At 39.9% G+C, this 72089-nt stretch overlaps 3 protein-coding genes across 4 annotated transcripts in view; all 3 read right to left on the reverse strand.

Moving 5' to 3' along the window:
* Positions 1 to 22376: 22376 nt before the first annotated feature.
* Positions 22377 to 25263, reverse strand: pou4f1 (POU class 4 homeobox 1). Its single transcript, XM_041036331.1, has 2 exons — positions 24971 to 25263; positions 22377 to 24550 (listed from the first exon to the last, which is right to left on the reverse strand). The coding sequence occupies exons 1-2, from the start codon at positions 25091 to 25093 to the stop codon at positions 23564 to 23566; spliced, it is 1110 nt and encodes a 369-aa protein (XP_040892265.1). The 5' UTR covers positions 25094 to 25263; the 3' UTR covers positions 22377 to 23563.
* A 1082-nt stretch (positions 25264 to 26345) lies between these two features.
* Positions 26346 to 31775, reverse strand: obi1 (ORC ubiquitin ligase 1). The gene is made up of 6 exons (XM_041038156.1): positions 31651 to 31775; positions 31292 to 31427; positions 29910 to 30001; positions 29232 to 29453; positions 28802 to 28890; positions 26346 to 28309 (listed from the first exon to the last, which is right to left on the reverse strand). Exons 1-6 carry the CDS (start codon positions 31720 to 31722, stop codon positions 26938 to 26940), a joined length of 1983 nt encoding a protein of 660 aa, XP_040894090.1. The 5' UTR covers positions 31723 to 31775; the 3' UTR covers positions 26346 to 26937.
* A 38735-nt stretch (positions 31776 to 70510) lies between these two features.
* The window catches only part of rbm26 (RNA binding motif protein 26), an 11563-nt gene continuing 9984 nt past the window's right edge, over positions 70511 to 72089 (reverse strand). For both annotated transcript variants that reach the window (XM_041037357.1, XM_041037348.1), the window contains exons 20-22: positions 72050 to 72089; positions 71775 to 71888; positions 70511 to 71241 (exon numbers count right to left, since the gene is read on the reverse strand). The exon at positions 72050 to 72089 is cut by the window's right edge and continues 47 nt beyond it. In XM_041037357.1, the coding sequence (XP_040893291.1) occupies positions 71152 to 71241; positions 71775 to 71888; positions 72050 to 72089 (244 nt within the window). In that variant the 3' untranslated portion in view covers positions 70511 to 71151. The remainder of the gene's footprint in view (positions 71242 to 71774; positions 71889 to 72049) is intronic.

A 72089-nucleotide genomic window follows, 5' to 3' on the forward strand; every position in this document is an offset into this window, starting at 1 on the left:
GCACAATGTAATTTTAACCTATAGGATTGAAAGCCAAGCCTATAAAAACAGAAGACTCTTTTAACAAGCCTCCAGCAAGCAGTAATCCTGAGTCATGCCAATGCCAAGATACTCTTCTTTTGGTTTTTACACCCCCCACCCCCCATGGCTTCTTCCTGACTCCCCCTGCTGCTCTTTCCCCTCTCCCTCTCTCTCACTCACACACCCCTCTACCCTATACCCCCTACCTCCTACCCCAACCCCAGGCCTTGCCCCAGAGCACATTGATTCTGCTGTATACCTAATTACTGCTCATAATCTATTCATTTCACCACCACCAAAGAGGGCAGCAGCTGTCACACAACACAGCACCAGGGGACTGGAGGAGGGATAGTGGGGCTGGAAACTGTGATGAGGGTGAGGATTAAAATTTGGAGGAAAAACTGACGGCTTGATGGCAGCGGTGATAACAATCACTCCTCAGACGGCTTCATGCCGAACATGTTTTGCTCAAAAAAAATTTAAAAATAAAAAAAAAACAGAAAGGATTTGATGTGTGATGGAGATGTTTTTATTTTTGGTTTTTGCAGCTCAGGGTTGCTCTTCAAGTTTTCACTGCTCTCAAGCTGCTACTGAGCAGAATTATGATGGTGGAGGGGAAGTGTGTTGTTTTAGCAGTTAGAGGCAAAAGGGCACACTCAAAGTTTATCACTGTGAGATTGTTGAGAATTGATAACACAGTGGTTCGGAGTCAGAGCCTGCAATGTGCTCTCGCTGCCATTTAACCTTACCAATTTGTGTGTCAGCAGCAAGAAATTAATGAAGTTTCAAAGAGAATGGAAAGAACAAGAACTTGCATGTGGTTTGGTGTGTTTTTCATTCCTTGTTACCTCTATCTGTTCCGCAGAGGACTTGTTTTACTTGGGTACCCAATAATAGTTAATAAGAGAGCACATGACTACAGCTCTAGTGCATTCCCTTGCTCTCTCTGTCACGCTTTCTCTTCACCAAGTACTTTTGCCTTACGCATCAAATATTTATATGTAAAAAATGGTGCTACATCGTCACTTATATCTCCCTACAGGAGGAATCTTGGTGGACTCAGTTATTTTATATACATTTGAGCTGTTTGCAGTTGTGAACATAAGTTCCGTGACTGCGAGTGAAGCATTTCGACAGGTGTGCAGTACCTGACAGCTCAGACAGAAGGTTTGGTCTGAGCCTAATGCCTGTACCTAAAAAGTGCTGCTCTGTCATATATGTCACAGTGTAAGACCTGTAACAGTGAGCATGGCACTGCTCAAGTCACACTGCAACATGGCGAGCATACCTACAGAAATGCACCTCTCAGCCCGCCCAGGGGTAATCAGCATCTGTTTGTTTAATCTGCTTAATCTGCTGGTGAGCTCCACTGGGCGTGCCTAATTTGCAAAATTAATTTGTTAAGACATTAACGTCGTTAGAGACAGCCAAATGAAGCTGCACTGTTTTATGTAAATGAGGCTGTGGATTTGGCTGGCTGTGTTACCTCAATTAGACCCTTCTTTGATATCTGCCTCTGTTTCTCTCATTCAGTGTCCCCTCTCTTGCACCCCCTCCCCTTTCATCTTTCCTTTCTCCTCATTATCACTGTCAGGTTTCGCTAATCATAAAATGCTGCTATTGTGTGACAGCAAAGATGGGGAACGGTGGGATGGGGCAAAGCTGTGAAACTGCTAATCATAAAAAAAAAAAGCAGGGGATCTGGGTTTTCAATTAGGGCATACACTCTGGAGCATCCTGCATCACTATCACTGCTATCATCATCACTACCGGCACTATGTGTGGTGTGTGTTTGTGTGTCAGAGCAGGAGCATTTCTTCCAGTGTGTTGGGGTAATTAGTCACCCGTACGTCGCACCCCTCACAAGCCTGTTTAAGGGTTAATGAGGCCCCGGCAGCTTCTCAGCATGGGCTGGGGAGGGGTTATGTATGTGGGTCGGGGTTGGTACAGGCCTAGCTTCAATAAGAAACCACCCATAGGACTTCCCTTTGAAGTGTCAGAGGGTCCCCCCTTGTTCCGGGTGGCTCCTGTTTCATTTGTCTGAGTGGCAGCATAAAATATAGATGAGCTGCCAGACGACACAATCTATGCACCCCTCCACCAAAATACCCCTCCCTAACACATCACTCCACCCCCACCCTCGACATTATTCACAGATTAGCCAACGCCTCCCTGTCACCTGATAATGACCTTCCTTTCTGCTCCTAATCTAGTTTTGGAGAGTGGCATTAAAATTAGACGTACTAAGCTTTATTTATGATTTTTTTTTTTTTAGCCCTATAGTAACAATAAATGAACCTGTTACCACCAGAGGACATCTTAATGCAAACAATTATATAAGATTATGTGGCCACAGACAAACTTTACAATGAGTATTTGCTAGTTTTGCCCTGAGGTGGGCTTTTGTAATGAGTGGTAAGGCAATAGAAGGGCGAGTGATACTGCAGCCTTGGGGATTTGTAGTTGTGGACTCCATTGTGGCCCCACTGTATTTCATCTTTTCTGGTCCCAGTGGGATGTCCAGTGGTCCATTTGAACACCATCTCTAGTGAGGAGAGAGCCTCCGTCAGCTGTGCCCATGGACAATAAGGGCCATATTGCTCTCTGGTAGATTATAACTGTGACAAGTAAGAAAGAAAATGTTAAATTTACAAGCAGTTATGTCATTAACATTGTCTGGATTCAAGGAATAACGTCTGTTCTTTTTTGAGTAGGATAACTCACCCAAAGCTAAAAACTGAGACCTCATAAAAACAGAAGAAACTCTGGAAAATCTGCATTGACTTACAGTAATGTTTGTTTTTTGACTTTTTATATCCACATTTTTAACTTTTAATATTGTAAATTCAAGCTTATTGTTTATTCATATCCCCATTTGTTGTTATCTTGACAACAGCTACTCTTTTTGAGGTCCACATTACAGCAAAATATACAGCACATTTACACTGACACTACATACAATAAAACTATTACAATATCAGCATTACCACCAACACAATAAAATTATATCAAAACCAAATAATCTGGATGTCCATACTGCAAAGAAAGTTAAAGAATACTGATTTTGCTCATTTATTTCATAGGCCTGTCTTCAAGTAGTGTTTTTGTACAGTCTACCATGATGTATGGCAGACTGTTCCATTGAGATGGATGTTTTTATACATAACTGTTTTCTCCACTGCAAGACTTAATTCTCTTAGTCTTTTTCACATTTTGTGGAAAGCAGTGACATGAAGAAACTGTGTCAGTCTAACTATTAATGTTGAACCTCTGAATATTACTCTTCCCTTTTTGACAACCTGATGACGAGCAGAAATCATGAATCAGTCTTTTCATTTATTCAGTTGATTCAGCTAATGAGATCAAAAATGTAGACTATCGTTCATAAAGTTCAAAACAGTGCCTTTCAGTAGGTAATATTGAACTGAAAGTCCATTTTAGATGTACAGTATATATAAAAGCCTCAAGTTTATATGTCCATCTCACAAATTTAATTTTGGCTGTTCACATCATATTTCATCTCTTAAAAATCTTAAACTGAATTGTACAGCCAGAGTCCCTTGATGTTAATGTTTTTGCTTGTCTTTATTTCCGAGGCCTGCATCAATCAAGAGAAAGTTAGAGAAGAGCATTAATATGTCCTCATGATGACAAAATGCATTAGAGTCCGGAGGCACCACATTTCATTACAGACTACAGGGACCTCTAATTTCATTCCAGTCCACTTTGTGGAAACGACAAAATGTTATTACGTTCAGCGGGTGTATGAAACATTACATAGCCACTATTTATTTTCACTTTATTTGCTTAAGTAACACAGGGGCATCTGCAGGTAATTGTTTTAAGCTTGAGAGAATCTCTGTACATAATAAATCATCTTTTTCTCCTCTGATCTCCCGGGAACTTTGACACTGGCCAACTTTAAATGGTTTCCTTGGAACAACTCCACCTTTCTCCAGTTACTTTATAAAACTTTCTAATCCCAATTATTTTTTTTGCTGGAGCAGGCTATTAAAGAAGCAGGGAGATTGCTTTGACCTCTGTCTTACTTCACATGTTTGCTTCAAAAGTGGAAATAGATAACTGAGTGGCCCGCCTGTCGACAAGGTCCCTTCTAATTACTGGATGCATCCTTCTTGTGAAGCAGGAAAGTGGTCCCGTACAAGATTAAAGAAAATATATAGGTATTAGAAATTTAAATAGTCATCCTTGAGAAACAGTGTTTGCTTTGTTCTATATAATTTATGACAGCTTTTTAAAGGCATCAGGTAAATTTCATGTAGTCTGGGTATGAAAGAGTATGATGAAATTGAATAATTGGAAAATTCAGTCTTTTGAGTTGTGTCTTTTCAGCAGAATACAGAATGGAAATTAGTCTTGATAAGGTTGGGTTATTTCTCTTTGACAAATGCTCAGGAAATAGAGATAGACTGTTGCTGCACAGAAGCCAATTGAGCAGCAATTACAAACAAGATAACAATTTTGCTTCCTTGCTTGAACTTTGAGGAGGGTATAAGAGCTGACAGGAGGGCTGAGGATGAGAATGACAAGGAGGAGGAGGAGGGGGGGGACGGAGCATTTCTAATCTCAAAATTATTATATCTGGACTACTGACTCTTCAAGGTTTATCAGATTGCTTTTCCTAATCATTGCACCCCGCGTATGTTTGATCTCCATGATGAACAGATGATTAGTTTTTCATGAAACCATTCAAGCAAAACGCTCCAACATGAGCTGTGGCGAGACGCTGTTGATTTAGCTGTTTGAGAGGCAGCGGGCCCCTCCATCTACCACACGGTAGCCTGAGCAGGAGCCCACATGGGACTAGGGAGGGGTCAGGCAGGGTCAAGTCTATGGGTAATGATATATCACCTGCCATATATTTAAGGTTTTGCTAATTCTCCTCTCAATTATGACCATTCCTTTGCCCTGTTGGCCTTGGAAGCAATGAGGCGACACAATCAATTTGAGCAGGGGTATACATTTTTGGCAGGGAAATGACACCATCCGGATGCTTCAAATCACAGGCGGGCAGCCCAGATGATCCCCCAGTGTTGACTTGCATACTTGATAATGTCACTGTCTGACAGAGAAAGGGCATTATCTGAAAACTCATCAAATGTGAGTGAGACATGAGGAAAGATATATATATTTAAATTAAACATCTGGGTGTTTTTTAAATCCAAAAGAATTTGTTGACTGTTTCAAAATGGCACTGTTATAGTGGAAAAAAAGCAACACCTTTACAATGCCATTCAGTGCCATCCATCAGCAATAAATAATGACTTTTTCAAATATTCGGAGTTTGATGAGGCTACTACTGTATTTGTTTGTGTGTTGTGTTATGGGACAAGTATACAGCATAAATCAATGCCACACATTGTAGCACTATTAGCTAAAGCTAGTTTGCAATGCCCCTCCCTAGATAGGCATTTAAAATGCACAAGACTCAACAACAACATACATATAGAACACCACGAGAAATAAATAATCAGTAAATTAAGAAGTTAGTTGATCAACAGCTTTTTGATAGTTGATTCATCGTTTAGAAAGTCATACTAAAGCAAAACTTACAATCATTCCCTAGTTGTAGCTTCTCAGTTGTGAGGATTTGCCTTTTGTTTTTGCTTTTTTGTCTCTTGTGATCATGAATTCGATGAATTGGTAATTTGGGGCTTTGGGGCCAATGGCTGGACAAAACAAAACAAACTACTCAGCTTGGACTGTAGGAAACATTTTTTAGGCCTAACAATTAACCAAGAAAATACCGATTTACTGCAGTGTTGATTTAATACTATAATAATAGTAAAAATTGTGTATTGCAAAGGCTAAAATTTATTATAGTCAGAGGAATTCCAATATAATGCAGTCCAACACAACAGTGTAGGTATTTTTTTTCTGTGAGCCTGTTATATTTGATTGCTTTAAAACGTCCAGGGGTTTCTATTTTTCTGGCTGCTCAGTGTATAACCTTGCACAGTAAGGCACAGTTGAAAACTTCTCTCAAAATAGAGCTAAATTTGTAATGATAGTAACAAGATGTCATAATATTGAACTGGCATTATATCACTGCATATCAAATCATTCTCAATGTTAAGAAGAGATAGCTAACCAAAGATTTCCTGGCATATGGGAAATTTCCATTGGACAGCTCTGAACAAGCTCCATGTTTTTTAATATCTGTTGTGCAATATTTGAATGACATGAAGCCCAAGAACTCTCCTCTGATAAACCCCTGTAACCTCTGTACACGAAGCTCCAGCGCTCAACATCACCGCATAATAGGATGACAGCTCGTGTGAGCAGAGCGAGGGGGATGAAACGAAGGTGAAATGGCTTATTTAACCAACTGAGAGGAAAGAACTGCAGGGGGGTTCAGCTCTCTATCAGTAACTTTGTTCTGCTTGGTTAAAATGGAGAGGAGGCGGGAGGTCATGTGCTCACCGCCATTGCCCCAAAGAGAGCAGTGTGCCACAGGTGCTTACACTGGGCAGGCCACAGTTTTAGGCTATATAACCCCTTTAGTTTTCACAATGATTAAGTTCTGAGAAGCACAAACTGGAGATACAGCACTTTTTGCTTTTCTCTATGATTTGAAAAGTTTCATCTCTAAAAACAATGTTAAACACACTCACTCGCACGCACAAATGACTGTGACAGTTTCTTAGCAAAGGTCTTAAAATGATTCAGCAATACCAGAGTTGCTTTTATTGCAGCCAATTTACCAGCAGAAGAGACTTCAGAAGAGCTTTAGGGACTATGTGAAAATTATTAGGTGGAGAGAGGGTGTCAATTAAGGAGGAGGATTATTAATTTTTTTTTCCTCTCCTTGGTGAAGAGAAAAAAGTAAGAGACGAGAGGAGAAGCTGGGGAGATCCTCGCTTTTAAAAACTGAACCATAAAGTTCAGCCACCCTTCACACCCCAATAATTTTTGCACAGCCCTTTATTTGAATCTCCTCAAAAAAAAAACTATAGTCTGCTGCTGCTGCTGCACAAGACATACTGATTTCTGATTTCCCATTTCCAACTCCCATTAAACACTGCTCTTTATAAAACATCTGTTTATAGAAACTATTGTCTATTAATTCCACAATGTCATCGTTGCAGAGTGAGTTGTGTTAATTAATAAAATATAGCTTCCTTATGCTTCTTAGCCAAGAATTTTTACAACTGGATGTATTTCCTCATAAGTTCAGTGCTGCAACTAATGCTTATTTTAATTAGCAATTTATCTGCCCATTATGTTCTTGATTAATCATTTGGTTTTATTAAACATCAGAAAACTATAAAACATGCCAGATCACAAGTGACATCAATAAATGTCTTGTTTTGTCCACCCATTAGTCCAAAACCCTCAAGATATTCAATATTAAATTTACCATAATGTAAGACCATGAAAAGCAGCAAATTCTCACAACTGAGAACATTAACTTATCAAATGTTTGGTTTAACTGATTATCTACAATAGCTGCAAATTCATTTTCTTTCGATCAACGTGAATCAACTAATCATTGGTTCCTGTGGTCACAACTTGCTTCTAATCATGTAGCAACATTAATAGAGGTTGTTTAACTTTTGTACTCTAACAAAGCTGCAAGTGTTGATTTTGTTTGTTTTTCTTCTGTTTTTTTGTTTGGTTGGGGGGGGGGGTTGTTTTTGTTTGTTTCGTAGTTTTTGTTTTGTTTTGTTTGTTTTGTGTTGTTGTTTTTTTGCTGTGAATTTGTATTAAGATCCATACTGAGTTTGTTAGGTCATAAAGAGAACCTCCTGCCCATTTACAAGCTGTTTCAAGTTGTTTCAAGTTATAGTGTGCTGGGTTCTGTGAAAGTGAACAACAGTCTAGTCCAGTTGCAACTTCTTGTTTTGTAGTCTGATTTCTGTTTGTAAGACTTGTGAATTATTGTGGCATTACACATTATTGTAGCTCAGTCTGTCTTGGCTGTTTACTGAGAATTATGTGGGCTGTCATGAACATTTAGTGTAAATTTTAAGTACAAAGCTGAATAGCTGGAAGTGGCCTTAAGAGAATTTCAGCTGAGGTGTTCTGAAGGATATTTACAAAGAAGAACAATATGGGTTTTTTTTCTCTTTAGGTGAGCACCTGTAGAGTTGCCATTGATTACATCATTGCAAATACTCAAAGAGTTTTTGTTGGTAGTTTTCTTGTCATGACAGTGATTTTATGATTTGGGTTACACTTAGAGCAGCTTTTCATCTGAATGTATATTTCTACCACTGTAGCTAAAAAATTGAAACCACTATTCATTTTTCCAAGTGCAGCTTGTTTCATTGCATTAGAGACAAATGTTTCCTGGCTTTTATTTGTTGTTGTACATTTTCCAGACTTTTACTTTTTTTAAGCAGCAGTTCCAGTTCACATCAAATAAATGCAATGCTGTTTATGTTGTTTTTGTTTGGACGATGGGTTTTTATTCAACTGTTTTTTTGAATAACAGACATATGTATATATATATATATATAAATATATGTATACATGTGTCTGTGTGTGTGAGAGAGAGAGTATATTTTTTACTTGATATTCCATCTTTCTGTGAGTCTAGAGGCTATCCAGAGCGTTGTTTTCATAGGAACTCTACCAGGATGAGAAAAAAACTAACAAGCACTTGTCAGTTCTCAGCCGTCACTCTCCTGACAAGCCACTCTTGTGGACTTCTCCTCTTATCTTCCCTCTCTCTCACCTTGCAGTCATCTGAGAGAGCAGATTTCATTGCATCTGTAGGTGTGTAAATGCGTGAATGTGCTTGTCCATGTACTCCTGTGTGTGTGTGTGTGTGTGTGCACATGCTTGCCTGCACCTGCATGCATATGCCTGTGTGTATACGTGTGTGCTTACATGTGTCAGAAACTCGACATGATCTTGTCTCCGGTGAAGGCCTTGGATCACCCGGCCCTGCTCACTCCAGACCTGACAGTGCAGCTGAACTAATCAATATCTCTCTGCAGTCAAAGGTGGGTTCTGCCATGAGGCCGCAGGGGTGCACTAATTGATGGAAACTCACCGCCGGCTAGCTCCATGCCCTGCGGCGCTGGAAGACGGCAAGCTAGGGCCTTCCACTGAAATGGAAGGGGAAATAGAGGACAGAAAAGGCCAAGATCATAATCAGGATGGAGAAAGCTGTTTAGTTTTTGTCACTTTTGTCTGTTTACATGTGTGGCACAGTGTGATTTTTACATACATGGGACATGTTGCTTGTTGGGTGACAAATTTTGCACCATGGCAGTTTTTGACTGACTTCCTTGTCTTATTCAGATGAGCAGTAATTTTCAGCAAAACAATAGCTTGTTGTAATACAGGTACAAAACTTAGGTTTTGGGTTTTTTTGTTTTTTGTTTTTTTTTTTTATCTCTTTTTTTTGGTTCCAGTTTTATTTTCATTGAACCAATTTGGTAGCTCACCTTGCATTAAAGAATCGCTAAAGCATAAAAAAGAGTCCCATCAGTCTGGTTATAAATGTTTCATTTATTGTTACATGACCAAAATTGAAATTTAATAAATAAATAAATCTATTTAAAACGAATATGTATTTGATTTTATCAGATTTACTAAGCATTTTATAGCCTATTTGATGGAAAAAGACATTTTGAATTAAAGATAAGAGGCTAATAATGTGTATATTTTGACAATCATTGTTACCATATTAGTATTTATTACATATATCATTTATATTAAATCTATATTACTTTAATAGAAGAAAGTTAGTTCTTTATGTAAACTTTCAAAACCAGTTCTTTAACATAGTCTTCTGTGACCACTCCTATATAAAAAATAATAAAAAAAAAAAAACAACTGGAACAATGTGCCATTTGGCAGGTATGAAACTTATGTTCTGGTGTTATAAAAGTCTTGGCACATAAATTAGCACATTTAGAAGAATCACCAGTATCAGAGTATTCAGTCAAGAGGAAAAACCCAGGAGCATCCCAAAAGAAATAAAAGATAAATTTGAGAGAATGCCCACTGACTTGCTTGTTAAGAATATATTGTTATGGTGCAGACTAAGCACGCCATGATAATTACCATCAATAATTGAGTAAGGGGAAATGGTAGAAAGAGCTGCATTCAGTGCTTGCTAAATGTGCCTGGGAGATGCTGAGATGGACAGTCTGGCTAGCTAGCTAATTTGGCTCCTTTTTATGTGGCACTGAAGATTATCTTTTTGTTTCCACCCGCTTGGCTTTGGCTCTTATGAAACCTGGGAAGCAAACACGTAGTATTTCCTGTCATTGCCATCTATCAAATGTTTGCTGGTGCGTATTGATCCCAAAGAGCATCAAAACAACATAAAGTGAAATACCTGAAATGCATGTCTCATCCTGTAGGGCATACTAGATTCATTCATGAATAAGAGCCTTTAACTTGCTCATGTACAGGGCACTAACACAAAGACTGCATCCTGAGTGGTATCATATCATCATAGATGTGTGACTGATACAGAAATGAGAAGCAAGTTATGAACAGACCTTATCTTTTGATCTCATTATTACAATTATGAAGCACATTTACACTTGTCCATTTGTAGTAGACCATGTTTCTAAAAGCACAGCGTAGAATCAAGTGAATGTTGTTTCCTTTTACTTCTGTTTTGTGCCGTGTATTTTATGCTGACGATTACCTTTCTAGAAATCTTGAGACTGAGACAACCTTAATGCAGAGCTGGCTGGAGGGCAGTTGTTGGCAAGAGCTGTTGCTTGTGTCTTTGGAAGTGGGAGCTTGCCTCTGAAATAGGCCACAGATCTCAGTCCAATCGTGCCTGTGAATAATGTGATCAGCAAAAAAAAAAAACTGGAGTTAGCCCACTGAGGGAAAACCAACCTTGGAACTTGATGCATTATCAAACTGAAGCAGTCTTACAAGCATATTTTGCTGAAATTTGTAGAAACCTTTGAAAAATAACCGGGTTTTATAAATAAATTGGACTTATATTTTTATATTTCTCTCATACTGAATGAAACATCACCAACTATGCACTTCACACAACATATTTATGGATTCAGACATGGGTTTTCATTAACACACAAGCTGTAAAAAAAAAAAAAAATGTTAAGCAGCCATAATGCAGCCTGTGTGTAAAGGACTGGTGAGTCTTCCACAACAAAGAAAGTTCATAGTCAGTATTGACTGAAAACGATAGGCAAATCCCCCGGGAATAAGGTGCACTTTCCAAAATGTAAATCAGGCCTTCCCAGAGACACACAGGCCTCTCCCTCCCCTGCTGCTCAGAAAGCTTTGCCATTCACCTTTAAACAGTAGAACAATAATCAATGGAGCATTATTAATGCTGAAATCATTCATGTGCACTCCTGAGGTACCCTGCTGAGTGTAAAGCCACTGAAGTCATGTAGCCCATACAGTGGATTGCATCATATACATTACATGGTAGAAAAGCACACCTATCATAGCTGCATATACTGACCTGAGAACTGTATTTATCCAAAAATCATGACAGGAATTGTGTTACCATCAACCAAAATCTGGATATTTTTAATCACTCAGCATCCTCATTGTTTGCACTGATCATGAACTATTAACATGGATCAGATCCTCCTGAGGCCTTTGATACCTTCAACTTTCCCTCAGTATCTTCTTTCTCTACATCTCTCTCAATCCCTAAGGTTTTTGGGCTTCGGTTTCAAGAATTTCAGTCTTGAGACAGAAGAGAGTCATGTATGTATGCTTCAATCTTTAATAAGCAGTGTTTCCTCACTGTGTTACACACAAGCCCTTACTCCATCCCTCAAAGATCGTGGTGTGAATTTTTCATAAACCATGTCTCTGTTTCTTGTTCATGAGCTGTCTCAATACACAGAGGCCTATTCCTTCCATGGAGTACAGCCCAGCGTATTTATTGGACATTAGAAAAGCGCGAGTGGAGCAGCAGTGCTCGGCAAAAGGAAGAGGAAAGGAACGAGTGGTCTCCTTCATTACAGGGGCCAGATATAAATCAAACTAATTATGGAGCCACTACAGTATCGAACCCATGGAGGGGAAATGAAATGATCAGAGGCAGGTCGCAGCTCTACACAGAGCGAGTTAATGAAAATATTAATTACCTGATGATATACTGGGAATCTGGAGCTCGAGTCCTACCCCCCCACACCCCACCACAACCCCCCCTCCCTCTCAAGCCCCCTACCACAGAGAGCATTTGTTTTAATTGAGTAATAATAAGACTGTTACATTTGGCTGAGTCACTTGATTTGAGTGGATAATTGACCAATAAAGGCCCATGATAGCCAATTATAAATCCAATGTAAGGCTAATTACTTAGAAACTCTTAAGTGTCTGACTAATACCAAGAACATTACACCTCTATGCAGATGGTTATTTTAAATGTCATAAAATAAAAGCCAAGTGAGTTCACCAAGTGAGTTTGATCCACATGACAGATACTAAATTAGTTGCCTCAGTAACTGTCTTTCTCTCTGTCACACAGACACACACACAGACACACACACCTAACATTATGGTGTAATTTGCTGTTAATATCAGATTTTGGCCTCATGATCGATTTCCTCTGTGTTTTCATTTTGAATTATTCAGAGGTACACTTTATATCCTCACCTTCCCCTCTCCCCAGACTACCGCCCCTCTCCCCACCCCACACCCACCCCCACCATACCATTTGTCACATTGGTCAATACGCGGGTGATATTTGGATCCTGACTGTGTGGGACAGGGTGGCTTGTAGGGTGTCGATGTGAGGGTGGGGGGACCCAGACAGATAATATTGCACAACAGTCAATCATGGTAATTAGAGGAGGTATCAACAGTAGTCTGGTCTACTGAGGTTTGAGGTGAAGGATGTGTTGAAGTTCATGCTATTCTTAGGATCTGCTCATTTACCCCCTTGAATGAATGGATAAATGAGCTCCTCTGTGGATTTCTGCTGAAGATTTTTGATCATGTCAATTCATTTATGTCTAAAATTGCAAAAAAAAAAAGTTAAATTCAATGTCAAAAGGTATTTGTACCAACAGGTTTTTGACTAACAGTAAATAAACACAAGTGTATTGCAAATTTGTTGTCCATGGCCAGATGTTAAAAAGAATCATGCTAACAATGGGGTGGCAGACGTGGGTCAACAAGAGATGTTCAAGAATAGCGTCTCAAAGAAGATCACAGCTATTGCCAAAAAAAAAAAAAACTATTTAAACTTAAATGCACAAGTCAGTTCTTGCTACTTTCCAAGGTGGATGTTTGGAGGACAAACCAATAATTCCCATTGTTAATTCACTAGATAATTACATCCTATTAATTAATAAACTGGCATGTAATTACTAAAATGACACCAAAACCATTCTCTGAGACACTTGCACAGATTCATCAATGTGACCGGTGCTTGTAACTCAAGCACAATTAGTCATCTCAATTTATCTAGCTCAATGAGGTGACGCATTCAGCCCGCTACCTATCCGGCTCACTGGGAGTCAATGAATGAATTTTACATAGTTTGTGGCTTTGCTCCATTCAGAATGACAGGCTAATCAGTACTTTGTCAAAGTCAACCCCAGCTCCACCTGTCAAAGCTGTCAGTCTTCTGAGCAGCCGATGAGGTCCCCTGAGTAATAAACTGGAGAGCTGATTTCACACCGTGTGACCTGCGAGGTGTGAAGTCAGGACACTGAGGACATAACAATCAATGTCAGAACATGTGGTATTGATGAAAGGTGGCTAGAACTTACATGGGATCCTGCAGGCACTCGACGGGTGTCTCTTGGGCATGATCATGATTAAAACACAATGTATTGTGTGGTATAATAGTGATGTAAGGCAGTAGCAGCAGCAAGGGTCTGTTGGCTGTAGTAGAGACAGCCCTGGTAACTGAGAAGTCACAAAATCTTGGTGAAGTGCCCTTGAGGAAGACATCTGACTTTTACCTGCTTGCTTTTATCCTATTAAACTCTGCTGAAGATGATCTCACTTCATGATACATCACTGCTTCAGAAGGGGATAGGAGGGTTTTTCGCAGAGACACGAACACCAACCAGTGGTGCAGCACATGTCATCTTTATTGTGTGTTGGCTGGTCGATTGGTCACACTCGGGTTGAGGTGCTGATTTAACGGCTGTGTCATGAGTCGGATATTCCAGTAAGGGGATCTAGAGGATGATATTCCAGTCTGAGAAACAAGAGGCTAATATGATCACAGAGAGACGATCAATGGCCAGTAAGCTGAGCTCTCTTTTTGTCTCCCTCTCCCTCTCTCTCAGACACTTGTTTCCTCTTGCTGCTGAAGGCTGTCAGATAATTCAGCGTTCTCATAATCTTCCTCCACAATTCACTGAACGTACTGTAGACGACTATTTTGGGGTGACGTCAATGCCAGGGCTTTGGGGTCTGATAGGCATGATGAGGCCTGAGGTCTGAGGTTTTAGGATTTAGAGCTGAAACTAATCTGAAGCTAATCGACAGCGATTTTCATGACTGATGGATCGTTTGAGTCATTTTTCAAGCAAATTGCCAAATATTTGTGTTCACATTCCACCAAAGTGAGGATTTTCTCTTTTTCTCTCTCTCTCCTTAATATCATTGCAAACTGAATATTTTTGGTTTTTGAATTATTGATCAGACAAAACAAGACATTTGAAGCGGACTAATATTTTTTTTGCCATGTTCTGACACTTTATATACCAAACAACTAATTGGTTAATGATTGACACGCTAATCCAAAATGAAAATAATTGTTAATTATTTTTATATTAACTGAGTTTGGGTTTGCATTAGGAAGAAGGTGAAGGTTACGGTTTATTTGTCTCTAAGGATGATGTTACTTTATGAAACATAATCTCAGTTCTTTACAGCTTTGCCTCATGAAAGTTGTGATTTGTTTTCGGTTTGTATGGAATCACTATTAGTGTTATTTTGTCACATATCATCAGCTAAGGTTTCACTGGGACTTGATGATTTGCACATTCAGTTGGAAAGTTTATGTGCAACTGTGTACATGTGTTTTCAAAAGCAGGAGGGAGTACGAAAACTGATTTTTTTTTTTCCTGTCATGGGAGCAAAAAAATCAAATTGCCATCAATCATCCAATTAGACTTCTGTTGTCTTGCTAAATGAGCCATGGGACTTTGAAGTGGCACAACCCAGTGGAGTTTGCATCTGTAGAGGGAGAGGGGAGGGGGCGGGAGAGATGAGAGCCTGAGCGAAGATTTAAAAACCGAAAAAATGACAAATAAAAATGTTACAATTGCTATTGTACTATTTGGATTGTCACTGACATTCAAGTGGATAACTATTCAGTCAATAAGGTGTGTGTGTGTGTGTGTGTCTGCGCGCATGTGCGCAGGACTGCATCAACATTTGTTCCCCTGCATGCTCCTCAGCCCGAGTCCAGCAAATGAGTTGAACCAACCTTCCTGGGCAGTCTTTCCTCTCCATTCCAACAACTCATGAAATATTTAACGTGCCTCACAGTAACCTCTCTCTCTCTCTCTCTCTCTCTCTCTCTCTCTCTCTCTTTCTCTCTCTCTCTCTCTCTCTCTCTCATACAATTTTCTTTCTGTCATTCGGGCTGATGGTCACAGGATGAAAACGTCAATGTCCGCTTAAACCCCGCTAGATTTTAAGAGTGCAAGTGATACTCCGCACCCCCCCTACCCCACAGATACAATACACACGCGCCCGCGCGCACGGTGAACTTCTGCTATATTATTTTCGTGGATGATTTCAGTCCTGCTTCACTGTATTCAGACTGGGTGTGTACAGAGGTAGCTGGATACAAATTTGACACCCGGCCGATCGGCAGCTGCCGGCTGTTTAATCAACAGTGATGAATATTTGATGGCGTGGCGGCGGGCAAACGGTGGCCGACACTCTCCTCATTATCGAAGTCCATGTGTACAGAGGAAGATATTCAATATCTACCGATGGGGGACTGGCCTCTCTCAGCCACATGAAATGCCCCCACAGGTCCTGAATGAAAAACTAGATGTTACATAGGCTTGTGGCGCTATCAAAAGTGAGGAGACGTGGTAGAGAGAGAGAGAAAAAATCATTAAATAAGTAAGAAAAGAGAACACGGGCCTACTGTGATTCATAAGACATAAACGTTTACCATTCAAAATTTAAAAAATCAAAACATAACAGTTGGTAAAGGATGTAACCTGGGTGTGAACTTAACATCTGTGGAACAACATAAATATTATAACATTAATACTTAACTTCTTTTTTTTAAAGTGTAATACTTTCTTCTGAAGTTTATACAGCAGTAAAGGCATGAATAAAAAAAAAACACTAGAAATTTAAAAAGGTTGAATTAACCCTAGAAAAAGCATTAGTTTCTAAAAAAAAAAAAAATTGGGGAAGTAGTTTAACAGTTTAGCCATCTCACAACTATTTTAAGCTCTAAAAAATCTTTTGGAAGTTTAAGATTAATGTGAACTAAAAAACCAGTGGAAGAATGGAGGAAGATCTTAAATAGTTAACAAGACACAGTTAACCTGTTAAGGTTTGAATCAGTTGACCTTTAAATTGATCCTTGTGGCTCAAAGTGAATCTTTGAAGACAGATATTTTCTCTGTTGGTTAATGAATAAAATCACCTCATGTTTGTCCAAATGGAGACTTCAATTTCAAATTCAGAACCCGCTCAAAGTCAATTCAACCATCTGGAGAAATGCAGTAGGCTATTTCATTGGTACAACAGTTGATTCTTTTTTTCTGAATGATAAACGTAACATTCCAGCACAGCCGAACATAACCTGAACTACCTGTGCTTCATATAAAAGGAGTTCAGCCTGTCATCCCCAGTTTTGATGTTCACTGAAGTTGCAAACGATTTCTAAATGTTGTTATACATTTGTGGCATCAAACGCACACAATGACAGCTAACAAGAAGCCAACAAGAGCTCTATTTGTTCAAGCTGGAGCATGAAAAAAGAATTACAAAACCGCCCGATTCTGTTTAATAAAAGAAGCAGATGTGGGATTAGGCAGCTACTGTTTATAATAATGCACTTGTGGTTCAAGACAATGGGGCTTTAATCTCTAGCATTTGTTTTTATTATTAAATAGTAAAGATATATAAATACATACACAAATCACTATAATATATTTGTTGACGAGCCTCAGGAAAGGTTGAGCCCTCACTCAAGTTCTACTGGCCTTTAGTCTAATTTACACTGATGTCAGATTTCCTCATATGGAGTCTGTCTTCCCTCTTGTTTCCGGTCTCGTGCAACTCCCTTTACCACGCGCCTTCTGTCTGCAGCAAATGTGGGTAATGATGAAGGGAAATGAGTTCAATACAAGGGTTCAAAGAGCACTTCGCCCTGGGGCCATGAAAGGTCTTAAAGGCTGGTTTATACTTCTGTGTACAGTGTACTCTGCAATTACACAGCCAAAATGCTAGTTGGGGGTTCTATGCTACTGTCATGAGTTTCTTCACATACTTCAAAGAATGCCAGCTGAAACTGAGCAGATCCTGCTGGAGTTGGAGGTAATAAATTACAGTTACTTTTACTAAAATTACTGCAGCACAGAAAAGAGAGAAGACATTGGATGAGATGGCGTTTATTACCATTAGATTGACTGGGGCTGAAGGCGGTGAAGAAGGAATAGATGGAAATGCATAGGAGGAAAAGCAATTCTATCAAACGGACCAATCACAGTTGCTGAGGCCTGCTTCACTGTGACATGTGGCTGCATTTCTAGGGAGGTGAACATGAGACAACAGAGCTAGTTAGCTGACTACGCCGTACCTATGGCGTCAATTCTACGCAGAGGAATTTTGATGTTTTACTGCTACACTTTATGAGTATAGATGTCAAACGGTGCAACGGCCACGCAACTAGAGGGTTAAAACAAAATATAGTCAGCTTTTTTGTGAAGATGACTTCTGATTTCCATCCAGAATGAAAGGCCAGATTAGGAATATAAAGTACCCCTAATAGATTAGGTAATTGTAGACTGACTTAAGCGTCATGTGTGCAGGTTTTTACACCAGTCAAACTCTTTAATTAAACATCCTCACTGGTTGAAAACCAACAGCTTGTTGCTCTGACACGATTGGTCACTAAAAGACGTTTTTAAGTCATGCATGGTGATCAAAATAAAGCTGCAGCATGGCAATGTGATGGCTTTCAGGCTGTTTAAACTGCTCAGATGTGTTTTTAGAGTGGACTCTCTAGGAGACATGGAACAGTAAAAAATTGGTTTGTGTTTGGTGCTATATTCTGGATTGCTCAAAAAAAAAGTTAAAGAGAAATTTGAAAACTGCAACAGATGGTGAATTTGGACCATTGAAGCAGTGGACATAAAAAGCTTTATGGAGGCACACTGCAGTTACTTTGTTATCAAATATGAACGATTATAATGAAATTCTATAAAGAACCCAAAATATGAATTTGGCATTCTGCAGACTTCAGCTGTTCAACTAATTTGGATGATGTTGTACTCTAATTTGAGCTGCTATCATAGACTGTCTCGTGTTATTTGTTTTCAAATTCAGGGTCTGTCAAAGGAAAATACATTTGTGAAATCACAACAAAGTGATGACTCCTGATGGTAAACTTATTTTGTTTTACTGTAGAATAACAGCACAGGGGTTTGTATAATCTACCCTTTACTAGCTCCAAATAATTATGTTTTCAAATATGTAAAGGCAATATTTTAACAGTCATGTTTTCAGTACATGGACATCTGAATTGCTTCATCTCGTCTTTCAGCTAAAGTTTTTTGTTCACAAATACTACAATAAGAAGATGTGTGCCGGCAGACTTTGATCTGTTTGTTGTGTGTGTGCCATACAAACATGAATTTATTTTATGCTTTTTGCCATGCAGGCTACCTGCATATCCAATCACACATACCCATTTTTTATCTGTCAGTAGCTACATGACAAGAGGTCAGCCCCTCAAGATCAAATATTTTTCTTACTAAATGACGGATTTATTAGACAAATAAGTTGTTCGTCTGACTCTGAACCCTCTGTGATTGAAATATACCCCTGTGTCAACAGCATCGCCTCTCAAACCGGGTCCCGAGCGATGGAGGGCTGCCACAGCGGATTACTGAGCAAATATAAGTGGGAAATGAGTGCAGATCTGGGGGATCTACCCATCCACATCCCCGGTTTGACATTTCCGTCCAAAGGCCAACCTCCCTGCGCACTGTTAGATCAACGGAGCCCTCGATGGGAGCTCTTATTATATATATATATATATATATATATATATATATATATATATATATATATATATATATATGTTTTGTTTTGTTTTGTTTTGTTTTGTTTTGTTTTGTTTTGTTTTGTTTTGTTTGAAGATACCGCAGAGGAGGAACTGTCAAAAACAAGGATATAAGCCAATTCAACAAAATGAGTCAACGCAGAACTATATGTGTGCTCTCCATTTCTTTTTACTTTATCTTGTACTGTTGTAATTATAATGATCCAATCCATCTTAACCTGGGCGCCTAACAGCTGCGATTAGGGTAGACCCACTCCCTTCCGCTCACAGCTATGGTAAAAAGTCGTGCGCTCGTAAATCTAAGCGCCTGCGTTACCATAACGTGCGATGAAATCATTATTTGGCGACGTGGTGTCACAGACTCTCTCATCTCGTCTGTCAGGAATCCAATTTCCTTTTATTTACATCCACGGTATAGATTAATTACTCCCCCGACTAGTAGCCTGAAGGAATTAAGTTATGAGATCCTTTGGTAGGCTCCATGATTAATCCATCGCGGCCTTTGCAAGGATACGAAGGAGGAATAAGGAAGGCGAAGAGGTGAGCTGATTAATGCAGGCGAAATACGGCCGCAAACATTGTTACATAATAATGCATGTGATGATAATAATAATAATAATAATAAGATCGAATTGTTATAGCGAGTGTTTATAGTTTAATGTGATCAATTTGGAATTTAAGGTCTTTTTCATTGCAATAAGGCTCAGACGGGACACCAAAAGCAGCATGGGATGGGACAAGAGGGGATGGGAAGGTTGTGACCGTGGGGGTCACCGAAATGATCTAGACATAAATACAGGGGGAAGGCCCCTTTCTGGCCCAGGTAATAACAGTGCCTATACGATCAGGCGACGCTGCGGCACCACTATCGATAGAGCTTTAAGGGTTATGATATCGGTGAAGTTACTGATGAAATATCCCCTTGATTAATAGAGGACTCTGTCGTAACGGGCTGACATGTGGTAGGCGAGGCAGCTGGGGACGGTACCTCAGGCATCCCCTACGGCCATTAACATATTAGAGGCTATTGTGCAGGCAGACAGTCCGACTTCATCCAGCGCCCCTGTGCAGAGAGACAGCACCCCAGAGCTGTTTGATATAGGCTTTCAATAATGCATTACTCTTCACTCCGCCAACGGAGCTGTTCGTGGTGCTGAAATTATTGCCATGTGGCGCGTGTGGTGCCGCGCGTGGAGTGTATTCAGTGCCAACGGTGTTGTGTTACTCTCGGTAGGTTGTGTTGGATGGAGAAACTTTGAAGTCAGCAGATAAAAATAACGTAGGTAGGTAGGTATGTAGGTATGTAGGTATGTAGGTATAAGATAGATAGATAGATAGATAGATAGATAGATAGATAGATAGATAGATAGATAGATAGATAGATAGATAGATAGATACGCACATACATAATAAAACACCCACTATTCTGATTAGATTCTACCTTTGCAGTGTGAATTTATTGAACACGTGGAAGAGTCAGAGGGTTGGGTTTTTTTTTTAAGTATTAAACCCCTAAATAAAAAAAATGCAATTAGGTCAATTAAGCATAAAAGGTTCACTTCAAGATATTTTCTCCAAATCCGTCTGTGTTGCCATGAAAAAAATAAATAAATAAAGATCGGGAAAAAAAAAAAAAACATTGTGGAGATTTTCGGGAGTAACGGAAATACTACATACTTTAAATACTACATTTTAAAAAAAGATGTCGCACTTTCCTTCTATTAATCGTTACACTGGCATTATTTCTTTCAGACTTTAATGGATAATGCGTGGAAATCAGTGTGGGAGTATTGATGATCTCCAACCTACATGATATTGGGATCCAAAGATGTCACCATCATGCTTTTTCTGGATCTATGCTGAGCACTGAACAAAATAACAGTTGTGACTGATTAACAAAATGACTGAAATCAAAACAAAAATGTTTTACTCACATGAGGAAAGGCTCATTCTTCTGTCCATGTTGCCAAAAGCTAAAGAGAAGCAATAAGGAGCCGGTTTCTCTGCTGTGTAACAGCGACTTCCTTCATCCGCCTGCTTCCCCAGGAACCTCCGTGTCTGAAAATATTGCATTTTATATCAGCAAATTGCGATTAATATTGCATCACCTGCATTTAAAATTTAATTTTATAAATGCAGCGGGAAGTGAGTGAAGCCCACCAAAAAGGAAAAAAATATATATCTGTAAGTAAAGAGTGAACAGAAATATTAGGGTAGAGGTAGAGGTGGGATATTAGGATAGGGTAGAGGTCACAGAAATGGTCATTTGAAATTAACAAATTAACTTCCTCTTCTTTTCTTTAATTTCCTCTCTCTCTCTCTGGTGTCAGGAGGAGCCGCTTTACTGTTGCTGCTGAGTTATTCACACTCTGCTGTGAAACTTCATTAAATGTTGATTGTTAGGCCTGTTTTAACACAGTAAAGGCGGTAACTTTATCTTAGTTAAGAATTCCAGACATACTAATCACAGTTTCGTTTGACAGCCTATTCTCTTGTAATTACGCCTATTGTCTGAGCAAACATTAAAAAATATTGGCAACTGAAACACAAGAGATCAATCACCTATTTTAAACACTGGTTATAATTATAAATTATACATACTAGGGTAATTAATTTGTTCATTTGTAAAGTATAAAATATTAATGTTTCATTCTATTAAGTAGCCTTGTTATCATTATTATTATTATTTTTTTTTTTTTTTTTTTTTTACATACAAATTACAAAGAACAATTAAGAAAAGTTAAAGAACAAGAGGCAAAACTCCTGACAATCCTTAACTTCGATATGGTTTGAAATTAGGCTTCATGTTCCCAAATTCTTTTAACCTTAAATTAGACAAACTTTGAGGACATCAAAGTATTTTTTTTAGATTGATGAACGTCTTAACTCGATGGTGCAAATCCAGGTTAAAACGGTAAAAAAAAAAGAAAAGAAAAGAAAAAGAAAAAAATAGCAATTATACATGAATACAATATAAAATTAAATAACGTACAAATTTCAATCGCGTTGTGGCCAGATTAATACATTTAGACCAACATTTACATTGAAACAGTAATAATTAGGCTCTGCCCAGCGTCGGCCCAATCACAACCAGAAAAGCATAGTTTTCTTTCTTCAATTTATTAGAAGATTGCTGGAACACACCTCCCTGTTGAATTTGGCTTACAGGATGAACAGTACCAATGAAAGTAAGAGGACAGCAGAGGAGAGTGGAGAAGTTGTGAGAGAGGGAAGGAGACAGTGGGACATTTTCCATGATGCACATGTCGCCGCAGTTTTGTAAACATACTTGTGCACAAAGTAAAATATTACTTACACAACGTTTCCTTAACAATTAACACGACAAACAACGTGGTGATCTTAATGTGAAAACAGGCATTTAACAGTGACTTACACCATCCACAAAATAAGGTCTATCAGTAGACAGCTCTACTGTACGCAGTGATTCTTTTTCCAATGCATAGAGTGTTTGCACTGCAAACTGAAACACATGACAGAAAATTTCGGGTTTTCTTTTTCATTGTGATCTCTCCTTGATGAACCAGTCAAGGCTTTCGTGCTCTCTGAATCTGTTGGAAACTTTTCCTTGTGATACCAATGGTGTCAATTGACCCTAGAATTTATTTTCCAAAAGACAAGAGCTCACCTCTGATAAGTGGTAAAGTGAAGTCTGTATATACAAAACCATTTCGACATAACCGATCTATAAACCTAAAGGGTCTTTTGTGCAAATTCAAAATAATTATATCTATAGATGTGACAGCCTATAGAGGCTAAATTACTGCCCGTGAATTAGGATTTCATGCAGGCCTAATTTTCTTTCGTTAGCCATAAAAGTTTGCAACTAAATTTGAGTTTATAGCAGCCTCCAAAGAAGGATAAATTATTAGATGAATAAATGAACAGATTCATGAATTATTCTATACCAACAACGACAAAAAGCAAACCAAAAACACAGTTCAACAATCAATGAGGTAATTCGTAAATGGCTATACTTCAAATAATAGGCCTATTAGGAGAAAATAACTCGCTATAGTATCAAGCAAATTACCTCTTTCCACATGTTTTAAAAGGCAATGTCGACGTCGCTAAACTTTTCCCTCGTAACAACTGAGCGAAATTTGTGTAATCTGTTATTTGCATACTTCACATTCACCGATAAAGTGAAAATAAACAAGATATATGAAGCCTCGTAAAATGGGTATCTAAAGCCCATTGTGCACCAACGTGTAAAATCTCTGGAGACAAAAGACTGAAAATGGTGTCTTAGTGTCCCTTGGTCCCCAAATTCAGTCACACAACTTTTTTTTTTCTTTTCTTTGCCCATCAGTGAGCAGCGGAAAATTTCAACCTCTTCTGCTTCTGTCTTTGGTTACAAAACCACACTCGCACCACATTTTTTTTCAGGTCCAACTTTTCAGCTATCGCTGCTATTTTCTCGGACGACGGTCGAGGCTGTACGGCGAAGTAAGCCTCCAAAGACCTCTTTTCTGGGGCCGCTATCGAGGTCCTCTTGCGTTTCTTTTCACCTCCGTTGAAAATGTCAGGTTTGCTCATTTTCTCCCTCTGGGCCCCCTCGGCCTCCTCCAGCCAGGCCTGGAGGATAGGTTTGAGCGCAATCATGTTGTTGTGGGAGAGAGTTAACGACTCGAATCGACAAATTGTACTTTGGCTCAGTGATCCCACGCCGGGGATTTTGAGATTAGCCAGAGCGCCGCCTACGTCCGCCTGGGTCACCCCCAGCTTGATCCTCCGCTGCTTGAAGCGCTCCGCGAAAGCCTCCAGCTCCCTTGGGTCTGTGTCCGAGTCATTGATTGAGGGGAGTCCGGTATTAGTGAGCCCTGGGCCGCCTTGACTCCCCCCGTGATGGCCCGGTAAGAGCCCGTGGTGGGTGAGAGGCGAGTTCATGCTCATAGCCTGGTGGGAGAGGTGACCCAAGCCGTGCATGTGAGAGTGCGGGTGGGCAGAGGAGGTGGAGATGAGCCCTCCGCCGCCACCGCCGCCGCCTCCGCCACCTCCTCCACCAGCTCCGTCGTGCGCACCGGACATAAGAGTAAGGGACGGCGAGCTGATGTGGTCCATGATGTCCGGAGGCTCCAGGTTTTGGTGGTGGTGGTGGTGGTGGTGATGGTGATGATGGGCCAGTGGAACAGTGGATGTCGACGAGCAGGGCACAGTGCTCATCGTGTGGTAGGTGGCGTCGGGCTTGAACGGATGCGTCTTGCCCTGGGACACGGCGATGTCCACGGCCGCCAAAGCCTCAGCCCGGGCCAGCAAGGTTTCATCCAGACTCGCAAATATGTTACTCTGTAGCTACAAGACCAAAAATTAAAAAGGAGAGGGCGGGAGAATGAAGGGGTGCGAAATGGGTAAGAAAAGAGAAAAGACACGGAGAAGAAAAGAAGACGGCAGAAAAGAGAGAAAACATAAATAAATGTATCTGTCAGTCGGGACTTTTGGCAACACATAACAGCCGGAGTATTCCTTCAGAAGCGACAAGTCATAAAAATTAATACAAAAACAGTAAAGCCAAGCTTTGCGCGAGCATGCTTTCAAAAAGATCACAGACTCTCCGAGTGATTGCCGTGGAATACATGAAAAAAACATTAAGTGCGCGTCTTGGCTGAATGTGCCTTGGAGCAGCCCTTGTTATTACGCACAGACAGCGTTAAGCGCGACATGCAGCCTAAGCACGAAAAAGGACAAAGTCGAAGTTTTTGGGGGATAATTTACCTGTGGAGTTTGTAGACAGGCTCTCCTTATAGCTTCCGAGCTGGAATGCAGGGTGGTGTACTTGTGCTCGGGTAAAGAGGGATGCATGGCGAAGTGCGGCTGTTTGCTGTTCATGGACATCATCTTGGCGAGCTTCTCCAATTAAAGTGCACAGGAAAGAAGAGGGGGAAACGGCTACAAGAGCTGGAGAATAGTCATAGACACACAGTGATCCTTTGCCTATCCAGTAATGATGCAGTGCAGTTCGCTGTGTAGTGCGCCGAGTGCAGCCTTGAGCCCGGAGATCACAGAGATGCCTGCAGTCTCTCAGACGCACTTATCTGTCTACTGTTTCCCACTGCTGGGGATGAGAGAGGCTCTTACACCTGAGCGCCTCAGATCTCGTCAAGTCCTGCTCGGCTGCTCTCGCGAGACATAAACTGCCAGAACAGTGAACAGGCTGACAAATAAAAACTGCTCACAGGGCAGGCAGTAACATCTGGAGACTAGACGCCTGCGTTTTTAAGGGCTCATTCCTTTCCATCCAGCCACTGTGTTGGTCCCCAGTGTCTTTAGGCCTTATTCTTGACTTAGAGGCCGTAAACCGATGACTTAGCCTAGCTGTTTATTTTAGAAGCAATCCATTTTAGACACGACGTTATCCATTTGATTTCAGGAAATTGTTTTCCTAGGGAATCATTAGGAAAAATGTCGCAAAAATACAAGTAAGCTTTCAAAATGTTCACAATATATTAAATATAAATGGAAACAGGGAAACAGGAAAAACAGCATAATCAGGATGCATCAACATGGAAATAAATATATTAATTTTACTGACTTTTATCTGTTCACACCCGTGTCAAATATTTAAATGTGTGGGTTACACGGTTTTCCGGTAGGCTTTGTTATTGGCCCACTGTCCCGTCTCTCATCTTAACCCTTGGAAGTAATGAGGCCTCCGCCTTCGTCGCCAGATGAGCACTAAACAAATTGATTTAATACACCAGCGTAACCTTGTACACAGTCTTTACCTAAATTAATTAATCCCAATGAATTAACACTTCATTTATTCAAACCACAACGGTTACGCAATTAAAATTTCATGCAGCGATTAGAGGTATGTGAAATATACATGATATCGTTAAATTTGCATAATAAATAAGGCGCTTTCTGCTACAGTGGAATTACTGTGCGTGTGAGGTCTCTAATGTGTGTCGCTATAGGCTACAACAGGCTTTTGTCGGCATGAACAGGCTATGCTTTTTCGACTTTTAATGGCAGCAAATTAATAAATGTTAGTTGAGCGTAATGCAGATCATAAGGGAAAGTAAGCACATAAGAGAGTAATGAGATTAAAAAAAAAAAAAAAAAAAAAAAACATTAGCTTGTCCACTAAATATGAATCCCCACTTCAACTAAAAATCAAAACATGGAAAATCCACCACAAAAACAAAATGTTAGGCTAATATAGCCTATGGCACCCCACGACTAATCGTCACTGAGTTTTTAGGTGAACTGAATCATACAGAAAATCACAGAAAATGCAGGAAAATAAATAAAATACATTCTCATTGCATTACTATTTTATTTCCTAACACACTCTTACATTGCAATAGTTAATTCAAAATATCATTGTTTTTCCATGATAGTCATGTTCATCTGTCTTCAGATATTGCATGTCATCATAAAAAGATTCCCATGTTTCCTGAATAGCTTGAAATGACCAACACATACAATGTGTGCTAAAGGTGTGTTTGGAAAATATCTCAGCACCAAAAGTGATGCACTACAAATTTTCAGACTGTCAAGACTGGCCTTAAAAGCTCTTTCACAGCCACCAAGACCTACAAATAGACTACACAAATAACTATCTGACAGACAGAATGACAAATAAGTTACACTTGAGCCTCACAATCACAGATTTTATTATGAATAGACACTAAGTGTCACGTCACAGTGTGAACACACAGGTCCAGTTTGTAAAACCTTCACATGAGCTTTGAAAGTTTTGTGGGACTGCTTGTGTTAAAGGGACTGTGAGACTTTCTCTTTGTTGGCTGGCTCATGTTGAGTGTGTGTCTGTCTCTTGTTGTGTTCACAGGTTTTTCAGTGCAGCTGGAGGAGGACAGGTTTGCATGATCATGGTCACTGCTTGCTGGACTGAGAGAGCCAGAGGGACCAGCCTTATTCTCTTCCAGCGGATCAAACAGCAAATCAAAAGACAGTTCTTCAGTCTGAGAAGGGCCTTCACCCCCTGCACAACCAGAAACATTGGCACTGCTCTCCCTACCTGACACCAGCAAAGGAAAACTTTCGTCTGCAGAGCCTTTTGGAGCCACTCTGTCATTCAAGGTGCCATCCGTGTCGTCTCGTGGTGGCTGGTTCTTCTGGTCAGGTTCTATCACAGGTTTGCCAATATGGCTTGGCAAGACATCAGGAAAGGTTTGTGGTTCTGGGACAAGAGTGTTGTCCAAGTCTGTGAGAGGGGAGGAGGCCAGGGAGACCTGTGATCCCCGGCTACTGGAACTCTCTCCATCCAGCATCATGGAGTCCAACTCTGAGATTTTGTCCAGGTAAGCTGCATCCATGGAGGCCTCGCTGGACATCTGGAAACGATCAGGTTCATCACCGACAAGATCAGTGGATGTGGCTCCTTTAACAGAGCTTTCTTTGCTTGGACCTGGGCATGGCTCGTCATTAGCATTAGATCTCTGCCAACCACCCCAAAAGACAGACTTTGAGGGTTCCATGTCAGTATTTGGAGGCAGGCCTTTGGGGAATTTGTCAAGGCTGCTGAACTGGTTCTCCATGGTGCAGTTACTCTTGCCAGGACTTGGAAAATCTTCAAAATCAAGCCTCCTCAGATAAGACCCAGGTTTAAAAGCAACCCTCTTTTCACGGATGCCAGGGCTTCTCAGAGTCAGGGAACGGAAAGCAGAGGACGGAGTGGTGGGCAAAAAGTCAGAGGAGCTGCTTTCCAAGTCCTTGTTTTTCTGTTCTTCACTCAGATTCTTATTAAACTCTTTGTGATCTGCAGATGGCATGAATATTAAACTGTGATTTCTAGAAAATGTTCGACATTCTGCCTCTGGACGGCTACAGATTGACTCCCTCTCATTGTCACTCAAGCTTCGCATCATCATGTTGATTTTCTGTTGCTGTGTGAGAGCTTCTGGCCCAGCCTTGCTACTCCCACATACTCCCTGCACTTCAGGACGTCTCTTCTCAGTCTTTCTGACCCGAGACTCCAGGTCTTCAATGTACTGGTCACTGCGCTCCAGTGCCCTCTTCAAGTGGTCCACATCACGCTCATACTGCTGGATTTTAGCTTCCAGTGCTGCCACAGTATAGCGACCAAACCTAGCAAATGATCATTTTGTGTCTTTAAAGTGTTTGAAGATCACCATGACAGAAAAGCCAAGTAACATTTGGCAGAGAGACAGTGTTTTTTTTGGTCATGCACTTGAAACCAAGCAAATGTACCTCATGCAAGAAAGCTCATTTGAAAAAAAAAGCAAACCAAATATATAAATTAAAAGGTAATGAGTTTGTCATTTGGAATATCACTTCAGAAAGTGGTTTGTAACAGCTGTTGATTTGACAGAGAAAGGCCCAACCAAATCATAAAGAAATTACTAACTTTAAACTCTGCCTCCAGCTTCAACCATTTTCATTTGGAAAACTCTGAATGGAATTCAGGTTACTGTACAGTTACCCATGAAAGACCACCCACTACTCACTTAGAAGCATGTGTCAAACACTTCTACATTTTTCTACCTGTTTCTAACTGAATGTGAGACAAAGAAAGGGTCAAACGCCTTTAAGTGTCATTAACACACGACAGAAACTTACTTCTGAGGAGATCTGCTCGCCACCTCTGCTTTCAATCTCATGTTCTCTTGTACAAGGTCGACATTTTGAGATCGTAATGCCTTATTTGCCTGAGGATGGTAAAGTGACATATTTGCAGTAAGTTACACATTGCTCCACAAAGGTGGCAACAAAATAAATCAATCAAGCATAGCATTTATGCTACAGATGAAAGCATCAAGTAAGCCTTCTCAGTGTTTCTATTTAAAGATGGTAATCTGGTTTTAAAAAAAAGACCACAGTGTTAGAACTTTTTCAGCTTCTGAAGGGGGACATGGCAGAAAAAGTTTGAGAACCACTGGACAAGAGAACAAGATTCTTGTACCAGCTACACACGAGGAGGTACCTCTCTCCTATGAGGATCAAAATAGTTCATATCAATGCAAGTTAATGATTATTATAGGTTACATACCTCCTTTAGCTTATCCATGTCCTGCTTTACTTTATTACAAGCATCTGTGGCAGCTCGCAGCTTGTTTGTCCATTCTTCCAGGACATAGGGATCAACTCTTTGGTCACTTGTTTGCGCCGTGCTAATGCTGCAGGGATCCAAAGCAGTCTTCAGTTGTGCCTCCAGACTCTGATCTTTTGTTTTCAGCTCTTCATTTTCTCTGATGAGCCTTTCAATTTCTTCCTGTAGGAGGAAAATTGTGTGAAAACGGGGTTTAACAATTAACCACAATGCTACAATACTATGTCATCAAAAAACTTATAGGCCTACCACAGACTGAAACATTGTTTTTCCAGTTTCGGCAACCTGAAAGCTGAACACTATGCTGCAATCTGAAACTATAAGTAACTGCTTTCATAGAATCTGACACATTCTGTCAAGGCATAAGTAAAATATCAATTTACTCTTTATCAGTCTGCTCTAATGCAAGCAGCCCAACAGTAAAAAAAAATCTGTGTCAATATATGCAATTGAAACTCCATTGAACTGTCTTGACCTGAAAGCCTGTGCTTATAAACCCCTGGAAAGTCTGTTCAAGAGCCTCAACTCACTTGTTATTGCTGTAAAAACATGTGAAAGCATATATATAAGTTATAAGTTATAATATAAAAAAAAAGACATGGCATGATGAACAGATACCTCATATTCCCGTAAAAGCAGTTCTCCTCTGGTTTTTCTGAGACACTTCCGCATGGAAGGGCTTTCAATGTGATCACTCTCATTGGTACCTCCTGTAAAGAAAAAAATAACACAGGATGAAGACAGAAATGAAACAGACAGTACAGAATGAAACAGAGAAACACACTAGGCAACAAAACACATACCAAAGAACCAAAACTCACTCTGCTTTCATTGTTATTTTACTATAGAGCTGCTAAACATGTAAAATACAAGCACAGCTTTGAAAAATTGGCGTACAGCTCTTTGAAATAGCAGCAAAAGTTAACTGAGATGCTCAAGCTCACATGCAGACAATTGTGTTGGATATGATATGAAAACATAAGTCTTGAAGCTCTGTCCTTGTAGCTTCCCTTAAGTAATACTCTAACCTTTGGGGAAATATGCTTGTCAGCACTCTTAGCCACCATTGTATGAGTGGACTCCTATCAAATTTCTCTTTTCAGCTCAGAAACCAGTCCAAGATATGTTTCAAGTTGTATTCACAAACTGGGATTAAAGGTATTTTCCTCTTATGTTTTTTTCTATTCCATTATTTTAATCCCACCATACAAACAGTGTGTACACTGTGTTACAAGTTAAAAGAAGAAAGCTCTGCTAGCCTTTTTTTTTTTTCTGAAAACTGTTCCCTAATTTCTGCAACGAATATTCTAGTGAATGACTGAAACATCCAGGTCTGAATCCAGTAAGCCACAGCTAAGCTACACTGTTATTTGCCAGTGTGGAATGTCTTTGGTCAGTTTGCAAGGATATCCAATGTGATCAGGGCAGCAAAAGAGAAAGGAAAGCAGCAGAATATGATTTCTTTGTTGTACGTGGCAGTAAACTGAATAGTGTGGGTTTCAGACTGTTGGTCAGACAAAACAAGACATGTGAAGATATGGCACTAGGGTGCTCTAAATTATAACTGGCATTTTAAACAATTTTCTGGCATTTTACGGGCTATTCATTGATTAATCAAGAAAAACAGATTAATTGATCATGAAACTAATCATTAGGTGCAGCCCTGGTTTGGTGGGTCTTCTGTATTTGCAGCCCTTTTGTCCACAAGCAGTGCATGCGCTGTAAAAGTGAAGATGTTTTCCTCATTTACATCTGTTTTGTCCCTGTGCATGTGTTTTCTTAAGCTGCAGTGCGCTGAGCTCTCAGGGCCACCATCATCCTGAGGGCTGTGGATTATCCAAACATTACAACTGCCTAAACTTGACTGCAACTTCGACAACATGCTTTATTTCACTAACACGCTGACTGAACTGTGACATGCTGGTAGCACATGAAGCCTCACATTACCTCTCCTTTCCTGCTTCGTGTCTGTTTGCCATTGTTCGTATGAAGCTACTCACCGATGATTTCTCTGCAGGGGTTCTCTGCTGTGATGGGGACTCTGCAGGTGGGACACTGGCTAGCTTTCTTTAACCACATTTCCATGCAGGATGAACAGAACACGTGGTGGTTTGCACAAATTACCGGCTGCCTGACCTGCACAGAGACAAACGCGTGCATTGTTTGTTAACGTTGGTATTAAAGTATATAAAGGCCTGGAAACACGGTTTGAGTTAGTAACGGTCGCGAACGTCTGTTGGAGAAACTTAAAGGGGTAAGGCAACAACGTGAAGGCTACTGAGCAAGTTTATTATCTTTGTTTAACGCCTGAGGGACGTTAGCGATTAAAAAGAAGAAAAAAAAGCAGGACGGCACCTACCTTGCCGAGACATATCTGGCACGAAATCGGCAAAGTCATCGAAAGGGTCGACGTCTGATAGTTAAGAGCCATGGTTTGAGGGAATACACAGCACACACAACACACTAACCCCCGAGGAAGTACAAATCTCCCACCATAACCCGCTGCGATGCGCGCCGAGACTTGGGGCTACGGAAAGCCAAGTAGGCCTAAAAGGCTGCGCACAGTGTTGCCAGGTTGGGCAGAAGGCCACCATACCCACCCCCAAAACTGATTTGAGCGAGTTGTTAAAAGATTGGGAAAAAGACAAACTGTACTGAAAGAGACTAACTGTACTGCAGATTATGATCCACAATAGATCATGGCTCGTGTTTTTTAACCCAATCAATGAACAATTTGCTGAAAAAAGACTTGATTTATGTGTCGTCTAACTATTCCTCCATAAAGTTTAAGTGTTACTCACGTCTTTACTTTGCAACGGTGAGTAGGCTCTTCTGACCTGTGGATACTTGATCACATCAAAGATGCACAATTTAAAAGTGTAACACGCAATTCACAGACCTGATCTCAGTGAACGTTAAAACTGGCAATGTCACACTTAAAGCTGTACATTATGTTATAAGCATTTTCCAACACACAAACAACCATGCACATGGAAAGCAAAAATTACATTTCCACAGCAGAAGTCAGCTTATTGTGTTTGATGGGCAAGACAGCTTTATTCCTCATAAAAACCTGTAAAGCTACCAGTCATCCACAGGGATGCTGAAACTGGGGTGGGATTTGCATGCCTCAGATTAAAATGGAAAATAAAATTTAAAAGACAGGAGAGGATAGTCCAAAAAGAAATTCCAAAGGTTTAATGGGGTAAAAATAAATTAAATAATACACCTGCAGATATACAGCAGCATACACATGCTTTCTATTCTGGTTAAAATTAGCTTGTAAACAAATATAGTTGTTCCTCGAGTAAACTCCTTATTTACACAGTGAAGTTCTGGCAAAACTTAAAGCAGACAGGGACTTACTGACTACGTCTCACAGATAACACTGGGTTGCTGTAGGTCAGTACGCTCCCAATAACCACTGACAAAGTTCTTAACATACTTTTACATACTTTTATAGCAACATAAAATGGAAAAATAAGCATCAAGACAGAAATTACTGCAAAGTGACAGGTTCCCCTCTAAGATGACACAACAGCATATTCATTCATTTAAAACCTGCTTACAATGAAGAATGCAATGCAATATTTTGTAAGCCTTCGCCTCAGATGAACAATCTAATTTATAAATAACAAAACTGAGTGACCTAATATTAGCATAATTTCCACTACAAATATTTCAAATTACATCTCCACCACAGTTTAGCCCTCCAGAGCCATTACTCATATCTAAACCAACATGTCCTGTTCTTCATTGTGTCTCAGACCAGGACATCTTCTCAGGATGTAATATGATTAGAATTGACTGACTGCAAAATAAGCTTGTAGACTGATCCCAGTTTAAAAGCAATACCAGAACTTGTTTGGTTGTTTTCATCGCAATATTGAATGGATCACAGGACACCACTCGTTCTCACTCATTTTCCATAGCACCACTGCTTTTATGAAAACATCTAGAGTAAATGAGAATGCTTAATATTTTAAAATGAAATAAGTTAGAGAGAGCGTTAAATGTAGTTTCAATTTACCTTACATTTTTTAATATTATCTTTTATTATCACTGAATAATGAAAGTTTCAGCAGAAGGTATATAGAGACAAGGAAATATTCTAATATTTTTAGAAGTAATTTGTGATTTGACTAAAAAAAAAAAAAAAACGGTGTGGATGTTTCTGTATTGCAAGCTTTCAAGTCCAAATTTATCTCAGTGTCAAAAATGACTTCAAAGAGCACCTGACATGTTGTCAGAGATACTTTCCAGTGTGCCACAGTATACCTTCAGATTGTAACTGAAGCGGTTCATGAATTTGTTACTGGAAAACTTGCCCTAAAATAACCAATAACAGAGTGAAATGAAAGAAATACTCATTTTCGACAAGTCCCATTGTCCCTATAAGATTGCATTGCTTTGCAGCAGGCCAGTCATTAATTGGTGACAGTCAATTAATCACAGCTGGACCAGACGGCTGCATCTATTGATCTTGTCCCAGCACTTATTTTTCATCCCTAAATGACACCGATTGCCAGATTTGACCAGCATGTGTAATGGACAGTGAAGAACCAATGACCCGAGTGTCAGTCTTGTCACTGGTCAGGATCTGGGTCCCCTCCCCCACCTCTGGCAAATAGCATCTTTACCATTTAGCTTGGAAAGGTTTAGACTGCCCTAAGAGCACAGCAGCGATACAGTGCGCTCTGGTGCTCAGATGACCTTTTCTGTTTAAGGCTTAATCTCTGACAAATGCTTGCTTTAATTAGCCTGATACCCCCTGCCTAGGCTGCCACCCCACCCACCCAGCTCTGTCTCCATCTCTCTATCTCTTCTTTTCTCTGTCTTTCCCAGGTTGCCTTATGGAGATTCTCAAACACACATCAGTGTAAAGCTGAAACAACTTAATGAATCAGTTAGTCAATGGACAGAAATATAATAAATATTCTGATAATCGCTTAATCACTTACGTTCATTTTTAAGTAGAAGTGCTAAACATTTGATGGTTTCAGCCTCTTCAGTGTGAAAATTTATCAATTTTTTACGGTTTGATGTTGTGGAGAACTAAATATGTTTGGGTTGTGGACTATTGGTCAAATACAAGTTAATATTTGAAGACGTTTCTGTAGGGCCTGGGTCCCTACATCAGTGTGATCTAGGTAGGAATTAAATCACAAAAGGTGGGAAACCTGTTTGAAGTATTGCTCTTCTACAAAGAAAAGAAAAGACAAGTATGTTGTATTTTGTAATTATGAGAAAGTAATTTAAAATAACTTTTCAGGATAATGACTTACAAGTTCAAAATGTTATATTATTGGAATTACAGTCTGTTAATTAAAAAGGAAACATCAGTTCAGTCAAGAGAAGATGATGTTTAAAACAGTACAAAATATATATAAAATGTTTTTAGAATTCATGTGATAATGCCACAAATAATGAATATCCAACAGTTTTTAAAAGTGTGGCAAAAGAAAAAAAAGGCACAGAGGAAAAGATAATGTTGAGGAGAGAGTATGTACAAGTAAAAAGATTAGCCAGTGCACATTAGGACGTTTAAGATAACATGCAACAGCAACCTGCAGGCCTCATCTATTGATTAGCCACTATCAGAGACAGTAGGGCGTGTGTGCAAATTCAAGAGAATGGCGGAATGAATATGCTTCAAATAAGTGGAAAGTAAACTGGAAAGTATCTTAAGTGCTTTTAATTTTATCACAACAGCTTTAATGGAGAAATGAGGTAATATTTGAAAAGAGTTAATTAAATATATGTCCATAAGATGCTGATAAATACAAAATGTTCTTCAGAAGCTTGAACATCAAGAAGTAAATTGGACAAATATTGCTGATCACTTTCCAACACTGCTGAAATTAAATCCTCTCAAAGCCTCAGCTTCACCCAGAGACTGCAGCAGATCACGCATCCCTCCCACTGCAGTAGCAAACACAAGTAAAATAGATGCATGGCTACAAATCCCTGTTTTATTGGAAAGGGGCCTAATTATTAGGATGTAAGTCAGGCTCTGACTGGAGGGCCGTCTCCTTGATGCGGGCCTGGTTTATATTTATCCCCTCCTCTGCAGCTACAGCAGCAGTGCCACCATCACTACCAGCAGTGTGTGGCGCTTTTATTACATCGCCCACAGGCAGGTTCAGCCCTGTCACAGTCACACACTCTCACACATACATACACACACATCCACACAGCCTGCAGGACCGGCAGCTAGTTGAGTCCCCACCACAGCAGAGTTACCCCACATCCCCATGCAGCCCCACATGGGCCCTTGGGACAGTGGAGGGAGGGAGCGGGTATTATGGTAATACTATAGCCTGCTGCTCCCTACCCCTCTCCTGCAGCACAGCTGGGAAGGACCATCATTACAAGTATTGTAGCAATCTGTTTAAGAGGGACACATTGGAGAGGTTGGGTGACAGAGAGAGGATGAGTGCTGCATACATAGATCACATAAAATATGATTAAAATGTGTGTGAAGGGACCAGGAATAAAATGCAAAACTTGTTATGAACACCTTATATCAAGTCTACTGTCAGAATGGCCAGCTGTAAATCTCTATTTTCCCCTCTTTACTTTTTTATTTTATTAAAGGTTTCTTGTGTTGAGCTGGTCATATCTCAAGACAGGAGGCCTGTGGCACATAAGGAATAAATAGGACATAAAGTACTTGAATCTCTAATGCCTCATATAGCTTTACCAATCTATATTGTAGTGTGTCACGAGCTGGAAATCCATTACAAAGTGGCAGAAATCAAATAGCCTTGCAATAGTGCAACTGTGCTGCTCTTATGGTCAAATCACCCTGATTTCATGCAAAAATTCTCCAACCAATTACTTTTGGACACAAATGAAATTCAGGAGATATATCTATGACGTCTTTATGGTAATTGATAAAAAGGTGTGATGTTCAGTGAGAAACTCCCACAACACATGTCTCAGTGCTGCTTTAAACACCTGTTTGGCAATAGATTAATGATTATGTATCAGTAGTAGTCTGATCAGAATAAACACCCTACTCAACTATTCTGGTAGCAGATTAGACCTTTGACAGAGCGGTCAATCACTCACTGTCGGATTAGGCTTCTCAGAGCCATCCATCCACTTGTCTTGTTTTGTAGCAGACTGTGATTCAGAGCCTTCTTCAGACTCCATCATCCTCACAGTATTTTTAGGAAACAGAGATATCCATTACATCCTTTATTCCTCTCTGCACCCTCCTTCTCATTCTATTTTCAGCTCACTTTTGAACAGAAAGTTCGATTGATAAAGCACAGAATCTATAATAGCATGCGCAGAGGTGAAGGGTTATTGAATATTCTGAAGATGAACTATTAAAAATGCATATTATCTCATTATTCCTGCTGCCAAATAACTGGAAACTATATATGCCACAAGACAGAAAGTGATTCTGTTTTTTTTTTTTCTTTTTTCTTGACCCGACAGAGGGCATGCGAAGAGGAGAGAAGGGAGGGAGGAGAGTGGTCTTTTAAAAACTGCTTCAGTGCACTAATGTCCCTGAAACCTGAGCCCTTATTGGATCTGAAGGGCATTATAAGACAGGAACCCTCCACACCCTCTGTTTAAAGGTGAGGATTAAAGGTGAGTATGTTACTAACTATCTAACAGAAGGCAGTGTGTAAAACATCATGTTAGTGAAAACACAATGATGTTTCAGAGCGATTGTTTTTTTTTTTTTTTTTGTAAAAACAACTACAAAAAGAGGGTGGTGAAATAATGTTCGCCAAAGACATTTGTCAGCACTCACTCCCCCCTTACTCCTCACCCTTACCACACACACACACACGCACCAGGAGGCCTTATTAATTATTTGTAGCCACTTGACTTCATATTGTGCTGCCAGTGGCTTGGTCAAAGATTATAATTACCACTTCCCTGTTTGTATCATTTTCCATCTCCTGTGCTTTTAGTGCAGTATTACTTCTCTTGTCCCTCTCTCTCTCCCTCTCTTACTCCCTCTCTCCCATATACACAAGACCAAAAGTGCAGGCACATCATTTATTGATAAGACAAAAAGAATGTAATGAAATTATCAATGTTCTTGAATTAATTATGAACATGATTAAGAAAGCTAAAATCTCAGGAGCCGGTCTCTCATTACCCATTCACTCTTAGGGATTGCTTTCATTCAGGGAAGGAGAGGCGAAAAAGCCTTCCAGCAGAGCCCACTCCAGCTCAGCCCTTCTCCCTGTGTGCCTGTCCCCTTGTCTCTGCTGCCGGGCTGATTGACCAACCCTCCGACACACCGGCTGCCAGCCCGCCTGGACGGCTCTCCTGCACCCATGCTTGTTACGGTGCTGTAGCCAAGCACAGCTAGCCACCTCATGGCCTCTGACGTTTGCGTGGAAAAGAGAGGATGTGCTCAACCTTCCTGCATTGAAGCTCGGGGGTCTTGACCCTACCAAAAAAGAAACACTCAAGGTAAGTGAAACTTCTCAGGCAACTAATGAAACTGTTTGTCTTTTAGGAAAAATTTGTCAGTTGCATTTGTCTTGGTATAATATTTTCTCTTTAATTGAAATTAACTGTTAAGGAAAATATTGCTCAACTTTTATTTAACTTCATAAAAATATTACGGTCATCATTTTTTAAATTTAATTAAGAGCAAAAAATCTAAATAACAATAATGATAATACTCACTTTAGGTTGTAATGTCATCAGTAGGACATAAATTGTTTACTGTTGCTTGATGAGAAAAATGGTGTCAAACCATCTGGTCTGGTAAACATATATAGATAATGACGCATTCAAGAAGTAAAAATATATGTAAGAATTGAGTGTCCTTTTCTGATGCAGTCCTTTTTGTTATCCCACTAGTGACTATAAGCTGATTCTGTAGTGAAGTTATTTAAGAACTAATTATTTCCTCTGTGGAATTCATTGTAAATATGAAGTGAGCTATCCCACCTGGATCACACGGGCATGCGTCTCATCATTTTTGCTCTCTGATGAGAACGAAATTGTATGTCAACCATTCACCCAAAATTAAAAAGTGTTATTTGACATTGATACTGTACATTATGCATAACTTTAAATAATAGAAAAAAACATGGCATGCATCTGTTTGTGATTTGGTTTGAATAATCTCTGCTGAAACTGTAACCTCTGAACAATGTGTGCAACGCCCATTTTGTGGCATGTAAAATCATTTCTATGTGTTAGCAGCAGTGCACGTTAAACTAATTTCAGTGACTATTTATCCATTTATATTCTGTGAGAGCAATAGAAATGCTCTGCAAGAGCTACATATCTTTGGTTCAGTCTGTCTTTCTTCTGCTCAGTCACATGGGACAATATATGGGGCAATACTCCCCAAAGTATTGGGAGTTTCAAACAAAGTCTCATACCCACTGTCTTTCTCCTGCTCACGCCATCTCTGTTCATAACTGTCTCTCCAGCTTTCTCTACACGTACACACACACACACACGCCGGCGTGCACACAGACACATGCTTAATCACACTGTAGATACAGGAATACAATATATGCACTGTTTCACCTCCCAGTACAAACAGTATGAATACCTGGACTTTATTCACACTAACATGTACATGGTGTTTTACTCCTCGTAAAGCTTCGTATTATTTTTAAGACACTCTGAATTAAATGTTTAAATGATTAACAGTTTATGGTGAAATATAAGATAACACATTTAGTAACCTAACACTTCTGAGAAAATTATATTTGGCAGTGTTGTGTGAAATCCAAAGCAGTGTGGTGCTCTTCCCTCCTGCTACAGGGCAAATTTTGATTCTTAAAAATGATTTCATGATTTCTGCTGCAGTATCAAGAGGAGAAAAGATTTGCTAGAAGACAGAGAAAACAAGAGAGAAAGAGAGAGAGAGAGAAAGAGAGATCTCAGGGGTTAATGGCAATCCTCCTGTCCCAGGGATTGATCCAAGTATTGGATCGCACATAAAGCTGCAGTTACTGGATATTACCCTACCGCTATCGGTCTGCAGTGATGGCCTGGATAAGAAGTGCTTACCAAAGAGGATGCACCTCCAGGGCAGATACGGTTTCCCAGCCCTCTGGGAACAACAACCACATGCCTGCTGCTTGCTCAGGAACTTTCTACCTCATCGAGTAAATCCAGGGGCCTTATCAAGTTACTGGCCTACTGAACTGCTCAAAACAATGTTTAAACCTCCTCAGATTTTGAGCTGTGTAGGGGCAGGGCACTAATTAAGTGGCACCTGCTTTTCATAGATAAGAGTGTTGATTATTTAGCTTGTCTGGCTTGTGTTTCACCTCAAATGAAGTGAGATTATTGCACATTCAATGATGAGCAGAATGGAATTTTATAGATTTTTGTTGGGTTGGATTGTAAAGTTGCTGAGTTATTCTTAACAGACTCGTAAAGTTAACTTTTTGCTTCATGCAGACTTCACTGCTCTTGCATTGACTAATTATTGTAATTGCTTGAAACCCTTTAAATGGGCATGCTTCAAGTAACTGTCCTCAGACCAGTCCTGTCTATATTCCCTCTTGAGGTTTTACATCAGATTTGTGTTGGGGTTAGCTGATTCCAGATCTGTGCCAAGATGGGCAGCTCTACCCATGAGCATCTGCTGTATGTCTCTCTGTGGTATTACCCCTGAAGCACCTGGCTCATGCCACACGCCAGCAACCAGAGCCCAGATGGCAGCTAAGCAGGGTAATTATTTCAACACAAAACTCTGATGTCCCACACCAGTACTGAGGGGCCACTTTGGCATTCTGCATTTCTGTCTCTAGCTCTGCCGAAGAGGATGTCTGCCATGGAGCTATAAAGATGTCAAGTGGGTAATCATGGTCATAGACAGGCCCCAGTACAATGCTTGGCGTCCAGATGTAAAGTTGGTCATATGTGGTCTCCTTTAGACTCATTTGGCACTGGTAGGATGGTGCATTGTCTTTGCCCTCGGTGCTCATTCATGCAGATGCATGCTCATTATATTCCAGTGTTGGCAATAACATACGTTTTTGTAAGCATTGTTTTGGATCCACTCATGAATATAACTAACAGAAAAAATGCTGATTCAAAGCATGGGCAAGATTTCATAGCATTGTAATGCACTGTAACTGATTTTTCCTACAACAAGACCAAAAGCCATGCAGAGGTATTGTGATGTCTCCAGATGACACACCAGCTCAGGATTATTCACTTGCCTCTTCTATAACACACTGGATTCTTCACAGCATCTGAAAGAAGGACACAGTGTGTTCTCCTTTCATTTACAGCAGCACTCTGCTCATACACCACATCTTGTTAGTGGATGGCAGACAGGCCCAGCATGGTTGATTCAGAGTCTAAGAATGTCAGCTAACAGTTACAAGCTCTACAACTACAACAGCAAATGTGCACGGCAGGCTTTAAGCAAATTATGCCAGTAACTGAACAGTAACAGCATCTTTATCTGACATCAGAGACTGCAATTCCTCTGTACATCTTCTCTGAGGTTGATGAAGTGTTGCCATTAGGGCCCATCCTCTGCATCCACAGCCACATCAGAGGCAGAATTGGTTGTGCTTGATAAAGCTGGTACTTAGAGCAAGGTGCAGGCCCCACAGCGATAACCTACTGACTCCAGCATTAAAGACTCTACCAATGGGAAGGGTGGCCTACATCATGATCTATTGCTTCCTGTCAGAGAAAAGTATTGCTGGCTGTGGCCTGTGTATTCTGTATTTTTTTGTAGTTCTGAGTGCTGGCAAGAAGAATATATACCTCCATGGACTGAAATGAAAAATGAATAGAAAATTGAGATAGAGGTTAAAAGGCAGAGGACCTTCTTGTCTCCAAAGAATCCAAAGTGATTTGATGCTCAGGCATTTACACACACACATACATGCACGCACACACACAACTTGTGACATTCATTTCCTGGTTTCAAACTTGATGATTAACTCAAATTTTGAATTGCAAACTTGCTGAAGTCTCTCTCTCTCTGAATAAAATGTAAAATGATTTTTACTTTTAAATCTATTGTGCGGTAGACATCCACTGCTGTCCGTATGAAAAGTCAGAGCAAAAGTAAGCAACTAATATAGACCAAAAAAAAAACAATTTACATGTAGAGTTAACTGAAATATATTGTTGTGTTAGACTCAAACTCTGAGAAATTAGCTGAAATAAAGCAATAAAGACTCTAATTTGTCCCAGTACAGTTCTACCTCATCCTTTCACCCTCCTCCTCCTTCCCTCTCCCTAAAGTGTATCCCATCTGCTTTGGGGACCTCTCCCCAGCATGCAGAAGCAGGATAAGCACACCATTTCCCTGTCAATACTTTGCTATTAGCCTCTGCAGATCCATATATCACTGGGCTGTAGGCCATGAGCTGGTGTAGGGTGTTCTTCTTATCTGAATGGCTGAGGCTGAGGTTCTCCTCTCTGCCCTGCACTTTGATTTATCCAACCAGTAGGTTAATGAGAGATGGAGCCTCCCCCTTTACTCTTACCCTGAGGGGGTAGAAACCTGTGCATGTAAAGGAGGGGTGGGGGGGGGGGGGGGGTCGTAGCGAGCTTCTGGATGGTGCCACAAAAAGTACTCCAGTATTTTCAAGAGTTATCAGCAGTAAATATAGACAATAGAGACACAAAGGTGAAACAACAATCTAACTAATTAACTGTTTTTGAAATTCCCTGTGGAAGACCAGACGAGAGATCCTGTCCATTTATCTGCATTTATGACTCCTACAGTCAAAAAGTCGCCAGCAGGTGAAAATAAGAGGCTGGTGACATGGGCTGGCTGTCGACACCATCCACACGTCAACAGTGACAGCTGTTCAAAGGAAAGTGGAGAAAAGAGAATCTTTTAGTTTGGTCTGTCAGATGATCCCTTCATCATAGCAGCTTGCACATTTACAGTGTGCTGTGCTGTGCTTCTCTGGTTTTCAGTGCGCTGTGTGTTTACAGTTTTTCAGTATATGCTCACATTTATAGACAAAATGCAACATGAGTATAGTAAATGATGATAAAAGGCAGTCCAAAAAAGAGGTGTGTAGCTTTTGAACACTTCCCTAGATCAGTGAGCTACATTGCCTGTTACATCAGTGAGTTTATGACCTGCAGATATTTGGCCTAAATCCAAGAAGAAACTGTCTAATGAGCAAGCTGTGTCAGTGTCTCTTGCAGCTCCCTCTCAGCAGTCTGCCTGTACAGTTTGCAGTGTGTGTGTGTGTGTGTGTGTGTGTGTGTGTGTGTGTGTGTGTGTGTGTGTGTGTGTGTGTGTGTGTGTGTGTGTGTGTGTGTGTGTGTGTGTGTGTGTGTGTGTGTGTGTGTGTGTGTGTTTGAAAGCAACAGAAATTCTCTATGTTGAAGGCATTTAGCTGTGGGATAGGGAGGGAACTCAGGAACTCACACACAAGCACAACAGGGGAAGACAAACCACTGCCAGATAAATGTCCTACTTAGCTATTACACTGTAGTACATTTCAACAAGAAATCAGACCCCTCCCTCAGCTTCCTTTTTACACACACACACACCTTCCACGAAAATATCTAGCATATGGTTGTATGCTTCTAGCTTGTGTCCCAAGGCCAGATTCCCAGCTGGTTCCCTGAGAGAACAGAGAGAAGGGGGAGAGATGCTGATGAGCAGAAAGAATACAAGAGATAGACACATAGGTAAAAAGAGAAAGAGAAGAGGAGATGCAGGAGGTGGTCATGCGCCTCACATCCCCCATTGGCCTATGGCAGATGTATTGTAGGTTCTGACTGTTAAGTACCTGATAATTAGTTTGCCTGTGAGGCATTAGTCATTATGTATCTGTAGCCACTAACGTGGCCCTATCAGGGACGACAGCTTTTCTCTGTGATTTACACACAGCCTTATAGTGATGGTGCAACACCCTCCCAGATCAGCTTTTTTTTTTTCGTGCAGAACACACTGCAGAAATGAGAACATCTCTTACTGAGAGCTACTCGCAGCTCTTTTTTCCTAAAAGTGAACTATATAACTGAGCTTGAAGGCTCAATATTGACCTCGCAAATAGTAGTTTAACGAAGAAGAAAAAATCCCCTATAAGTTTTAAAGACCCAGATGTACTGTATGATTTCCAGACAACAGCTGGAGTTGTTCTTGTTTCAACAGGTCATACACATATACCCTGTCTTTCTATTGATCAGGCCAGGCACTCCTGGATGTTATCTTCCTTTCAAGGACATCTCAGTCACTGTTTGTTCAGACACTGTTAAGTACTGACCTTGAGCCTGTCTACTGAGTGACAAACAAACACTACAAAAGAGAATGTCATTATTCTATGTGTTTTATAAAAGTATAATCACAGACACGTATAAAAGCAGCACAACACAAATGAAGGAGAGAATTACAATTTAACAGGAGAAAATGTTAGTCTTTTAGATACAGTAAGCATAAATTACAAACTCTCATCTCACCACACCAAGAGCTTTAGTGCAAAAGAAGAACCCAGATGGATCCAATAAAGAAGATTTTTTGAAATGTTGCAGAAAAAATTTAGGTAATATACAATGTAAGTTTTTTTCTTTTGTTTTTTTTTTCTGATGAGCCTAGATCTTATATTGATCCTCCTGAAAAGAACAAGACGTTATAAAAAGATACCTATTGAATATCATAGTGTGATTAACGGCATGCACAAAATACTCAAGATTTTCTTACAGGCGCTAGAATTAGTTGAGATGGAGCTACAAGAAGCCATTTTGAACACTGCTGCTAATAATCCAACAGCCCTGCAGACATTTTGATTATTGTGATTGCCGCTCTGCATTTTCTTTTCACAGTTAACAAATTGCAAAGCATCCTTGCATTCTGTCTTGAAAGGGTTAACATGACTCTCATGTACCACTGCTTTATCATCCATCATGTTTCTCTGTAACCAGATCATAGCTTCAATCACTGGGAAGATTAGATAGTAGTCTATTAATCTCCCATATTAAGCAGATCCATTTGTGAAAGCAAACGGCCCAGAGAGGCCATCCTTTCACTTGTTGTCTCTAAATCTGATTAGCAAGCATAACGACATGTTGCTGAGGGTCACAGGAGATATGGATTGGTCCTGCCTGCATCTCCACTCTCACTGGCTGGGGTGTTGCAAGAATGAACAATTTTATGTTCAAGGACCCCAGGGGATTCCTGTTGTAGTCACCTAGTATATTGAACGAGCAAGATAATGGCGGGTGGGTTCATTTGGAGTATTTTCATTTGCAAAACACAGAGTAGTGTATTTTGTAAAAGTTTAGCACAGCCTCCTCGCTCAATATTTTACATACTCTGCAATTTCTGAAACAAATCAAAATATTTCAAATTTGAGTGCAAATATGGCGGGCATCTGTTCAGGTCTCATACACTGTAGAGTAAGGACATGTTTCATCAATAAACAAACACAACACATTGTCTGGGCAGCCTGGATGGGCAGACTGGCTTTCCAGATGGAGGTCTAAATAAAAGAGTAGAAGTCCAGTCTATAAATCTGTGCGGTGATGATGAATACGTCTGTCCTTTCAAAAACACCTGCTATAGTGTGAGCAGTGGCACAGCATTAGATGAAGTATTCAGATCCTGTCTTTAAGAAAAAGTTGCAATACCGCAGTGTAAAAATACTTTTACTGAAGTAAAAGTATTAGTGACAAAATGTAATAAAAGTGTCAAAAGTATATTTACACATTGTCCTGATTTGTTATGTATATTAAATCACTGTATTATTCCTATTGATGTATTAACATGGGAAAGTATTTTACCCTACCTATTTTACCCATCATGGTTTTTATTAATGGCAGTGGTCAAAAACGTGGCTGCAAATTATCAGTTTGTAACTGTAGTTTTGGTGATTTCTGTGTGGACCTTAACATAAAAAAGAGGAAATGCTTTTCTGTGTGTCAAGAAAATTTTTAAAACATTTATGAAAACGATTCAAAATCCAATGGATGCGCTGAAAAACTTGTGTTCATCGAACTAAAACCTAAGCCGACTTCTTCATTTAGAAAAGTTAACGCAGAGAAAAGAATTCATAATAGTGCTTCAACTGTAAGGAAGCAAATTGCTGTACAGATTGCGGTATGTTTGATCTGTGACCCATTCAGAGGTCATGTCAGTGATGAGGACGATGATCAAGAACATGTGGATGATGTCACTAGTCTTTATTTAGCCTTCTCATCCCAACACACACTGGAAGAGATCTAACAGTAACGTTCTGTTAGGTGTCTGGTTTCTCTCTCTGACTTGGCTGGGACAAGGAGGAGGAGGAGGAGGAGGACTATCCTGTTACAGCAGGGAGCAGCGAGCGTGGGGACAGATCTGTTTACTTGGGGAAGCTAATTGATTGGGAGGAGAGCTGGTGAGGGGAGAAAGGAAGAAAAGTGGTGGAAGGGGCAAAGAGACGAGGGTCAGGAGGGTATTGATCATGTGACTGCTCCTGCCATAACCTCCGATATGCTTCTGTGCTTTTATTGCACCGTAATGCCAAATAAGATTGTTTCTTGTAAAAACAGCAGAGAAAAACAACATGTGCTCAATGAGGGGGCGAGCCGAGGCAATGAATCACTAAGATTTGGTTCACTCATTAAGATCAATTTTTACCTTTTTCATTAACACTTTAGCCTCAACAAAGGTTATGTCACAGAACATATTCTTCTGCAGTGGGCTTGTCAAAGACATCTGTACTGAAATACATCAATAGTTTTAATCTAAAATTGCTACTTATTTGAAACAAAAACTCAGATTAAAAAAAAAAATCACATATTAGAAAGAAGTCAGTAGATTATTGTGATATTTACATACCTTTTAAACTAGTCCTGTTAAAGTAACTTGCAAAAACAATAAATTTTTGCATGTAGCATTTTGGAGATATAAGTGATTTTATGTCTGCTCAGCTTTCAATGTTATAATACTTAGGAACTCTAAGTACTCTGTACTTTATGAACATGTAGCACTGGCTAGTTACTACTATAAATAAACAAAAATGAGCACAGTCATGCGCATTGTTTCCGTCGGCGGAGGTAGAGAATGAAACGCAGAGCATTGGAGTGCTGTCTGAATGCCATCCACTTTGTATTGGATAGACCACATTAATTATTTAACAGCAGGGCTGCTAGCTATTATTACAGAAAAACAGTGGACTGCATCTGGACACTTTCCTCACATTTGTATGTCAATACACACCTTGCCCCTGTGGGCTCACTGACCACAGTGGAGCTCCCATCTTAAAACAGGGGCATGCCGCATAGGTCATATTCACAAGACGTGGTGTAAAACTCGTTCTCTGTGCTGAAACATCCAGTTAACGGGTAATCAGAAGAGATACAGTATGTCTGAATAAGTGAAAGCAAAGCATGGTTTGTCCCACCACTGGAGGCACATTCATTACTCTGTACATGATGCTTGTGTGTGTGTGTACATGGGTGATTGTGTGTGTGTGTGCACACTTCTTCCACGTGTGTGGTTGTGTGTGTGTCTGTGAGGAAGAAAGAGAGATCCTGGCAGACAGATAGAGAAGAAGAGTGAATGCCTACAAGAGAGAACAAGGAGGGCTGGAGGTGAGGGGGAGGTGGTTTGCTCAGATTTGTTTGCCATGTCATTTTTAGTTCTCCTCTCCTCAGTGTCGGTCCTTCCTGCCTAGATGGACATTTCTCTGTTATTCACTCTGAGGTTATGGTTTGAGATTGAGGGCAAAGCCCAGAGCCTGCTGTTTGTTTTGAAGGAATCCATTGTCAATACAAACGCAGCAGGGCTAGGATTGTTTGCAGAGTTAATAGTAGTTTGATGATGTCATTCTCAGTGACCTGAAGAGAAATTGACCCCTGTTGTGTGAGTATTTCTAAAATGCCACCTGCACAATTATGGTTGGAGTGTTCCCGGAGCTTTTGTGTGCAGGGTTTGTTTTAGCTAGGACAGTTGCACTCACACACACGACACACGCATGTGTGAACACACACACACACACACACACACACACACACACACACACACACACACACACACACACACACACAATGTGTACTGCTACAGTTTAATTTGCTGACCCATACCTCCACATCTTCTGAAAACATGTTCGTTGAATGTCAGTAGAAATTAGGTTCCCCACGGTGATGATGAAATAATTTATTCATCACGAGTGACTTAGAGCATTTCACCGTGAATCTTTTACAGATATCTATTGGTTCTGTTTTTTTTTTCCACAGCATGCAGTAACAGCTCTAAAATAAGACATTTCCAACACTGGAGTTCTTTGGATGGATTCATTTTTTATCTGGGTGGCAAAAAATAGGTTTTATTTGCATTTACACATGCAGTCACAGAAAGAAAGATGCTGTCTATGTGGGCATAGAGGTATCCATGACAGGCTGAAATTGCATTCATCAAACATTCACTATTGTTACTCCTGCTCATGTGCCTTTGATGCAGATCATTTGAAAGCTTCTCCCCTGACTGATCAAGTGTTTAGATGGTAAAAACACAGCTTTTCTTACTTGTATTAGTTTAATCCTCATCGTGGTTGATTTTTCCAAACAGGAAAAATAAAATAGAAAGATAAAAAAGGAGGGTAAGAAAGAGAGAAAGCAAAAAGAGCAAATCCTCCAGAGATATGTATAATTCATGCTGACAACATGCCTAGCGTTCTGCATGTTATGTGTGTGTGTGTGTGTGTGTGGGAGGGGGGGGGGGGTTATGGTGCTTTATGCTGTAGGATGATCACTGTGTATTTGCTGAATCCCTCTCTCTGTGTCTTTAGGGTTCAGATAGCCAACAGACTGGATTTAGCCCAGCCAAGACCTGAGCCAGTCATGGAGGGATTCTCTCTTTCTTCCTATGGTGTGACGTTATTTATTTCACAGGTGAGCTGTGGCTTCCACCATGTGCATGTTGTATTCATAGTAACAGTCACTGTAAGCATTAGTCTGTAATTTTTTTTAAATTTAATTATGAGGTTACCTGATGAGGGCGAAATGTCAGTGCCATACTTGCACTTAATACATTTTTTTTTCAGAGCATCTAATCAGAAAGTTACTAAACTCCACAAATTTGAACAAGTCTCTAAACCAGCCTCTACTTTTAGTAATTTAAGTGGGACATTTAATCAACTTAATTTACATATTAGCAACATTACAAAGTGCTTTACAGGGGAAAACAGAAATTAAAGCAAATCCACACCACTGTTAAATATAGCACTATTATTATAATAGATACTACTGCAATATGTCATGTCTCCTTATCTGAGTCCGGGCCCAGGTTGCGGGGGCGACTGCCACCCAGTCACAATGCACCGAAGTCCTACGACACCTCCCACGGGTGGTGGGCCCATTGGAGGCGGTGCCACCCGGAGTGGGGCTCAAACCCACTACCCTGAGAGTCTCAAGCTCTGCCAACTGAGCTAACTGGGCGGTACTGCAATATTTCCACCATAATTTTTTCTGTTGGGACCTTTTAAAACTCTGATAACAACATTATGGCTAATATTCATAAATTCATAACATAATTATACATTTTTGATTAGGTAATTTTCAGTTTAATTCTATGTGCACAATGGCAAGACTGTTTCAAAACTATATCAAACATGTCCTTGGCATTCTTGTACTGCAATATCTTGTTGCATTTAAGTCTGACATATACACCAACACCAATATACAGTGTCTGCAATATGCTAATATATCAGCCAATATATCGATTCAGCTAATTTATCAGTCTAGCTCCAAAAATTTGCCAACATTGCTAGCCTGTCTGTTACTGTTTTGTTTTGTCTCATGGAAAGAAGTTGGCAAACTAAGCATTTACACTTAATAGAGCTTTAGCCTCAAGGTAGTGATAGTCAGGTACTTGTTGAAGCAAACATAAATAAAGTCACCTTAAATAATTGCTCTTAAAAATGCTGTTTTTTGGACAGAGCTTCGGTGGGTTGTAGCTGAGGAATGGGAGTTTGTAACAGATGAGACTTTAGAACGTTTGGTAATATCTTCTGAAAACTTGTTCTTATTCTCCTTCTCAGATAATCTTTCAAGATTTTTCTTTAAACTGCTTTTTGAAACTGCTTTCTGCTCCAGTGAGACCTGGACACTGACCTATATGCTCAAAAAACATCTGAACTTGCATCTAACTGAGTTTCATATTACCACAGTGCTGTCCCTTTTCAGCAAGAAAATGTGCCACTGTTGGGGGAAAAGTTTTAATGGGCTTTAAAGTTTTTTGTTTTGTTTTGTTTTGTTTTTTGTTTTGTTTTTACATTTCCTCTTCATTCAATTCTCTATCTACTTATATGATGTCACAGATAAGCAGAAAGGTCAACAAACACTTCTTTCACCTGCCTGACTAAAGGAGACAAAACAGGTAAACTTTACTCATTTGTTCCTGAAAGTACAGTTTACAATTGTTTCACATTACAAATGACAAGTACAACACACACTTTTATTTTTACTCTGTTATTTGTATACTGAGCTAAATGTTTTTTTGAAGTATGTATGTACCAGCTACAAACGGTGGGGTATGGCTACAGTCGTCACTCAATCATGAATTATAAAAAAAGGAGGACTCCCGTGCGTGTGAAATGGCATTGTTCACAGTTTGTGTCACATCAGTGCATGTTTAACTAGGCAAAACAAAAGCTTTTCAATATTTTAGTGCACAGGGACTGACAGAGTGAGGAGACATTGCTGTACTGCTGTTCTGCCTCCTCCTGTCTCATCCTCTCCTATCCGGTGTCCTGTCGTCTCCCGTCCTCTGTAGAGCTCTCCTCTCCTCTTAGATTACACCGCTCCGAAAAGCATTGCCTCAAAAACCCATCTCCATCTCAGCAGCTCCATGTCAGGCCAGTTTTTATACAATGAAGCCAACAAGAATTGACTCACAACCATCCCTCTTCCCCATTTATCACTTCTCCATCTGTCCTGTACCACAGGCTACATTAGCTTCAGCGTGCAACCCTTTTAAGCTCCCTCCACTGGGTTTGAATAGTGTGTGCTAAAATGCAGCGTTAATCAAACTCCAAACAGGTACACCAGGGTTTGGTTCTCAGAGGTCCAGTAAAAAGGCTGCACTACAGAAATGATTAACAGGGGGGCTATTGAACAGATGTGGAAACAGAGACACATGAGGAACACAGAAATTTAGAGAGATGAGAGGAGCATTGTTTGAAGAATAAAGCGGAAGTTTGGTCCTTCATATGTATTTAAGTCTTATTTGTAGTTAAATGGACTTACATGCCATCAGATCCATCAAGCATTTTTAATATTGATCAGGATTTGATTTTCACACTTGGTGCTGTGATTGCAGCACAGATGGGATCCTCATCTGTTTGTAAGTCTTTCTTTACTGCTCCCTACAATCCACTTTGTGCCCTTGTGCAGGGACTTGTCTGATTAGGCGTTGGCTAATTAGGTCTGACGAGCCAGGCTTTTAAGTCACACACCACCATGCATGAGGCCTGGTTAAAGGTTGATGGATGGATGAGACATAAACTGTCAAGCAGGAGAGACACTAGTGATGGGACTTTTACTTCCTGGCATAAGTGGACATCATCTAGAGCAGTGGTTCCCAGCCTGTTGGTCGAGACCCTCCAAAGGGGTCACAAAATAAATCTGAGGAGTTCAGAGATGATTGATGGGATTGCACAGACTCAAAAGTGCATTCTGCTACACCAAATTTTGTTTGTTTTTCAGATTCTTCTATAATGATTGCTATTTTCTTTTGAAATACTAGAGATATCTATCCCTGTCTTTGAAAATTATTCAAAGTAAATAGCATCATCCATACTAAGGGTCACAAGCGGACATTTGCTTTGTTTTTTTCTGGTCAAACAAAATTCACATGTAAGCCATGATGGCAGTGGTTTTATGTTATTACTACCATATATCAGTCGGTTGTCACATACTGTAAGTTCAAATTCACTAACCAAATCATTTTACTGACAGTTTGATTTTTTTTTTAGGAACAAATGCCTTTAAATCTGGACAGAAACAGTTGTCAAAACACATGTATGGTATTGCACAAAGCATCATAAGTACAAAGTACACTCATCAAACAACCAAAGAGGGATTCTTCAGTTCTTCTGGCTCAAATCTTCCCACTGGTTGAATCCCCTCCCTGCTGATACAGTAACGCTACCAGGATGGATGAATGTATGCAACAGAAATCACAAGATGGATAAGCAGTGAAAGCAGAGACAAGGCTAAGTGACAAAAAAAAAAAAAAGCAGAGTAGTCAGATATTAATCGAGACATTTTAACTTTGTCATGAGAACATTTGCCAGCTGCAAGGCGCTCTCCTGATGTTTAGCCTGAGGGTGTGACAGACAGGAAGGGATGTTATGCTATCACTGCGTTTGATCACCAGCGTCACAGGAACACAGGTATCAGAGAGAGGCTCATATCTCTCACAGCTGTTCAGAATCTGTCGTGGGGCTTGTTTAGATATTGGTGTAAATGGGCTATGGAAGATTTAACTTTGAAGATATAAGCCAAGCTCCTTTTCCTTTAAGCCCTTTCATACGTCGTGTACTGTACAGTCAGAGCACTTCTTTGAAACAGAATAAACATGTGTGAGTGAACAGGCAAAACATCATTCTCCAAAGCTGCGTAATTGCGTTAACTCTGTGTTAATGGGCATCACAGTACAATTACTTGGCCTGCACATAATGGAAGTCTAATCAATGTATGGATCCTGCCCCCTACTGTCAATGATGAAAATGACACCTATAATCAATTAGTGATTGTTCAGTATGGAGGGTCAGCATTCTGACAACTATCAGTGACAATATTTCTCTCATCAGGATCCTTTGTTGGGGGGGGGGGGGGAGTTTGCTGCTCAGGCACCAAAAATACAGAAACTACAATACAGATGTCACAATACATTTTGGTTTGCTGTTTTTATTGTATTAATGTTTTATATGGACATTTTCAGTGTCTGTAAACTGTTTATTGTTTTTAATGAGTACAATGTGAAGAGAAGCTATTGTCAGCAGATCTTCACTTCCACTGATGTTACACCCAGCTTTCCCTTGTCATTCCCTCTCTATCTCATACAGAGACAGAGTCTTTGGGATCTGTCACTATCGTCCGCCTCCTGTTGTATGCAGGGAACACAGCAACCTCTTCTGGACAAAAGCGAAAGTAGCACAAAGTGTACTGAAGCCACCACAACAGAAGTGAGTAACACCTGTCTTATCGCTCTGAGTCTGACAAAACTAGGTTTGCAGAAATTACAATAACACTCCAGGAAATTAAATGGCATTTTATTATCATTACTGTAGTTCTGCTTAACAGTTATATAATCTGAAATAGACTTTTACTGACATCTCATAGGAAATGTTAAAAACCCAAATGTCTGGCATCATCTCTCAACAGATAACTGACTGGTAATTTGACTTGAGAATAATTGTATTATTGCCTGGGGAAGTATTAAAAAGCATTTTGTGATCAATGTGTCTGATTAGTTTGCTTTGACCGTACACTGGTGAGCTAATCAGGCCAAGGGGATCAATGGAGTGGTTGTCACACTGCCTTGCATTCCTTCTATCTTCATATAACTACAATGTAAATGGCTGGGTACTAAAGGAAACCCTACTGGGATGCATACTAAACTCTGGCTGTGCTGCATTGTACACACGGGACTCTCTACAGACACTTAGCCAGTTCTTAATCAGTAGAGTGCAAAAAATAGGTCCCTATTACACAGTCCTCTCTGAGTCTCTTATCATCATATTTGTCAGGGCTGCTTTATTCATTTCCAGATCAGTTTCCTCAGACTGTAAACTTCACAGCTCTTGTAGCAAATCCTTGTGATACAATCCTTATTGTTGCTGATAGGTTCTGAACCTCTTTCTTCCTCCTTCTCCGCCTCTCTTTTCCTCTTCTCCTCACTCTCAAGCAGAAAGAGCTACGATGCCACACCAGATGCTCTCACAGCCTATTTGTCTTGTCCTTTTCACAGACAAACTAATTGCCAAACAAAAGGTGCTGGCGTGTTCTGTCGAGTACCCTTGTAAATGCTTTACAGCCACAGACCCCATTCTGCCCGCTAGTTAAGTGCCTAATTATAAAAGGATCACAAAAGAGTCTGATTAGGGATAAAGGAGAGAAGGAGGAGGAGGAGGAGGCTGTGATGCTATAGTCTACACAGGGCAGCTGACACAGTTAGCTCAACATAAATAAAATCCTGCTGATGAAGCTGCTCAAAGGCATGTAAAGACTGGACTAACTCTCTGATATTGCTGTTAAGTATGATTCTTGTATGACCTGAGACACATACAAGCAGAATTAGATAAATCAGAGATGATTAAACCTTATTTTGAGCTATTTCCACTGCACCACAGTTGACTCTTTCAGCAAATAATTATTTTGTAATTGATTTTTGTAATCTGCTTATAATTTTCTTGATTAACTGACTGATGGTTTCCCCTATAAAATATCAGAAATATGTGATTTACAGTTCAAACTGATTCAGGATTGATGTTTCAAAACCCCAAAATATTAAACTTACTCTCACAGAAGACTCCATTTGCTGAACATTGAAACATAAAAATACTCCATTACGTTTCTCATAATACAGAAAAATGTGTACAAGTGAGTACTAAACTATTATTGTATATATTACACCATATTACTGGATTATTATTACTAATACGATAATGTCTAAGTAGCATTTTCTGTTGTAGCTTGTTGAAAATTTTAGCCTTTTTAGCCTTCTGTTTTGTAGTTTAATCTACATAAACTGATGATAGGTTTTGAATGTAAAATCTTTATCTGAAAAGTAATTAACAATAATTAAAGCTGTCAAGTAAATATAGTGAAGCAAAATACTTCACTCAAGAAAATGGAAGAAGAATCAGAAAACCAGCAATTACTCATGTTTTTGACATGTAAGTTAAAAACAATTAATTTATTATCAAAATCTCAATCAATCAATTAATCAACAAAAAATTTACAGTGGAGCAAGGAAAAAAATTTGGGGAAAAAAATTTAATGCAATCTAAGACAGCACCACCAACAACAACTTTGGATTTAAAAATGTCAACAGGGCTGAAGCTTGACTATCTTCACAAGGGTAGAATTTAATGCAGGGTTAGTGTATTGGATTGCAATACACTGTAAAGGTGCTGCTGTTGTTGCAGGTGATTTTTTTTTCTTTATGGAAACAACAGATGCAGGAAAAGAAAAGAAAAAATACTTTTTTGATGTGCGTCTGTGTGCACCTATTCCTGTCTCTGCATCTGTGAAAACGTGTCCCATCACCTGATGATGTGTTCAAGTATGCGTGTGTTCAAGTATGTGTGTGTGTGTGTGTGTGTGTGTGTGTGTGTGTGTGTGTGTGTGTGTGTGTGTGTGTGTGTGTGTGTGTGTGTGTGTGTGTGTGTGTGTGTGTGTGTGCGTGCTTGTGAGTCTGTCTGTGTATGGGTTGAGAAAACAGAGAGCCCCTGACTCCCTATCTTGACAAAGTTGGGTAATTAACGACAGAGCCTATTAAAGGGAGAATATTCAGCCAGTGATAAATGGCTTTAATAACAGGGCCGTGTTCTCTCTAACAGAGACAGATCCTCCCGCCACCATCTCCCTGCCCACCAGATAAAACTACCCAGACTCCCATCTCACCACCCTCTTCATCTTGCCTTTTCCCATCGGCAGTCGAGCTCCTTCTCTATTTTCTCTGTCTTTGTGTTTTCTTTTCTCACTTTTAAAATTTTTTTTGCTTTTCTCTCAAAGATTTAATCTTTTTGTCGGTCAGCCTCTTTTTTCCACAAGTCGCGTTTGTAATTTCAAAGTTTAGTCTCATCAAAACAATCTGAGCAGAAAAGCTTAAATTTCATTCATGTGTACACAAAAGCATACTGTGCTCTGCCCACAAAAACACAAGTATGTATGACACTTAATAAGCTCCACCTTTTCATCTACCTGCATGCTTGTTTGTGTTATTGTGCTTGTTTGTCTTGTAAAACATCATTAGCCTCTTTGTGAAGGGGCCATGCAAATTGGACAGTTAAGAAGCACCAGGGCTGATTTATGTTCCGGTACAGCCCTTTAACAGGGGCTATGCTACTGCTTTATGTGTCCTGGTGGGTTTTGGGGCAAGGGCTGACCACAGGGGTCACATTCATCACAGCCCCGTATTGTGAGATCGGTCAAGATGTCTGTCCTCATTAGAACTGGCCTCTCGGAAACTGAAAACATTCAAATGGGTGAGAGTTAACCAGCCATTCACCCAAGTACAAAATCGAAAATGTGACAGTGTTGCAGAGTATTACAGTGCCAGGTATGTGGAATGAAGATTTTCACGCAGATGTCTCTGTGCATTTAATTTAAAGGGTTCGCTAAAATTACAAAAGCACATATTTTCTCATTTAGCCCTCGTGGTATCTATCTGTGTAGACTGTTTTGGTTTTCTTTGTACCAGTTCAGAGTTTCACGTCTGTGAGTGAATGGAATTTCAATTGTGCTGCTCAAAGCATTGACAAACTACAATGTAAAAAAATTCAATAGCAACATCTCTTAGCATAAACAATGTCCACAGACATCACTGAGAGCAGTTTTTGCTGGAATTACTTTCTCTTGAAGTAGTTGTCCCTGTGAGAACTGTTGTCTGCTTGTTTTGTGAATTACATCATGTAAACGAGACAATAAAACCAAAAATATCTGCATTGCTAGGTACCACAACAGCTTCTTGAGCAAATATATTGTTTTCATAATTTGGGTGAACAGAAGTATGTTAAAATAGAAAATGGCACTTGTTGGGGTCTAAGAGGCCTTAACTGTAAAATATGATGATGAATATAATGTATTTTCATATCCCCCATATTTATGACTGGTGACACTACTTTATGCACAGCACTGCTTCCTCAAATCCCAAATAAGTCATTTTGGATTTCTGCTTTTGAACTTGTAGAACATTTTGTTCTGAAGATGTCTAACAGTAAGTTAAATCTCTCTGGGTTCCAACTGACCCTTAAGTCACTATGTAGGAAAACGTACTGTACATTTCTTCTTCAAATTGGGCTTTAATGAGTTGTATAAGCAAACAACAGAAAAGTATTCCTAAGTATAAATATTTCTTGTGAGAAATTGGTTGATTTTGCAGTCATTATTGTCATTTTCATGTCTATAGCTATGAGGTCTTTGGGACCCAAATAATGAGGAAGTAAAGTCAGTGTCAGCACAAGGGTAAAAAGTGTTTGCATGCAAGGAAGAATAGGTAAAGGATGACAATGGAAGGTATGTTTGCTTGCGTGAACTTTACAGATTCAAAGAGGCGCAGGATCTAAGAAGGGACAAAGTCAGAAAAATACATTGAAAATTGGAGTTTGGCTTCAGGTTTGGGCCCTGTTAAGCACACACACACACACGTACACACACACATACATATCATGCCAAGTCCCTCACCAAAGTCCCTCTGTGCTGAGGGACGTTCGTACAGAGGTTGTAGTATCAGGCACTCTCTCTCACAGGACCAAAGGCAGCGAGTCCATTAAATACACATGAGAGTCTAATTAGGGCCCCCCTCGTGCAGCGGGCTTGGAGGTAGGAGCCATTGGGGAATGACACTGCCAAGACCCTGACACCCAGAGAACACGCTCTGCAAATTAATAGAGAATGACCAAGAAGTAGCTCTGTGACTGACTGGGACCTCTGCTTCCTTGGAGGCAAAAATGTTCACTGCTGATTGCTCTCATTAAATTTGTTATAGTGGTATAATTATAAAAATATGTCTGGAAAATGCGGTGACTCTTGGTGTGTGGTTAGTTTGCATACTATGGTAAATTTGATATGAATGTTTAATATTTATATGGTTCATGTGACCTTTAAATGAGACCAGGGAGAAGGCATTGTTGAGTATGTGTTTTAGTTTGTGGCTTCATTTTACCCATTTTATCTGGTAATTTAAAAGCATTAAACATCTCTCTTGTAGTCTTTATGTGAATGATAGTCAACCATTTTGAACAAGATTAACATAACTGATCATTTCGCTAATTTGTTCTGAACTCAAGCAGGAAAAGGGACTCAACTATATTTCCCATTATAATTAGGTTGATAATAACGTTGGGTGAATTATTGCACTTTTGTTATTCAGGAGGAAAGTCTTTCCTCTGCTGCGTGTCAGATGAGATATTAGTGTGGACATAATTCTTATTCTGGCAGCAGCACGGTGACTGATATTATTTAAATTACACCTCCTTGGGCAAAGTATTCGGAAATACTTTGCAGATGGGAATTCATCACAAAATGGTGTTGAGAAAATGAGGGACATCAGGGTTTGATTACACTGACAAAAATGTCTTATTTTTCAGCGGGAAATGATTAATGTTGTTAACAAGAGACTGAGGTGTAGAATACACTGAAATCTGGCCACATCTTCCTATGTCCTTCCATCCTGATGTCTTTCACCACATCTGTTCATTTTATGTTATTCATAGATACATAGATGGATGTGTAGATATTGAACCAAAGTGGGTTTCGTGTGGCTTTTCTAACACTGATTAACGGGAAAAGACCCCCAATGTCAAAGTGAAAACAGATCTCAACATAGTGATCTAAATCACTGACAAATATAGAATTAGCAACTAAAGAGCCAGATATTTCCCTCAAAAGTTGGTAGAGACAAAAAACTGATATAAAATAGGCCCAACATTGGACTCACATTCACCAGGTGGGCACAAACACAACTCCAAATGAATGATAATGTTGCTCCGTTACTGCTGGATGTGTAAATAGGAGCTGCTTACTGACAAGTTTGCCATGTTCTCATAAAAGTAAATAACACGTCACTGTCCACAACTAGCTTCTTCTGACCACAAGTGGACAAAAGAAATCACTTATTGTAGGTTTAAGTCATTCTTGTGCAGGTTTGGCTTTATGCTTTGGCTCATAGTCTGGAAAACAAGTTGCAGGTTTCTTGCAGACTACATCAAAATTCCCCTGTATTATTCTGCATCTGCTGCAGAGAAGTGTCACTCTGCCGACACCATGTTTCATGGCATGGATAGGATGTTTATGATGATGTGCAGTGTAACATGTCTGTCTTATACTCCTGAAACCCCTTAACTACACACAGGTGATCCCATCTTAATTAATGATGTGACCTTAAAAAACAACTGGTGATTTTATATTTGTAATTAATTTAGATCACTTTTAAGAGATTTGTTTCCATTTTGGAATCAAAGGCCCTTTTTTTGTTGATCAGTGCAAAAGAAGCCACGTCATATCCTCTTTGATTCATTGTTGTAAAACAATCAAACATGAAAACATTTAAGAGGGATGAATATTTTTTAGAGGCACTACAAACTGAGTGAGAGAGGGACCCATGTCAGAGTAACATGGTTCACCTGTTCAGCTGGTGTCATGTTGTGTACCTGTGCCTCCCACACTCCTCTCCACCACACCGCTTTGCTCTGTTCTCCTCTGCTGTGACAGCTTTGGCCTTTAAGCCTGGCACTGTTACCACTCAGGCTTTACATTTTAACAAGAGCGTCATTAACGTCACCTTGCTGAGCGTTCTGTCGCGGTGACTGACAGCTGTTTTGACACTCTCTGCCTCATCGACTACAACATGCAGTTGGAGGGCTGGCTTACAATAATGCAATACTAAAAATGTCAGCGGCTCCATTTAACTTTATTGGTTTTAAAGCCAGTGGCTAAGGATTTTTTTTATGGCCCTCTTCTTTAAATATCTCATGGTGAGATAGTGCTGTCTAAATTGTATTATACATTATAAACTTCTACAAATATATGGCCGCCGTTACACAGGAAATGTGAAGCACACATTCACTCTTTATGGCACACAATTCAGTGCAAATTCTTATGCAGATAATATACTTGTCCTCATTTGTGGACCACTACTGTATGTTCACACAGATGGGAAATGACCATGTTGGCCAAATGTCCTCCTGTCTCATATACAACAGACGCATTCTGTTTACCTTTAAAATGCCAATATATCTGACACATGCCTCTCCTAAGCGTACAGTTGTACTGCACATTAAATGAACTTTAACCTCACATCTCCGGCCAGCAAGCCATAATCAAACGCCACCCCACACCTTTTGGTTTCTAATACTGTTCTATTACTATGCCATAACTGAAATTACAATGTAATGGGCTGCTGTTAGCGTTTTAACATAAACCTGCCATTCTCAGAGTATTACAGCCACTTGTGAGGAAGGTTTATGTGTCTAGGTAGTTCTGCACTTTGATAATAACTGTTCTCAATCTTGTCTCTCTGTTCCTTTATGTACTGTATGATTGTGAGTCTGCCCGACAATAACTGCTAATGTATCAGCTGTCTGCGGCTACAGTGTCTTATTAGTCCTGACTTTTTGAATGACCCTGAAGAAATCAGCCTTGTGAAAAAAAAAAGCCTGTCATACATAATCCCTTAAAAACAATCTCAAATGCCACAAAGCCGACTTCATGCCATTTCACCAATATATTTAATATTTTACTATGAACAGAACTCAGATTCCCAAAGTACCCAAAATGAATTACATTTTGGATTATCATGTAATTATGGATCTTTCCAAAGTCTGATAGAGCAGGAAAATTGAGCTCTGAATATTTCATAATGCATAGAACCATCTTTGTTGAGGAAATTATTTAGGGATAGCATGCTCATTTGCAGAATGGGTAAAGGTTCATTGTGAGGCACCAGAGTGCAGTAATTGGAAATCTCCAGTGATTCAAAGCAGTCATTCAGAGATGAGCATGTCTGCTCGATAACTGTGCGCTCAGTACACCATTAATCCTCAGTCAGACACCCAAAGACTATCAACTGCCATCCACACCTATCAAGCTGTTGCCATACAGCTTATTTGTGCCACGTATAAATCACAAGCATACGACAAATGTGACAAATGTGCACTTTTTTTGTTTTTTGCAGATGAGTCCCAGCATTCCTCCAGCCTCAGCCACTGCCAACACAGCCAAGAAATGGTAACTCATGCACAGTATTACCTGTGATTTAGATTTGAAGCATAAAACTTAAGCATCTATTTAAACAAGTATGGATTCTTTAGGCAATGTGAGTAAAGATAATGTTTAGACAGGTACAACTATCAGATGCTGACATCAGTATCAGACAATGATAACAATTTTAGCACATATCATGAAATAATATCAATATTACAAAAGAAAACAAAACAACCAAACAACTTAAGGCTGGACAAATTACACACTTACAAGAACACTCTGACTCGGATGTAAAAGAATAATTTTGTCGCCTCTAGAAAACATATGAAGATATGCCAGTTTTGAAAAATGTCATCTTTAAAAGGCAAATCTAAATGTCAGAGAGACAGATACTTTACACATAGAGAGCGCTGCCTTCTGGGCGTAACGCAGAAAGGCGTGAGAATAATATTTTTTCCCAGCTGAAATGAACTGTAATTACCTGGCATCAAGCATACAAAGCAGTACGCTCACATTCACACTCACATAGCCTGAAGAGGAGCGTGGTCACTGTTTGCAACATTACTCAGGAAATCAAAGAAAGCACAACAAAAGAAAAAAAATGTCACTGGGAAAAATAGAGACTTGACTATGTTACAATCCACAATATGCCGCTAAGATGTTACATAAAATATAATGAATATAGTGTCAGAAATAACACTCAAACGGTTTGTCAATTAATCAAGTTACATGGCAGAAAATGAATCGGCCATTATTATACATCACAATTGACAAATACCAAACCTCTGATGGTTCCGGCTTTTCAAATGTGAGAATTTGTTGTTTTTCTTGTGTTACATTACAGTAAACATCAGTGGGTTTTGGAGTGTTTGAGAAACAAGGAAATTGTCATGGGCACTTTTCTAAAGTTTCAGTTGTATGATAGTCTACTACTCTGCTCCTCTATTTCTTTGTGCGTGTGTGAGAGTTTGGCCTAGCTTTTGGCATGAGGTCACAACTCTTGCCCAGAAGATAGCAGAGATAAAGCAAGTGGAGCAGCAAGCCCAGTTTGGGTCTAAATTTTGCATGCTGGTGAATGTCAATCTCATGAATAAGCAAAGTAGGAATAAAGCCTTCCTTGGTCCTCACTTTGTTTTTAAGTTCGTCCATATGGAAAACGTCCATACTCCTCAGTGGGGAATGTGAGCAGAGGCCTGAGTGAGTGATTCAACCCAATTTCAATCATCAGTGGGGCTTCTGCAGGTAAGTAGTTGAATAACAAGAAAAAGCAAGAAGAATAAGACAAACTGGAGGAAGGAGAGAACTGAGGTGCAAGAAGAGAACAGGTGACAAAGGAGATGACAGAAATGGAGTCTGGGAAAGCAAGGTGAAAGAGACAAAAGACTCGCCTGTCTCCTCTCTGTTCCTGCTGTCCCAGGTCATGTGTTTTTATATTAATGCTTGAGGTCATGTGTCAGGTCAGGGAGAGCTAATCTTAACTCTGAGGCTGGAGGGCACTTCTAGCACAGAGGGCATTTAGGTATCTCTTCAACCCAACAGAGAACCACCGGGCTCTTCTCTTAGCATGCAAATGAGACAGGAACAAATGTCCCATCACTTCTGGGCCTCCATGTCCCAAAGTGCTTAACACTCTTCCTGTCAACCCCCCACTCCAGCTGCTTCAAAAACCCCTCCTGCACCTCCCTCACTTTTTTCCTCCCTCTTATGTTCTTTAAATGAGCTTTCCAACTCCACTTCTTTCTCGCAATTCAATTTTACAAGGCCATTATCTCGGGTGTAATGTGGAGGTTAAATATATCGGGGCAGACGTTATGTGAAAATAATTAGTGCTAATGAATAATGCACTCATTCAGCTGATGAAGGATGGTTGTCAGGGTAATGGAGTGCAGGGGAGGGGCCCCTTTGACAAATGAAATTAAAATATTTAAACACTGTTTTACGATATTAACGGTCCCTCACACTCTTTTTCAGTTACCTACTTGCTACATGGTTCAGGCAGGCCTCTATGTCGCACGTTAGTTGAGCCATTACTCATGTATAACATCTGTCTCAGCAAAGACAGAACCCATGATATGAGGATGAAATGTCCTCTTGCCACACTTTTACAGTACCTTACACCACAGCTAATCATCCCTGCCCTGATGAGCACTATGAGGACATCGGAGATGTCAATCCAATCGACAGCCTCTGTCCGTCTGCCAGATTATATTTCGTTCCCCATATTTATTGCCACTACACTCATTCAGCCTCTTACGATCTCATCCTGCACCCATCATGTGACAGTGACGGTGGTAGGTTTTAAATTGCCCAGTTTACAGCATCCTCCCAGCCAATTGGCTTTCCTGAATCAATAATGGTGGACCAAGCGCTCTGTGACTGATAAATGGTAAAGCATCAACACCATTTCATTAGACATGATAAAGGAGGACAGAGGAAAGTGCCTTTGACAGGGGACAGAAATCTCATGAGCTAATAACACATACTGTACAGTGCTTCATTGGCAAAACTCTCATTGATGACACTTCAAACAAATGGGTTCATCCAGTGTTATTTAGACAAATTGGACAAAATGAAATTTTGACCTGATGATGGTGCTAGATGAGGGGTGATCCTGAGGGAAATACGGATGTGTGTGCCAAATTTCATAGCAGTCCAAGCAGTGGTTGTTTAGACATTTCACTCAAAATGTCAAATGTCAACTCCATGATGGGACAAGACGAAAAGTCAGAGGATCACCAAAGACTTCAGGATTCATCCTTTAAGTACCATGAATATTTGTATAGTCAATCCAACGTACAAGCCACCATTGCCATTCATAAAGTCAGTTAGCTTGGACAATGGAGTTTGTCCTTTTCTTTTTCTTTAAAAAAAAAGGTCAAAAAGGGCGGGGTATGACAGATTTGTCCTGTTGAATCCAAAAATCAATATTAACAATTCTGAGCTAAAAAATTAGATTCTTACAAATGATGACGGTCTTTAAGTCATGGTTATGTTCAGTTTTCACAGGACAATGGGTAGCTGTTATTTAAAAAAAAAAAAAAATTAAAGCCTGTAAGCCCTGAAGTGTGCAGCTCTTTCCCTGGGGCCTAGCAGAGACAGCCGACACAGCATACTAGCCACATCTGACAACTTCCTTTTATTAATCTCATATTTTGCAGATTGGTGCCATATACATTTGACTTGTAAAACAGACCTAATTACGGGACCCTGTAGTATGCAAGCCACACATCAAACAGTAAGTTACAGTAAAAGCCTATGATCTCAGTCGCATTCTCACTCTTTTTTTCTCTCCTCCCTGGCCTCCGCACACCAGAAACACTGATTATAACAGGGACATTAAAAGGGAATTACAGCGAAACAATTTACACTTAATGTAGCAGTCATATGAACGGGGAAGAAGGATGGACAAAGATATAGCAGTATTAATAATACATGCTTTAATTAAGCAGCTGGGAATGCATAGAGAAGGATCAAGGCATATGGAAAGACAGACAATGAAAGAAGAGTGGTGGAAAAGGGGATTGTAGTGAGAGAAAGAGCTGAAAGAAAAGAAGTGACAATGAGACTGAATCAGAGAGAAAAGTGTAGAGGGTAAAAAGTGGAGGAGGAGGGATGTAGATCAGAATATGTTGCTGTGGGTTTTCTGCGCACCGTGATTCATGGGCAGTAAATATGCAAAGCCTGATGGCCATAAGGCAATCAGAGGAGCGCCACTCATCTACATGTTGCACAGTGGGCTATAATCCATCTGAGGGGCAAGGAATAATGATACTAGGAAGCAGGAATAAGAGCAGGGTCTGTTTATTACCTCAGACAGATCCATAATGCATACAGATGTGAGAGAGACACACAGCAGCCTCTGGCCAGAGAACTCCATTGAAAAGTGCAGACAGTAGTATTGTTTTTAGTGTAATGAAAGACAATCTGATTTAAGCACCTATTAAATAAGTCTGTTGTCATATAAAGTTTTAAAACAAGTGCTAGAGCTATAATGATCACAGACAGAGAGTGGAGAAAAGCTCAGATATATGTACAAGAAGAAAGAATAGTTCATCTGACACCTCAAAGGCAACAGTAAGGTTGCCAGTATGGATAATGCAAAATGGACGTGGTTATAATTTGGTCCAAAATATGCACATATAAAACATTGGCCATAGACCTGTATGGATAAAACCTACCACTGGCAATAAAGATGTAATTTCACTTCTTGGTGTCACTGTGTTTATTTTTCTTTATTTACAAAGAGACACACATAAACACATGCACAGTCTCAAACACAAAGACCTTGCTTTAGTGTCTCAGGACATTAACACCAGGATCTTACTGGTGCTGGAGTAAGTAATAAATTGTGTTGAACATTGATAAACTAATGCAATTACCTGCAGGGCAAGCAAGTCAGCTAATTTAAAGATACCAGGTTTGTTCATGGGGTGGGAGGCTCTGAATAGGCCCCAAGGGTGAAAGATGGCGCCTTTATTACATCTGAGAGGTCAGCTTGGTAGCATTGTATTAGGATTGATCTTTTGATCCTTGCCTGGAACCCCCCCCCCCCCCCCCCCCCATACTGTACCAACACCATTTGGCTGAGAAAGAAACTGTCTGGCACAAAGGGTTAACTCTGCCAGCCAGGCAGCCTAATTGAGCACCACACATCTCAGCTACACAGCAGAAACAGGAACCTAGAGGGTCGTAACAAGCCAGGCGTAACTTATTCACATAATAAACCGAGCAGATATCTAAATGAGCCATTGAGCTGGCCAGAGGGAGGGAGGCCATTAGGCCGTGTGGACCATGGGTACATATTTGTATATCTACAATTGCCCTATCATTTGCATATATGGCTGACTATAGAAATGTTAGTCGCGCTTGTACGCAGGAGCCTAATGACACAACAGAACAACTCTGTACTCATTCATAGCATCATAAACAAGTCAGAGCCACATTTGTTTTACTCAAAAGAACAAAAAGTGATATATGAGAGGAATCATTTAGGTTATCTTGAAAACAAAGCAGCTGGTCTGCTACATTCTCACATGGTTTAGAGTCTTTTTTTTATTATCTATTGATCAAACACAACAATCTGACTGACCTCTAGTGTGGTATATTCTTACTCTGTGTGAAAGCCAGATAAAACAGACCTCTCAGCAATAATCCCAATCTTTGAACTGTCATTTTTAGATAAGATACCAAAAAGTTGTCACGGTCTAGAGATAAGTATAAGTGTCATTTATCCACTGGGGTGAAAACGTCTGAGATATGAACAGGAAAAATAAATTTGAAGGACCAAGAATAGGAGAAACAGCTCGACTTGACTTTGTCCAAAGGTAAGAAAAATCTACCACAAAAAAATCCATCAAATTCATTCACATTTTTGTACAAGTCTACACACATCTTTGAAAATACTATACAAAATTGCACAGGCTCTATTTTTCCGAACTATGTACGGTACAGTGCTAGTAAATCAATCAGATAAAGGTGGGCATGATAGGGTGCTAGGGATTCTTCAATCTCCATATCAGAGACCTCAGAAAACCACTGATCCTGTGTCAATTGTCTATTATTCTGTGCTTGTATTTGTCTGTTATGTTGCTCAGTTTAATCAATGACATAAGGTTGTCACTAATCAGCAGAGTCTTGTGGCAATGGGTCAAGGGTCAGCCTTTAATGTGACCTCTGACACATAATTAAATTGCCATCTTTAACCTCAGTTACAACCTGTCACAGAGCATTGGATTACATGCTGCAAATCACTGCGCCAATCAATGTCAGGAGAGAGGGCAGAGGGAGGGGACCTGCTGTGTCCAGCAGTGCCTGCACAGAGATTATCTTTAATGAAGTTGAACTGTACAATGATCATGTTAGCGTAGAGCCTAATTAGATTCTGTAACACCCATCCTAACAGGGAATGGGAGACTACAGATAACAAGTTACAGAACCACTCACAGTGTCTAGTCATGTGACTTGTTTCCACTTGAGCTATTAGTCATGCAAATTTTTGTCAGAGAAGCTATTCCAAACTTCTGTCAAATGAAAGCTGGGTGTCCAGACTGGACAGCTGATTTGGCCTCATGACATGAATACTTGCAACTTTTCTACTTAAACCCGCAATAACTGTTTTTTTTTTTTTTTTTTGGCCACTTGAGGGCACCAGAAACAGTGACACTTCATGGTAATTTGTTAGCAGACAGTTGCTTATTTGCACAGCCTGCAGTTCCAGACCTCAGTGGTGCACCTGGTGAATTTAAGTCTAATATTCACTCTTTTGTAGCTCTGTTTTTAGTCTACCAACTCATGAAGGAAATATCTGGTTCTTTAGCTGTACAAGAAGTACAGGCCCATGAATATTCACAATCCTAAAAATCGTGAACAAATAATAAGTCATGACTCTAGGTGGCCCTATTTCCTGGGCTGAATCATTAAAGAGCAGGGTTGGACTGGGAAAGAAATTTCCAACCTGGACTGGTTGGAGAGCGTAGAAACGTAGTTGTGGCTGGCCAGTGAGCCCGATCGTGGAAAAAAGACACAGCACACTCTCAAGTGCACCATGAATGACAGGTACAGAGGAAGAGGGCCAGTAAAAACTTTTTGACGGTCCATCAACCCACCAACGTGGCCTAACCCCCCAACCCTAACCAGGATTTGTCCCAGTATGTCCAATGGCCAGCCCAATCCTGTTAATAATCACAATGATAAAACAGAACTTGTACTTGTAATAAAGTAATTTTATATTGTTGTACTGGTGTTTTTACTTACTTAAAGGATCTAAATTCTACTTCCACCACTGGATTTAGTATTATTCCACTGAACTGTTGATCCAGTCAGCCCATATTTTGTTAGCTTGCACAGACCTAGGGAGAAAAATGTGGTAGAAATTAAAATTAGGATCAAAAGAAAAATCCCTTTTAACAGGTAGAAACCTTGAACAGAACCTGGTTCATGGTGGGTGGACATCTGTCTCAACCGGTTGGGTTGAGAGAGACAGAGAGATGGAGAGAGAGACAAAGAGAGAGAGAGAGTAACAGAGAGAGAAAGAGAAAGAGGGGACGGGGCAAGAGGGGACAGCAGAAGAGAAGAGAAGCGAGAAAGCACAAAACTACAGGAAAGGGAAGAAGTTGAGTTAATAGCATGTAATGGGATATAAATGAGAGCAGATAGAGTGAGAGAAGAACTCGGTGCATGATGGGAAGTCGCCAATCACTGGAAAAATGCAAAAACATAAATACATAAATAAAATAAAATAAAATATAATAAAATAAAATGAGGCCATTCTTTCAGAAAAACTGAGACCAAAGAGTAAAAAAATCAGGATGTATTGGCTCCCGGTGTTGTAATGTTTTCAGTTGATTTTAGCAGCACATTCTCGCCACAGCATCATGACTAAAGGAGATTTATTGTGATCTGCAGGTTCAGGACAGCCGTGTCTTGATTTATTGATGCCATTTCCCTGCTAGCAGGGTTACCTGGGATCTGTGGTCAGCAGACAAGGTTAAAGGGCTTTGTTAAGTCTAACACAGCAGTATTTCCCAACAAACCTGAGGATGATGGAAAGGGTTTTTTAGAAGAAACAAGACTGTTTTTGTCTTGCAGCTGAGTAATAACAGAGATTTCTTTTATGTAATATTAAATTTTACAGGTGAAGCTTTAAAAGTGATGCTGCCTTCCTCACACAGGCACTGATTGCTCACCAAAACTGCAGCTCGTGTTACAGAAAAAAAAAAATGTGTCCCTAAACTCAAATGATCCTGAATGACTATGCTGATTATGATTTAGAGGCTGCTAGTTTTGTTTCAAACTGTGCCTTGCTTTGTGGCCAGGGGCCCTGTGTTGTTTAAAGGGTTGTCGGGTTATAAATACTAAATTAATCATGCTTTTGCTCAACTTGCTAGGGACTGAAATTTGCTTATGAAGGCCCATGATCACATAAAATATTAATGGTTCTACAAAGAACTGGCATTGTAGCAATGGGGGCAAGGCGTGTGACAGCGCAGAACCGTGTGCTGGGAGGGGTCACTGTTGATTTGAGATCAGAAAGACCTTCCTTATATTCTCATCTTATCTGGATAAGTGACCAAAACATTATGTTAGCCCATTTTGCATCCATTAGGCTGAATTTTGTACATATTATTCTACAAAATTGGTGGTGATTGGTATTAATTGGCATGCAGCAATGTTTTTGTGTTGTGAAAATGCAGTAATAATATTCAAATGAATCTGAATAAATACATTAGAAATGCATAATGTTATGCATTTTCTTAGTTGCAGCATATCCATATGACCGACTTCTAGAGCCCCTGAGGGCTTCACAAAAAAAAACAAAAACTACAATCATTTTCATTAACAGACAGCAAATTTCCAAGCAAACAAAAGTGAAAATTTGAAAACATTCTTTTGCCAGTGAGACCTACTTTCCATTTTATGTGACTTGTCCCTACACAAAACGAAAAAAAAAAATAACAGCAATGTTACAGCTCATTCCAGAATTATATGCCATTTGTCTCCTTGACACAAATCAGAAAGTAAAGATTTATATAATGGATGGCACAGATGCTGTAAACTTGTTAGTTCATATTTTCTTAGCTCACACAGAGCATATAAACGTCCTGTGGCCACTGAAACACAAAGGGAGGCGGGCTGAGCTCACAGACATTCCTGCATGCTGGTCACATCACCACTGAAGTGCCTGTAAACGACAAGGGGCACAGTCCTAAATTTTCTGTAACACATTTGTGTAGCCGTTCCACAAAGCACAACTAAACAATTGCCAGGAAATGTGGGTATTTGTGTCAATCAAACCAGTGTCAGGACAAATAAAAGCTACAGGTTCATGACACAAACACACAAGCATGCAGACAAAATTGCAATGGCTTGTTTGACTGCAAATAATGCGTGAGTTGCGTGAGTTTGGTGGCACCACAGTAGGTAAATGAGACGGTAGGAGGGGGGCATTTAACACTCCCAGACTGGGAGACGGAGGGATGAGGGAAACTATTTTTGGTGGCGGCGCAGGGGAAAAGAGCTTAAATGAGAAACAGCAGATATTCTACAAGAGCAAATCTGATTTCTCACAATTATCTCTGCAAGCTTGACAGGCACCAGGGGTGGCCCAGGAACACCGAACTGGTGGACACTGATTGGGTTATTTGTCCTTTCTCACTCGAAGCTGACGGATTGTGGCATGTGTAGTGTGGAGAGCCTCTCTGCAGGTGTATACCAACCCCTTACAGAAAGCAAAATCCCTTTTACCTAAACACAAAAAGTCATATTAACTTTTGGCTTGAAGCAAGCAAGCAAGCAAGCAAGCAAAAAAAAAATAATAATAATAATATATATATATATATGTGTGTGTGAATGAAATGGGTGAATTCCATTTAGCAGTTTCAGGGCCCTATCCACTGTTACAGCATCATGACTTACTGGGACAGCCAAACAGAACACAATGATTCTTAATGTTATTAGTAACACCTTTGCTTTTCACACTATGACAAGTCAAAACACCTGCTTTGGAAAAAAAAAAAAGACCTATTAGAGAGTTGGCTGTTGTAAAAGCAGGTTTAAGCAACAATAACTACAATAAAAATGATAAAACCAAAAAGTCCTGATGAAGTAGACCAGTGGAGCTTTTAGATGTTAAACTCTCACTACTATTTAATTTTACAGAGAAATGCTTTATATTAAAAACCAAGTTTTCAGGGGCTTTAATGTATTTAATTACACAAATTTTCCACCTAGATTAATACGGCTCAATTTTATCCCTTGTTGCAGGTTGCAGCACATAATGAGCACCAGGGTTTTAAAGATTGAATCTATTCACCTTTGTCTAAATGTAAAAAATAATGTTGCTTATAAACAAAGTTTTTGTTGTCTTGTTTTTTCCCACAAATACGGCTCAAGAACTTGCAGCAGACAATCATCACTCACAACAAGCAAAATGACAAATCAATCTAAATCTGAAATACTGTACTTTTAATACAGCAGCACATAGTCCAAGACTGTTACAGAAAATTCAAGATTACATTCTGAAATGTTGTGGTCTCTTGGAGAAAGAAGAGTTGTAGGTGGAAACTGCCGACCACTCCTGCAACAAAAAGAACACAAATGTGGTTATTGTTGCATTGGAATTTAAGATGATGTTAGTCTGGGCAATAACTAGAACTATTTTTACCAATTTGCAAAAATACCATGAAATATATATCATTTTATGTCATGGTCTTACCTTGGCATTGAAATCAGTGCTATATATTTGGTTACCTTACCGATCCCCCCCAAAAAAAGAAAAAAAAAAGTGTTGACAGAAGTAGGAATTTTGTAGGAATAGTTGCTCTTTATGGGAAGAGGAAGTTTTTTTTTGGTTTTTTGAAATGGTCTTTTTTAACTCATTTAGGAGTTTTCTTTTTTCCACTGCCACATTTTCTTTTTTTGTTTTTTTTTTTCGTTTTTTGTTGTTGGCAGGATATTTTCAGACCATTTCAATTCTTTATTTTTTGTACAATCCAAAGTAAAGCCAAGAACTGAGAAGCCAAGCTTTCATACAAATCATTTAAACCCAGACATAAAATATTTACAAATGAGCATTTAAACTAGTCAACCTAATACTCTTCTCCAAAAGCTGCAGTCTGTCATTCAGTTAAATTACAACAAAAGTTTTGTTTTCTCAACAAATGTGTCTTTAAGTGATCAGCTGTCACATGTCCAAACTATTTGTATTTTGTGAACCAAAAACAACAGAATAAAAATAATGAAAAAAAAAAAAAAAATCAGAACTATTTCTACATTAAGAGCATTAAAAAAACTGACCACTGTTGCATCTGGTACACACATTAAAATTAATCAAACTCACACATGGTTCTATTGCCAGTTACGTATTTGTGAGGGGGGAAAAAAGTCTAGCCAAAGTGAAATATTCCTTGCTGATTTATAAACAGGCATTGAAATCTTATGAAGTTGCTGGATTGTTGCTTGTCTTCCACACCAGTGCAACCAGGGAGGAGCATATGACTGATCTTCATCTGCGCCAGGAGCGAGGCTCGTTGTCATCTTCTTCCTCATCATCATCCTGCAGCAGTGCATCATCACTCAGCGACTCTTCCGGGTACTGATTGGGAAAAGAAAAAAAAGAGATTAGAGCTCTCTACAGTAATAAACGAAAGGCAATTTAGAGTGTAAAGACCTTTTACTTTGAGAACCATCAGCATTCAGCTTGCACCGTGTATTTAAAAGGTCTCAAGTGGGACTAAATTCTCAGCCTGAGAGCATCAAGCCACAGACAGACCAGCTGCTTAATGAAAGTACAAGTGGCCAAGCAAAAGCCACATAAAGACAATCCTTGCTGTAATGTGTTATGGCTCCCTCTAGTGTTCTCAACATGTACAACAACAATAAACTGGTGTTTAATAAACTCTACTGATAAGACATCTGAGCAGTGAAGGTACAAATATCCCCACTTAAGTAAATGCTTCCTTGTGAATATTAACACCTGCACTGGAAGAAAAAAAGATCAATCCTGCCTGACTTCTATCCTTAAGGCTTATCATCTTTACAGAAGACCTGACACAAAATCAACAGTCTTGATCGGCTACTATAAAGAAACAAATATATGCATATGCAAAGTGAGAAATGCCCATAAACCTCATCTTCCTCTGGTTCTGCCTCATCAGCATCCACAGTACTGAGAGTCGTGACAGGCTTATGCCACGCCAGGCGGAAAGTCCGGTTGTTGAATCTCACTCCATGAAGAGCCGCCTACAGGTGGACGACAGAGGGCAGAAGGGGAAAACAGGTTTGTCAGGTTAACTGCAGCTCTCTGTGCTTTGGCCCAGACAATACCATACAAAACCATCAGTCCAAAAAGTGGTAAGTACATTTCACTGTTTGAATGTCAGGAAAATCGAGAAATGCATCACCTGTTCAGCCTCCACTCTTGTCTTGTACGTGATGACTGCA

This window comes from Toxotes jaculatrix, chromosome 1, assembly GCF_017976425.1.
Source record: "Toxotes jaculatrix isolate fToxJac2 chromosome 1, fToxJac2.pri, whole genome shotgun sequence".
Classification (NCBI taxonomy): Eukaryota; Metazoa; Chordata; class Actinopteri; family Toxotidae; genus Toxotes; species Toxotes jaculatrix.

Coding starts and splice junctions, on each gene's coding strand:
- pou4f1 (XM_041036331.1), bottom strand. CDS start 25,093: ATGATGTCCATGAACAGCAAACAGCCGCACTTCGCCATGCATCCCTCT. Junction 24,551..24,970: donor CCTGTCTACAAACTCCACAG/GTAAATTATCCC, acceptor TTGGTCTTGTAG/CTACAGAGTAACATATTTGC.
- obi1 (XM_041038156.1), bottom strand. CDS start 31,722: ATGGCTCTTAACTATCAGACGTCGACCCTTTCGATGACTTTGCCGATT. Junction 29,454..29,909: donor TGCTTTTACGGGAATATGAG/GTATCTGTTCAT, acceptor TTCCTCCTACAG/GAAGAAATTGAAAGGCTCAT. Junction 28,310..28,801: donor GCGAGCAGATCTCCTCAGAA/GTAAGTTTCTGT, acceptor ATCATTTGCTAG/GTTTGGTCGCTATACTGTGG.